The sequence below is a fragment of the Oncorhynchus tshawytscha genome, linkage group LG08 (genome assembly GCF_018296145.1).
Source record: "Oncorhynchus tshawytscha isolate Ot180627B linkage group LG08, Otsh_v2.0, whole genome shotgun sequence".
NCBI lineage: Eukaryota > Metazoa > Chordata > Actinopteri > Salmoniformes > Salmonidae > Oncorhynchus > Oncorhynchus tshawytscha.
The window spans coordinates 29099407-29156351 of record NC_056436.1 but is presented as its reverse complement, the minus strand read 5'-3'; the positions used below and the strand labels follow the sequence as shown (position 1 = coordinate 29156351).

Genomic DNA, 56945 nt, shown 5'->3' with positions numbered 1-56945 from the left:
CAGCAGCAGGAGCAGCAGCAGCAGCAGTGGGAGAGGCTGCACTACTTGGAGAATATGGACTATACTACTTGGGAGGAAATAGACAGGTGGGCGGTCGACCCAGGGAGAGTGCCGGAGCCCGCCTGGGATTAGATGGAGCAGTGCGCGGAAGGTTACAGGAGAATGAGGTTGGCGAAGCAAGCACGGCGGTGCGGACGGAAGCCCGAGAGTCAGCCCCAAAAATTACTTGGGGGAGTGTGGCAGAGTCAGGAGTCAGACCTGAGCCAACTCCCCCCGTTTATCGTGAGGAGCCAAGGAGCTCAGAACCAGAGCTGGTGTTGGAGGTGAGCGAAGCAGAGACTGTGAAGGAGTTAATGGGGAAATTGGAGGAGAGAGAGACATGAGGGAGTTGCTGGTTTGGTGCATGAGGCACGACATTCGCCCGACGGAGCGTGTCAGGGATTTAATGGCACCTGGGTCAGCCCTCCATACTCATCCTGATGTGCGTGCTAGGGGTCTGGTGAAGACTGTGCCAGCCTCACGCACCAGGCCTCCTGTGCATCTCCCTAGCCTTGCACGTCCAGTGCCATCTCAGCACTACAGTGCTCCTAGCAGTGCTAACCGTGGCGGGCGTGGTGCTGGTCAGGCACCGTGTTACGCGGTGGTTCGCACGGTGTCCCCAGTACGCGTGCTTAGCTCGGTGCGCTACACCCCAGCTTCCCACATCTGCCGGGCTAGGGTGAGGATCCAGCCAGGGCGGTTGGTGCCAACCCTGCTCTCAAGATCTCCAGTACGGCTTCACGGTCCGGTCCATCCAGTGCCACCTCCACACACCAGCCCTCCGGTGGCAGCCCCCGCACCAGGCTTCCTGGTGTCCTCGCAGTGCCAGCACCACGCATCAGGCCTACAGTGCCCGCCTGTCCTGCTGCGTCTCCCGCCTGTCCGGCGCTGCTGCCCAGTGCCAGCCCCTCAGCCCAGAGCCGCAGTGGGGTCAGGCCTGGCTAGGAGGCCACGGAAGCGGACAAGGTGGGGGACTAAGACTGTCAAGTGGGGGCCACGTCCAGCACCAGAGCCGCCACCGCGGACAGTGACCCAGACCCTCCCCAATAGGTTCAGGTTTTACTTCCCCACCTGGGGGAGGGGACTATGTTTTGCTTTGTATGTTTTTATGTTTTGGTTGGTCAGGGTGTGATCTGAGTGGGCATTCTATGTTGGATGTCTTGATTGTCTATTTCTATGTCTGGCCTGATATGGTTCTCAATCAGAGGCAGGTGTTAGTCATTGTCTCTGATTGGGAACCATATTTAGGTAGCCTGGGTTTCACTGTGTGATTGTTCCTGTCTCTGTGTTTTGCACCAGATAGGGCTGTTTTTGGTTTTCCACGTTTATTGTTTTGTAGTGTTTGTGTTGATCTGTTTTTATTAAACATGAATCAATATAACCACGCTGCGTTTTGGTCCGCTTCTACTTCACCCCAGGAAAACCGTTACAACCTCCAGCTTCGTACCCCCTCTAGCACCAGGGTCAGCGCACTCTCAAATGTTGTTTTTTGCCATCATTGTAAGCCTGCCACACACACACTATACAAAACATTTATTAAACATAAGAATGAGTTTTTGTCACAACTTGGCTCGTGGGAAGTGACAAAGCGCTCGTATAGGACCGGGGCACACATGATAATTTAATAATCAATAATTTCTCTTTATTTAGCCATCTTACACTACCGTTCAAAAGTTTGGGGTCACTTAGAAATGTCCTTGTTTTTGAAAGAAAGGCCATTTTTTTGTCCATTAAAATAACATCAAATTGATCAGAAATACAGTGTAGACGTTGTAAATGACTGTTGTAGCTGGAAACAGCTGATTTTTTTTTTAATGGAATATCTACATAGGCGTACAGAGGCCCATTATCAGCAACCATTACTCCTGTGTTCCAATGGCACGTTGTTTTAGCTAATCCAGGTTTATCATTTTAAAAGGCTAATTGATCAGTAGAAAACTATTTTGCAATTATGTTAGCACAGCTGAAAACTGTTGTACTGATTAAAGAAGAAATAAAACTGTCCTTTAGTATCTGGAGCATCAGAATTTGTGGGTTCGATTACAGGCTCAAAATGGCCAGAAACAATGAACTTTCTTCTTAAACTTGTCAGTCTACTCTTGTTCTGAGAAATGAAGGCTATTCCATGTAAGAAATTGCCAAGAAACTAAAGATCTCGTACAACGCTGTGTATCACTACCTTCACATAGAACAGCACAAACTGTATTTAAACATAATAGAAAGAGGAGTGGGAGGCCCCGGTGCAAAACTGAGCAAGAGGACAAGTACATTAGAGTGTCTAGTTTGAGATACAGACGCCTCACAAGTCCTCAACTGGCAGCTTCATTAAATAGTACACGCAAAACACCAGTCTCAACATCAACAGTGAAGAGGCGACTCTGGGATGCTGGCCTTCTAGGCAGAGTTCCTCTGTCCAGTGTCTGTGCTCTTTTGCCCATCTTAGTCTTTTATTTTTATTGGCCAGTCTGAGATATGGCTTTTGTTTGCAACTCTGCCTAGGAGGCCAGCATCCTGGCATTGCCTCTTCACTGTTGATGTTGAGACTGGTGTTTTGCGGGCACTATTTAATGAAGCTGCCAGGTTAATGAGAAGGATGTGCTTGAAAGGATGCACATAGCTCTGCAATTGTGGGTTATATTGGAGAGCCTCAGTCTTAAATAATTTTCCTCACACACAGTCTGTGCCTGTATTTAGTTTTCATGCTAGTGAGGGCCGAGAATTCACTCTCACATAGGTACGTGGTGCGAAGGACATCAGCGTCTTAACAGCGCGATTTGCCAAGGCAGGATACTCTGAGCGCATCCCTATCCAGAAATCTGGCAGTGACTTCTGATTAAATTACCACTTGTTGCAATTTCGATGAGGCTCTCTTGTTCAGATATCGGTAAGTGGACTGGAGGCAGGGCATGAAAGGGATAACAAATCCAGTTGTTTGTGTCGTCCGTTTTGGGAAAGTACCTGCGTAATTGCGCACCCAGCTAATCAGGTGCTTCGCTATGTCACATCTGACATTGTTCGTAAGCTTGAGTTCATTTGCACACAAAAAATCATACAATGATGGAAAGACCTGTGTGTTGTCCTTATTAATGCAGACAGAAAAGAGCTCCAACTTCTTAATCATAGCCTCAATTCTGTCCCGCACATTGAATATAGTTGCGGAGTCCCTGTAATCCTAGATCCAGATCATTCAGGCGATAAAAAACATCACCCAGATAGGCCAGTCCTGTGCGAAACTCGTCATCATGCAAGCGGTCAGAAAAGTAAAAATGATGGTCAGTAAAGAAAACTTTAAGCTCATCTCTCAATTCCTCTGTATGTTGCAAAAGCGTTACATGGTCTCTGTCCATATCATTGCATAATACAGAAAATACACGAGAGTTCAGGGGCCTTTCTTTAACAAAGCTAACCATTTTCACTGTAGTGTCAAAATCATATTTCCAGCTGTCAGGCATTCCCTTGGCAGCAAGAGCCTCTTGGTGGATGCTGCAGTGTACCCAAGTGGCGTCGGGAGCAACTGCTTGCGCGCGTTACCACCTCAACATGTCTCCCCGTCATGGCTTTTGCGCCATCTGTACAGATACCAAGACATCTTGACCACCAAAGTCCATTTGATGTCACAAAGCTCTCCAGTACTTTAAAAATATCCTCTGTTGTCCTGGTTTCCAGTAGTTTGCAGAAGAGGATGTCTTCCTTAATTAACCCCCCCCATAAACATAATGGACATATACCAGGAGCTGTGCCAGGCACGCCACGTCTGACTCATCCAGCTGTAACGCATAGAATTCACTGGCTTGGATGCGAAGTAATAATTGTTTCAAAACATCTCCTGCCATTTCACTGATGCGTCGTGAAACAGTGTTATTTGATGAAGACATTGTCTGTATATGTTTTGGGGGCCTTTTCCCCCAGCATTGTCCCCGCCATATCCGCGGAAGCAGGAAAAATGAAGTCCTCCACAATAGTATGGGGCTTGCCTGTCCAAGCCACTCGGTAGCTCACCATATAAGACGCTTCTAGCCCCTTCTTATTAATGGTATCTGTAGCTTTTATACATGTCTTACTTTATTCTCGTTCAAAAAACTCCTGTGGCTTATTTTTTAAATTGTCATTAAATTGCGTTTCAAAATGTCTGCGCAAGACTGAAGGTTTCCCTTCACAGAGTAACAGTTAATGTGATTGGATGTTAATTATTTGACTAGGCTAACTGTATTTGACATTATACTGTTATTTCGCTAAACACTAGAAGGCAAAATTTTATTTTTGCCAGTGAAACGAGGCTACTCAGGCGAGAAAAAAACCTCATGTATAGCCCCGTTGAAAAATATAAATGTACAGTTTGAAAATGTGAAGAAAATTATTATTTTTATTTTTAATGTGAATCACATTTTTATTTGGCGTACCACCGACGGCATTGCAGGGGTACACATACCCCAGTTTGGGAATAACTGATCTACACTGATTGAAGTGGATTTAACAAGTGACATCAATAAGGGATCATAGCTTTCACCTGGTCAGACTATGTCATGGAAAGAGCAGGTGTTCCTAATGTTTTGTACACTCAGTGTGAACATGGGTGTCATGTTCTCAGAACATAATATATAAATTAATGGGAACATTTATGTGTCCGAAGAGAAATTCATTACACTTGTTCCTGAGTCAATCAAGACCCTGATTGGTGAATAATGTATCCATTCATAGCTCTTTGTCCATTGGCAAGGTGCTTTTAACTTACATATTTGACATACATGATTACATTTCTACAGTAGTTATTATTCAACATGTCCTCAACTTGGATTTGAACTCACAACCTCTTGGTTCATGCTACTCTGATCATCCTCGAACGCCACCATGCCCGTGTCAGATATCAGTTAATCGGATTATTCTCATCATTCATTTGACTTTCATTTTACATACTTCAGCAATTGAAGGGCTTTCTGTATAGTTGTCTAATGTTAGTGGGGCATATTAACCTGTTTTAATGATACTCCTGAATCACTATGATCAATCAAATATTTTAGTGTACTTTTAACAGAGAATCCCTGTGGAATGCTTGACACCTTCTAAAACAATGCCCTGGTGAATTGAGGCTGTTCTGAGGGCAAAAGGGGGTGCAACTCAATATTAGGAAGGTGTTCCTAATGTGTTGTACACTCAGTGTATATTGCTAAGAATGTGAGTAGGGTGACTCCCCTAGTGGGTCTCTAACCCAGGCCACCAACACCAATGATCAACACCCTAACCACTGTGCCAATAAGGGATATCTCTAGGGCATGTGCTTATTGGCCCAGGATAGTTTGGCCCTGTCCAGCAGAAACCCTAATCCTCCTCCATCAGCACGTGTGTTGATCTGAAACAACTTGATAGGTGTAAGCAATAGGGTGCATGCACTTTGAAGTAAATCTCAGCTCTGTTAAAGGTACACTCAAAATGTATTTTTATTGACCATTGTGAATCAGAAGTATCATTAAAACAGGTTAACATGCCCCACCAACTATACAGAAAGCCCTTACATTTTATTTTAAATAAGTAAATTATTAAATCAATGATGAGAGAATAGTAAAATTATGCCAAATATGTACATTGAAAACACTATGTTAAAAGCACTTTGTGTGTGAGTATCCCTAACCTTGCCAACAGACAAAAAGGGCTGTGAATGGATCAGTGGTTCACCAATCAGGGCCTTGATGGGCTTGGCAACAGTAACAAGGCGTGATGTTGAATTTAAAAAAAAATCTTTCTTTGGGACCACCAGGCGACGCCCTGAAAACTGATACACAGAAATGTTCTTGGAACGTTCCCATGAAACATTAATATTGACCATTAATATCATCTAGAACATGAATATCTTACATTCTGAGAACATGGCAACCATGTTCTGTGTGTGTTTGATGCATCGTTGATGGAATATTCTCCTAACCCACAGAAAACTGGACACAGGAAGGTTCTTGCAACTTTCTCTTAGAACCACCCATCCCGGATCCGGGAAAATTGTCATCAACAACGCTGAATAGCACAGCGCCACAGTCAAATAATACAACTAGAAAATATTCATATTCATGAAATCACAAGTGCAATATAGGAAAACACAGCTTAGCCTTTTGTTAATCCACCTGTCGTCTCATTTTGAAATTATGCTTTACAGCGAAAGCAATACAAGCGTTTGTGTAAATTTATCGATTGCTCGACAAAATAATAAGTACACCTAGCATCAGGTAACTTGGTCACGAAAATCAGAAAAGCAATCAAATTAATCGTTTACCTTTGATGATCTTTGGATGTATTCACTCACGAGACTCCCAGTTAGACAACAAATGTTCCTTTTGTTCCATAAAGATATTTTTTATATCCAAATACCTCCGTTAGTTTGGTGCGTTATGCCCAGGAATCCACCGGAAAGAGCGGTCACGACAATGCAGACAAAAATTCCAAATTATATCCATAATGTCCACAGAAACATATCAAACGTTTTTTATAATCAACCCTCAGGGTGTTTTCCAAATATCTATTCGATAATATATCAACCGGGATAGTTGGCTTTTCACTAGGACCGGGACTAACAATGGCCGCCTCTCTCTTTTGCGCACAAATCACTCTGAGAGCGCCCACCTGTCCACTTACGCAATGTGGTCGTTCATGCTCATTCTTCAAAATAAAAGCCTGAAACTATGTCTAAAGCCTGTTGACACCTTAGGGAAGCCATAGAAAAGGGAATCTGGTTGATATCCCTTTCAATGGGCAATAGGGATGCATAGGAACACAGGGGTTTCAAAATAAGAGTCACTTCCTGATTGGATTTTTCTCAGGCTTTCGCCTGCAATATCAGTTCTGTTATACTCACAGACAATATGTTTACAGTTTTGGAAACTTTAGAGTGTTTTCTATCCTAATCTGTCAATTATATGCATATTCTAGCATCTGGTCCTGAGAAATAGGCCGTTTACTTTGGGAATGTTATTTTTCCAAACATAAAAATAGTGCCCCCTAGCTTCAAGAGGTTTTAAATGTGTTTTGAACATTTATGTTGTATATTTTGAGAACATTGTAACCACGTTCTAGATAAGTTCAGCTTGACATTAAGCAAATGTTCTCCTAACTTTAAACACCAAAACATGCTTAAAAGGCTCTCAGAAGATTTTTGCTAGCATAGATAGAATGTTCCACTAATGGAACACTGAACACTCAAACATTAGGGGAACATTACGGGTAAGACTACAAAAACGTTCTCTCTCTCTCTCCTTAGAATTGTTAGCTGGGTTGGGAGAACGGAGAGAATCTACTTAGTCACTGTCAGTGTGTTCAAACACTACTTTCACTCCGAGAGCTGGAAGGAGAAAGCAGAATAGGGAAAACATCAAACTCCTAAACATGACAGAGCAGGAGAGGAAACCATTGATTTTTCCTCCATTTGGCCATGAATCTGCTGGAGAAGAGGTGGCTGTGGGTGCTCAGACAGCTGATGATGTGATTTGTAACACTGGACCACTGGTGAGCAGCAGAGAGAATTGCTCGACTCTCAACACATGGCAAAGTGGCTGCTGCGACTCCTTCACCATCCAGACAAGATTAACTAACAGCGGGGGACCTACAGTATCGATAAGCTCCACAGCAATCCTACAGAGTTTTTCCTCTGTCACAGCAATCTAGGAGCCACTGTTCAATTAACAGTGACTAGAGCGATGGGCAGACTGGGGGGGTTTTACAAATAGTTAGTCCTTCCTGTTGTGACAAACATGTCAGAGATCAATAATAAGGACAGAAAAGTGTCCAAATATGTTTTTCAGAACCAAGTGAATCATTTTGCTTCAGGTGAAAATGAATTCCCAGAGACATCATCCCAGATCCCAAACACTAAAATGCATGTATTGAACACACACAGTTACAGCCTTTGGGATAAATATATTTGAAAGGCATGGACATTGAGTATTGAACACACACAGTTACAGCCTTTGGGATAAATATATTTGAAAGGCATGGACATTGAGTATTGAAGACACACAGTGATAAAAATACACATGCGTATATGATTAATGATTCATAATGTACTAATTTGTTTAACTTTCCTAATGTTAATTTAACATTAAATGAAATCATGGTATGGAAAGTTGGGCATAAATACTGTATACTATATTAAGTTTATCTAGCAACTACATAAATACTGTAATGTATTTCTGACATCAACAGAACGACAAACACACAGTGCAGGCTTTCTAAGGACAGAATAAAAATAATCCTCCTTAGATCATTTGCAAAGCAATTACGCAAATATAAACATAACAGCTTACAAGATAAGATGCTATTAGTCATATGGGATAGCTGCCTACGACAATAGTTTAAAATCCTTGTAATAAAACTACAAATATAATCAAGACAGTTTTGTCATTCTGTCTATCACGGTATATCTAGCACTTAGAAGTCATGAAGATGCCATAATAAATGCATATCTATATACCAGGATCTACATCTATGGATGGACCTTTCGTATTTTATATCATACAATATGAGTGCAATGTAATGAACACTATGTTTATGTTTAAGGTTTCATAGAGTATATCAACATTCTGACAATCCATGCAAAAAATATCAGTCTATTCAAGCAGCCAAGAAATACAGGACGGATAATGTACAATAGTATTGACCCTTGATAGTGCAGTACCATCATCACTAACTCAGGAGATCCTGTGAACAGAGTGCTTGGAACTTATGGATAAGAGTGCCCAGACATACAGAAACAAAATATACAGTTGTTTTCTCATCTTTAACAGATCACCTCTCAATAGAACACTTCCTATTGACTGACTGGATCACTGATGTCATTGACAGAGGTTATTTCACCAGAGCCAACCATTGTGACCCACAACATCTACATTTGTCAGCAGGGACTGTGAACTGCGGTAACCAGATACCACAGATGTGTTAGCAATCAACACATGCTGTATCTGTGTTTCTGCCATCTACCATCTACAAATACAATTCATAACAAAAAAAATATTAAAATAAAAAAGCGGCCCAAACCGCGTGTTCACAAATGACCTCTGACCTACAGGGATGGAGGAATGAGCCTTCCCTGCTTGTTCAGAGAGTAGGTTCATGCAGAGTTTCTGACTACATTATGTCTCCTCATCCCCCCATCCCGTCCCATCCCCTGTTCAGTGGACACGGCCTGGAAGCCTCCCACTGGAGGAGACGGACTGGGCATCACTCATTCACTCGCCTCCTAGGTGCCTTTGTCAGGTGATTGCTGCCGGAAAAAGGAAAACAGATCAATACATCTCCCGTGGGCCTGACAGGTAATCTTTACCCAGGATGAAATATGAGTGGTACCAGCCCGCTGGATTCCTTAACTGTAACAGGGCAATTGACTGGGTGCACGTAACGCTCTCTCTCCCCACTTCCTGTCTGCATGGCCATTGGAAATTCATTTTGGAGGGGGGCTGGCTGAGACATCACATCATGGTGAACACGAATTACTATGGAGGAAGCCAGGTAAGGCATTCCCCCTGCAATTGACGAAACTTGATCTGAACATTCCTTCCTATCTGTCAATTTCTTTGGCACCAAAACACAGAGTGACGGATAAGGCATTAGGGAAAGGGACCTCTCCAGGAAAGACCAAGCACTTGTTAAAACAGAGCTGATCTAGCAAAAGCTCTGACTCACAATATCCTTTAACATTAGCATATTTTTGTATGACATGTAATATTCTTATCCAACAGTGCTATGGTTCCTTGAGAAGCTGAGTAGCCTCTCTTGTGTTCAGGTACCCACTGATGTGTTCTCTTCAGGATGGCGCTGGCGGTCTGAGGGTGGAGGTTATTTCTGTCTGTCTGCAGACTGACAGATTCCTGTAGCAGGATGTCTTGGGAGAGGCATCCATTTAGATGAGTATACACACACAGCATTTCTAAAACGTCAGCTAAGCACCTTCTCAAAAGGATCACTGCAGATCTATATCTCACACTAATTTATAAAACTGTGACTATTCCACAGAAGTGTTATCTGCACCTAATATTTTTTAAATATTGTTTCTAAAGCTTTGAAAAATAGCTATGTATTTACTGTGCACAATGACCAATGAAAATGATCCAAGATTATAATCATACTGCATTAGTGACATAGTTATCTAGCCAAATATAGTTCATAAAGAGCGGTTTCCTAAATCATACCACTGATAAATCAATGTATCACTTGATTCCTTTGCATAAAAATAAAATGTTCCACATAACTAACTACCTTGTCTCATCTCTGAAGAGCTTGCACAATGTTGGTTAGAGTGAGTGTGACTGGGCTCATGTGACTGGGCCGTGTGATATAAAACCACTGAGGGAGCGGAGTCAGTAGGGAAAGCTGTCCTCTCATTCTCTTACAGTTATTCATTATCACTGATCTCACTGCCATCCAGGAGTAAACCCTCTGCCTTCTAATGCAGGGACTCCTGAGCCCTGTACTGGATGGTGAGTGTATGCTATCATGATGCTACCACACTGATCTCTCTGTGCCCCTGGCACTGCCCATTTATCTGCTGTGGGCGGGCAGCCAGGGAATGCCAGGTAATGTCAGGGCAGACAGTCACAGCCCAGCCTCACAGCTAGCTAGAGACACCAGGGTTCCTCTTTGTGTGCCACTTAAAACACGGTGGAGATTACTGTTATTTACCCTCCTCTCCTGCTCCCCCATCCCTCTCCACCTGACTTTCAACACACTCTCAACATTAGCCCAGTCAGTCACAAAACAACCGCTTTCCACAAAAAAAAACGGTGTTTTGAAAACGGATTGTGCGACTTGCCTTGAACTTGAATGTGTTATGAAATTTGAATAAGGAAGGTGAGCTGAAGAGAACAAAGAGGCCCCTCCGAGGAGCGCAGCCACAGCCCCTCTCTGTTGTGCTAATGAGAGACGTTGTAGCCAGTGTAGCTTTTCCAATCCATGCTAATAGGAGACCTGTTCTTTGTGCCGCTCTCTCTCGGTGGTCACCTCTCTGAACCTTGTACCAGCATGAGGTAGCAGAACATTCTGATGTTCTCCTATCTGTCAGCTGCTACATACGCTGCAGAGCAGACCTGTTGGTCCCACTTCTCCCAGGCTTTCAGCAGAGCAGACCCCCAACCACTCAACCCTCCCTGACCATCATTTCAGTGTCCCTGCTGACAAATGCCAGGCAACTCAAAGAAGACATAATTGTTGGGCCTGAGTAATGGGCAGGTGGCCTGCAGACTGTGTATTGTAGAGACAGGAGGCGGTGCCTGGCTGGTGCTGCAGTCTGGAGTAGCAAGACGAGGAGGCTCTTCAAGGAAATGGCTGGCTACGGAGTGATTAACTGGGCTTGATTGCATTAACATTATTCATCCTTTAAATGCTAGATGGAAAGACTTGATCCAGCAGCACAATGCTGATTCAGAGAGCAATGGCGTGCTCTCCCTCTCTCTCGCTCTCTCCCTCTCTCCCCCTCAGTCCTGCTCCTGCTCCCTCTGGGGGCTAGGTCTGAATAAAGTCCCAGGCTTGATGAAGTCCTGCTTGTCAGACGTGGAGGGCCCAGGGCCTGCAGACTCCATGCTCAGAGAGGTGGAGGAGGTGGAGGTGTCCTCTCCCAGGTCATCTTTATGGAAGGGGATGCATGCTGCAGAGTAGAAGGACACACAAATAAATGTTAACTTGTCTTTTGATTTTAGAACTCAAAGACGGTTCTTCATTTTATCTACATGAATGCATTATCACTATAAATCTACAGTTATCATATGGCCTAATAGTTAATTATGTATTGTTCAAGCGATCTCAATCCTATTTGGCCTCATATGCCTAGTGGCCACGGTTTTTAGAAGGGCAATCTGATTCTCCTATGGTTAAAACTCTCCCTTTGAACATGATATACTTCAGTGAGACATTGTGTGGCGGTTGTGTAGTACCATTTTACTGAAAATCTTGACTCAAAACAACTTCATTCTCACCATCTTCATCCTCCTCACTTATTTAGCCATTCTGTCTCAATACGCTCAAAGAGTTGGAGGGAGGGGAAATATCTGAAACACTTCTCGAGCCAATTTACACTGTAGTAAAAAAGAACTCTAAAACAATTGCACTTTCTAATATCTGTTCTCCTTTCCTACTTTACGTTAATAAATCAATCTGTGGTGGTCTCTCCAGAAGTTAGTGGCAGTCACACAGACTTTTTGTGAGGTAGAGTAGGAGCAGAGGACACAGGAACTAGAAGTGACATTGTGGCTCTGGGTTGTCTCAAAGGATTAGGCATTACAGCATTCACTGGCATGTGCTTTTGCTCTTTCCCATTATATCTGCTTGTGCCTCTTTCCAGATGACTTCTTCCCCAAACTCATCCGGCGGGCTAGATAATTGATTAATATTTCTGGAGGGAATGATGACTAACTGTTGCTGTGGTTGAGCCCAAACACTTGGACATCTCAGGTTAAACACGGTCAAAGTTATGAATACAAATTCCGTTGTTTTTTTTCTTTCTTACTTGATAATGCCTTGGGAACAGACGACAGTGTATCCACCGCTGAAAGATTGATCATGCGGAATACAATAGTATTTAATTGTAACTTTTATCAGTAGTGATATTTCATCAATAACGTTTTTTCAGTATTGTTTATTTCATTAATAAAAACAAATCAGTGACTTTCCATGAATAAATGTCTCAGTCCCCCTGAAACATACACTGTGAAATATGTTACCTAGATAACAACATCTAATATGAGATACTGTGGTGGTCAATAAAAATTATACAAAGCAAAGATTTTGAGTCTATGTGAGAATTACATGCATTTGTTTTGTGCAATAATGGGTGGAGTGAATGGAACCATCTTGGCATCTTAACAACCTCTCATGTGAGGCTGTTCAGAAACAATCATTACAGCACTTCCTGGAGCCATTCCCTCCCCTCCCCTCCCCTGTTTATTAATCAGCTAATTACACATTGACAGTAATGGGTCTGCTGATTCTCACAGTTAAATGAACAGCACTGAATGGGCCTTTAATCATTAGCCTTTGTGCGTTTCTCCCATACACTCCAGGCTCCATCCATTTCACTGGACCACAGGAGGACATTCAAATCAAATCCCTCAGAAGAGGGCTGGAACACTTAAACACTACTAGTACCTGACTGTTCAAACCAGCTACTCTGTAATAGTGCAGTGTGGTCCTGTAATGCAGAACTGAACATAGAAGAACCAGTAAAGGACGGCAGCTCAATGAAGAAAACAATCATCCATATGATCACATTTTATTTTCTGTGATACATGTGAAGCAACAGGAAAATCAAGTCCCCCACCAAAACACCTTTAACCAAACTGTGAGGACTCATGCGTATTCACCCCCACACAGCAACCAGCGACTCTACCCTGAAACTTTGGTGGAGCGGTGCTAGTGGCAGGGGCAGGTGGGTTTTTGAAGGACACGACAGGGTAACTGAGGGGAGCAGAGTGGAGCGGTAGAGGGCGAAATAGTGCGCTGGGCTGCATTTCTGTCAGCAGAAGTGATGGCTGAGTGCTGGCGTTATTTGTCTTGTGCTGCCATACGGCCGTCGCACCAACCTGGGCATTAATGAGAGGAGGCCGGACCGGCGGGCAGGAACATGCAGGGTCTCAGACGCAGGTGATCTGTCACACAACAGCCCTGCTCCGGCTCCACCAAGGAGACACACAGAGATGGAGAGGCAGGGAGGTGGGCGCCACACAGGGAGGTTGGGGGTTGGACCCACCATGGGCATCCACTTGGGTCCCATGATAGAATGTAAGGTTGCTAAGTTACATGCCAAGCAGCTGCCAAGGTTGAAGGAGGGTGATGTACACAAATGTTGGTTGCCAGCAAATTATGTAATAAATGGTTTGAGGAAACCAATCATTTACACAAATGTAAAATGGATAGAAAACAATGCAACTTCAAATCAAACTGTGACGTACACAGTCAGGACACATGTACTAGCGTCTTTAAAAAAGTGCACTGTATGAGTGTGTGAGTTAGTGCTTATTATCAGCCCTCGTCCCTAATTTCAAATGAAGGGCACTGTGCACTACAGTGGGGGAGGGGGACATTTGAATAATTAATTAGTCGGCATGTGAAACAAGCAGAGGGTATTAAAATCCATCAGGACCTTTATACTTGCTGATTTATCCCTGCCAATGCATACAATGAATTCTCTTTTACTCTGAATGTAGATTAACCAAATGAAACGTGCCCAACATAGGTATATTTCTTGGAATAGTGTACATTGAAACCTTTTCTTAATTTTCTTTTTCAAAATGTATGTAGTAAAAAGTCAATAAATGTCCCCGCAATGATCAGATTTCTTAAATCTAGAATTGAGGTTGAGATCTGAACACAGTACGCAGCTTAAAGGGACAGTGTCTACATAATGTAAAAATGACACTTTTTAACATTCTGTAGAACGGATCCTAAGCAAATTACTCGTGGTGATGTCATCGGTCACACATTGAAACCAGGTATTTGCATTTTCCGTTCAGTTTTTGTTGGCGGGATGTGGTCTTCTTCTGTTGTTGGATTGATGGTAGTGAGAAGTGTATTTAATGGCCAATTTGAGCCTGACAAGTAGAGTGGTCGTCCTATACAAACAGATACCTGGGTTGATAAGTTGTTTCACAGCCAGCTTCAACACTTGAGCTGGTAAGTGCTAAGTGTGTAAAGATGGAGGACACAGCAACAGCTAGGTACCATCTCAGCAATACCCTCAGGAACCCTGGGAGACACTTCCAGCTACAGGCCATGTTCACTACTTATTACAGAGTTTAAAATCAACCACAATACAAGAAACTCACTTCCCAAAGTCTTCTACACTGGGGGAAAAAAGACCAAAAAAACTACACAAATGTCTAAAGGAATTCTTGCAAATTCAAGGAAGAAAACGCATTTGAATGATAAACTATGAAAGAAAATAAATGTGTATGAAGAATAGTTCATTCCAGCTATAATGAGAATACCTATTACTATTTCTACAAATAAACTGCAAATGCATTTAGGAGCCGATGTGTATCTCCTGGCTTCTGTGATATGACAAAGTAGAGGCGTGGAATACTGTAGCAGGGCGCCAAAGTAAAGATTTATACAGAGCAGTAGGAGCCGCAGAAACTGCCATTGGATGACCATTCCCTGCATGATAAATCACTCTGGTACGGGGGCATCAGACTCCAGAACCAGGAAAAACAACTTGGTACAGGGACATGGGGAAATACTGTAAACTTAAGCATTAAACTTCAAAAAGATTGTGAATGTGGTAATAACCTTCATTAGGCCTATTAAGAGTTTTAAAAAATCTGCCTCTTAATAATAGTTCTTATTTATTGAGAACGTTTTTCATTCCGGATCGAGTTGCCTGTTTTCACCAAGTCTACTTCTTTATATTGAGTGGGAAATGTATCCTTTGGTGATTTTATTTGGCTTTTATGTTTACAATATTTTCTTCTGTTGAACATAAACCCCATGTTTCAGTTCCAGCAGCTGGATGTGATGTTAACTGCATATCTCTCCTGGGGGGGGATGTTGAGGGATCCCCATGCCTGCCTCTACATGGTGAATAACATGGAGAATATGAGGGGTATTTAAGGGCCAGGGGTGAATCTTTTTGAATCTTTTTTTAGTTTTATGGGAAGTGGCTGAGCGCTGGAGAGGTGAAGGACAGAGTCGCTGGCCGTTCCATCACTCAGTGCAATAAATGGATGCAATCTGTATCCCAGTAAAGCATTGGCTGGTTTTAAATTCCACCTCTTTTATCCAAATGAATGATGGATCCCGGTACAGTGCACTGTGCGGCAATATCAATATACATCAAAGGCCAGCGCCCCTCACTAAATCAGGAAACCACCGGCATTTGTTATTTAAATGACAAACAGCGGCTGCAGGAGCAGAGCAGGAAGAGGGGACTTTGGAGAAGAGGTGGACAAACCAATTCAACTTTCAATCCGGTAAAGACGCCAGGCCCGGAGCCATCAGTCTAATGAAAAAAGGCAGCTCTACGAGCCCAAACGGACGAGGGGGCTGCTGCAGGGTGCCGCCTCCAATACGGTCTGCTTCCCATCACACTTCCCTCAGACTCAGTCAGACCACTTCCACATGGGAGGACAGACAGGAGGCCCACAGAGCCCTGTTCTGCCAACAAAACAGCACACACTAGTCAAGACTGAACTCTTCGCTCAGCTAATAAACAGTAAATATGTTGCTGTCTCACAAATACTGGAGACACTATCTGTAAGAACCTCAAGAATTCACAAGTATCCTATATTCCTATATTAATAGATGTGATTCACATGTTTCCTATTTTCCTATATTAATAGATGTGATTCACATGTTTCCTATTTTCCTATATTAATAGATGTGATTCACGTTTCCTATTTTCCTATATTAATAGATGTGATTCACATGTTTCCTATTTTCCTATATTAATAGATGTGATTCACATGTTTCCTATTTTCCTATATTAATAGATGTGATTCACATGTTTCCTATTTTCCTATATTAATAGATGTGATTCACATGTTTCCTATTTTCCTATATTAATAGATGTGATTCACATGTTTCCTATTTTCCTATATTAATAGATGTGATTCACATGTTTCCTATTTTCCTATATTAATAGATGTGATTCACATGTTTCCTATTTTCCTATATTAATAGATGTGATTCACATGTTTCCTATTTTCCTATATTAATAGATGTGATTCACATGTTTCCTATTTTCCTATATTAATAGATGTGATTCACATGTTTCCTATTTTCCTATATTAATAGATGTGATTCACATGTTTCCTATTTTCCTATATTAATAGATGTGATTCACATGCATCCTATATTGGTGGTTATAAAGGATCATCTAAACTAAAAGTAAAAAATATATATATATTCTAAACCATTTATTTGAATATAAATGTGATAAGCATTGTACATTTTTGTTGGGTAGTACAAGTAGCACAATGTTTTGGTCTGCTGTTTAAAAAAGAAAAAAAAACTCTTAACCTGAAAGTGGTCTTGGGGATTAGTTACTGTATTGTCAGCAGGATGTATAATAAAGTAAGCGCCCCGATGAGAGGTTAGGTGAATGTTAAACAGGTCAAAGGTGCAGTAGTCATGGCGACAGGTACCTGATGTTGTGGTGACAGAGACAGCAGTGGTCTTCCTCCTCCTCTTGATGTCCCCTGTGCACAGCAGTCCCAGATGGACGTTAGTCTGCCTAGGTCAGAGACACAGAGCTGTAACATTAATCTCAGACAAAATTATTCAAAGACCATCCTTTTCCAATTTCTATGGATCTGTATACTGAAATGTGAGGACAAAATAAAATAAAAATACTTTGGTTGTTTCAAATCATTATTCATTTATCTTTTCTGTTTGAGTCTAAAAGAAAAATACGAGTGTTGAACCTTTCTACTATGGCTTTTCCATGAGCAGTTAGAAGTTTCTAGAACACTGCTGCAAGGGAATATCCAACCCTGGACCCAAAAGGTGTTAAAAATACTACAAACTGTTTTTCTTTACAGGAGGGAATCACCAGAATTTTGTTCCATTTTGTTCAGAGTTTTGTTGAAACGTTAACAAAAAATATCAGCGGAGGAAGAAGGAGGTGTAGGGGTTGTGCGTCTGTCGCTGCCGGGTCCAGTTAAACAAAGTACCCCTGCTGTGGACCTCCTGTGTCATATGTCAGTAGCCTCCAAACAGGGAGGGCCCACCACAGCCCCTCCTAGCCCTGATTACTGGGATGTAAAGTTAAGGTCAAGGTCCCCGCCATGGCTGAGGGGGAGGGACTGACGTTACCAAGAGCCGGCGATGTGATGAGTTGACTCAGTGTGTGTGTGTGTGTGTGTGTGTGCCTGCGCTCATATAGTGCCAGTGCATGATATCGCCCACGAAATGGTGTATTATCTCACATGTTTCACAACACTATATCCACTTTGACAACAGTGTTTATTGGTTGAAAGCACCTGTAAAGACGCATCTGTAAAAAGAAGAAATCTCTGCAGTGCAAAACAACAAAGGAAGACATTAATACAGCAGACCCCTGTTAACCGTGGTGTCTCCTCCTGAGCAGTCAGCTACATAAACCTCCCTGGTCAAACATGTGCTGAGATAGGATAGGGTCCTGTCATGGCTGCCTTTTAACAGCCTGCATGTTCCATCCATGACCTCAACACCCATTAATCACATGACGGCACTGCAGGAGAGGGTGCAGAAAGATGTGTGTGGAACGCTTTGAGCCAAGTCTATGTTGTATAATCAATAGGTATAAAAATAAATGGCTTGACTGTTATTCCCTCCCTGCTACCCCACTCTAATAAAATCCCAGTAATGCATATTTCATTTACTTTTATACTTATTGATTACCTGTACTCCAGTTAGTAAATCACGCGCCTATCGATCCCTCAATCGTACAATCCCTCTGTCGGACAGCACATAACCAGCCATTTGTGCCCCTGATAAAGAGCTCAGACATTGAACTCCCCACAGTAAATCTTTGCAAACTAACTTTTTAATTCCAAAATCGATCCATGCTTAAACGTCGCATTATTTCACGAGGCACGCCCGCGGTATTAAAAGTAATACCCTGATGCATTTGGTCTTTATGCATAGAAGTCCATCGTTCCATCGCTCCCCTCATTACACAGAGTCCTGATCGGGCAGGTGCTCTGGGGCCCAGGCTGCAGCCTAGCGGGAGAGATCCTGTGGTGGAAAGGCTGTCTGACCCCTCCCCCAGACTACAGGCTGAGGAGCAGGGACCACTCAGGGGCCACATGGAGCCTACAGAGACACTCAGTCACATGCTAATAAAACATTAGAATACCATTAGCTGGCTCATTAGGGAAGGCTAAACGGGACAACTCATTTAAAAAATGGAACCAAAAGGCCTCTGGTAACAGGCTTGTTATGCATCATTTGTAGCTGTTTGAGTAGCTCACTGCGGGATAACACAGCTACAATTTTACTCAAAGGTGTAATAAAAAGCTATTTGGAAATTGGTTTGCAATAGAGTGGGTTTAAGATGTGTTTAAGAGAAGCAGTTTGACAGATAAAACACACAATACATGCGAGTGATCTTCCTGCAAGATATACAGTGGGGCAAAAAACTATTTAATCAGCCACAAATTGTGCAAGTTCTCCCACTTAAAAAGATGAGAGAGGCCTGTAATTTGCATCATAGGTACACTTCAACTATGACAGACAAAATGAGAAAAAAAATCCAGAAAATCACATTGTAGGATTTTTAATGAATTAATTTGCAAATTATGGTGGAAAATAAGTATTTGGTCAATAACAAAAGTTTCTCTCAATACTTTGTTATAGACCCTTTGTTGGCAATGACAGAGGTCAAACGTTTTCTGTAAGTCTTCACAAGGTTTTCACACACTGTTGCCAGTATTTTGGCACATTCCTCCATGCAGATCTCCTCTAGAGCAGTGATGTTTTGGGGCTGTTGCTGGGCAACACGGACTTTCAACTCCCTCCAAAGATTTTCTATGGGATTGAGATCTGGAGACTGGCTAGGCCACTCCAGGACCTTGAAATGCTTCTTACGAAGCCACTCCTTCGTTGCCCGGGCGGTGTGTTTGGGATCATTGTCATGCTGAAAGACCCAGCCACGTTTCATCTTCAATGCCCTTGCTGATGGAAGGAGGTTTTCACTCAAAATCTCACGATACATGGCCCCATTTATTCTTTCCTTTACACGGATCAGTCGTCCTGGTCCTTTTGCAGAAAAACAGCCCCAAAAGCATGTTTCCACCCCCATGCTTCACAGTAGGTATGGTGTTCTTTGGATGCAACTCAGCATTCTTTGTTCTCCAAACAAGACGAGTTGAATTTTTACCAAAAAGTTATATTTTGGTTTCATCTGACCATATGACATTCTCCCAATCTTCTTCTGGATCATCCAAATGCTCTCTAGCAAACTTCAGACGGGCCTGGACATGTACTGGCTTAAGCAGGGGGACACGTCTGGCACTGCAGGATTTGAGTCCCTGGCGGCGTAGTGTGTTACTGATGGTAGGCTTTGTTACTTTGGTCCCAGCTCTGCAGGTCATTCACTAGGTCCCCCCGTGTGGTTCTGGTATTTTTGCTCACCATTCTTGTGATCATTTTGACCCCACGGGGTGAGATCTTACATGGAGCCCCAGATCGAGGGAGATTATCAGTGGTCATGTATGTCTTCCATTTCCTAATAATTGCTCCCACAGTTGATTTCTTCAAACCGAGCTGCTTACCTATTGCAGATTCAGTCTTCCCAGCCTGGTGCAGGTCTACAATTTTGTTTCTGGTGTCCTTTGACAGCTCTTTGGTCTTGGCCATAGTGGAGTTTGGAGTGTGACTGCTTGAGGTTGTGGACAGGTGTCTTTTATACTGATAACAAGTTCAAACAGGTGCCATTAATACAGGTAACGAGTGGAGGACAGAGGAGCCTCTTAAAGAAGAAGTTACAGGTCTGTGAGAGCCAGAAATCGTGCTTGTTTGTAGGTGACCAAATACTTATTTTCCACCATAATTTGCAAATAAATTCATAAAAGATCCTACAATGTGATTTTTTTCTTCTCATTTTGTCTGTCATAGTTGAAGTGTACCTATGATGAAAATTACAGGCCTCTCATCTTTTGAAGTGGGAGAACTTGCACAATTGGTGGCTGATTAAATACTTTTTTGCCCCACTGTATATGGCAACATTACAAAATGGGAACGTTTAACATTTCAATGTAATGTAACGGTAAACTAGAAGAGTCCCACAGAAAGAAGGGAAAGTCATTGAATTAGGGATCACCAACTAAGAATAGCAGAGCTGTATTGAGCCATGGAAAAATAACCCAATACCCAATAAAGAAGACGAACAAGAACTAAATTCTCGCAAAGACACATCGAGGACATTCAAGAAAATGTCTGAGCGATACATTTTACATGTCACATGGGTCATACAACGAAAAAGACACTCTTAAAAGCAGCGTGGTCCCTTAGGTAAAGAATAAAACAAAAGTGACACAGGGTCAATTGTAATTCAGGTGCCCACAACCAAAAGCAGATATATCAATTAAAAAGAACACCTCAAAAGAAGGAGGGGCAGCGGTAACAAAATGGCCACATATTTTCATTAGGGTACACAGTACTTCAGGTGTGAACAGGATCTCAAGATGAATAGAGGTATTCAAATGAATCAGAAAGGATTAAAGTCTCCTGGGAAGCCGATCAATAGCCCCAAATCAATAATCAATAGGCCACTCACACCAATATACTTACTGCTGACACCGAGATCTCACAATTAAAATGAAAACTGGGAGAGGAGTGCCGTAAGACTATGATTTATCTTGCGCCACAAATGTCATTTAGAAAAGAAGAAAAAAAGTCAATAGATATAACCGAAGTGCGGCCGGCTCAGGTGGGAGGCAGTTATGCATTTTAACATGGCCACCATCCCAGAACTTTAGAGCCAAATCCTACTGTTCACTGTGCCCATTCACACGGCCATACTAGGACAAATAACATGGAGTCCTATACAGCCTAAAGCACTTCCTATCAAATCCCTGATGGTTGCCATCAACTCTACCAAAACAGGAGATGACAGGTTTTTATTAACGCAGTATTATTTCAACCTCTGCAAGATACAAGATGAATGTTTATACTTCCCTTACAGACCAAAACACTTTTCTTTCAAGGGTATTTTGAAGTAAATAAAAGGCATAGATACATGAGAGCTCAGTGATAAGAATCAATCATTTGAATAAGTTCCTCAAAATAAATGAAAATATAGTGAAGCCAATTATGTGAAGTGTAAACTTTGCGGTGAGCAAGGTGTTATTTAATACAGTTTCTGAATCTGAGTATTGATGCTCTGTGTTAGAGACACAGCACTATTATCCCAACCCTGTCAGTACCATGCTGATGCCCTATATAAGAATATTGATGAAATGAATGTAAGTAAATGCAGGATTGAGTGCGTGCGTTAGCACATATTTTTATTTTTATTTCACCTTTATTTAACCAGGTAGGCTAGTTGAGAACAAGTTCTCATTTACAACTGCGACCTGGCCAAGATAAAGCATAGCAGTGTGAGCAGACAACACAGAGTTACACATGGAATAAACAATTAACAAGTCAATAACACAGTAGAAAACAAAGGGGGAGTCTATATACAATGTGTGCAAAAGGCATGAGGAGGTAGACGAATAGTTACAATTTTGCAGATTAACACTGGAGTGATAAATGATCAGATGGTCATGTACAGGTAGAGATATTGGTGTGCAAAAGAGCAGAAAAGTAAATAAATAAAGACAGTATGGGGATGAGGTAGGTGAAAATGGGTGGGCTATTTACCAATAGACTATGTACAGCTGCAGCGATCGGTTAGCTGCTCAGATAGCTGATGTTTGAAGTTGGTGAGGGAGATAAAAGTCTCCAACTTCAGCGATTTTGCAATTCGTTCCAGTCACAGGCAGCAGAGTACTGGAACGAAAGGCGGCCAAATGAGGTGTTGGCTTTAGGGATGATCAGTGAGATACACCTGCTGAAGCGCGTGCTACGGATGGGTGTTGCGATCGTGACCAGTGAACTGAGATAAGGCGGAGCTTTACCTAGCATGGACTTGTAGATGACCTGGAGCCAGTGGGTCTGGCGACGAATATGTAGCGAGGGCCAGCCGACTAGAGCATACAAGTCGCAGTGGTGGGTGGTATAAGGTGCTTTAGTGACAAAACGGATGGCACTGTGATATACTGCATCCAGTTTGCTGAGTAGAGTGTTGGAAGCCATTTTGTAGATGACATCGCCGAAGTCGAGGATTGGTAGGATAGTCAGTTTTACTAGGGTAAGCTTGGCGGCGTGAGTGAAGGAGGCTTTGTTGCGGAATAGAAAGCCGACTCTTGATTTGATTTTTGATTGGAGATGTTTGATATGAGTCTGGAAGGAGAGTTTGCAGTCTAGCCAGACACCTAGGTACTTATAGATGTCCACATATTCAAGGTCGGAACCATCCAGGGTGGTGATGCTAGTCGGGCATGCGGGTGCAGGCAGCGATCGGTTGAAAAGCATGCATTTGGTTTTACTAGCGTTTAAGAGCAGTTGGAGGCCACGGAAGGAGTGTTGTATGGCATTGAAGCTTGTTTGGAGGTTAGATAGCACAGTGTCCAATGACGGGCTGAAAGTATATAGAATGGTGTCGTCTGCGTAGAGGTGGATCAGGGAATCGCCCGCAGCAAGAGCAACATCATTGATATACACAGAGAAAAGAGGCGGCCCGAGAATTGAACCCTGTGGCACCCCCATAGAGACTGCCAGAGGACCGGACAGCATGCCCTCCGATTTGACACACTGAACTCTGTCTGCAAAGTAATTGGTGAACCAGGCAAGGCAGTCATCTGAAAAACCGAGGCTACTGAGTCTGCCGATGAGAATATGGTGATTGACAGAGTCAAAGCCTTGGCAAGGTCGATGAAGACGGCTGCACAGTACTGTCTTTTATCGATGGCGGTTATGATATCTTTAGTACCTTGAGTGTGGCTGAATACCCGGACCGGCTCGGATTAGGTACGGTGGGATTCGAGATGGTCAGTGACCTGTTTGTTGACTTGGCTTTCGAAGACCTTAGATAGGCAGGGCAGGATGGATATAGGTCTGTAACAGTTTGGGTCCAGGGTGTCTCCCCCTTTGAAGAGGGGGATGACTGCGGCAGCTTTCCAATCCATGGGGATCTCAGACGATATGAAAGAGAGGTTGAACAGGCTGGTAATAGGGGTTGCGACAATGGCGGCGGATAGTTTCAGAAATAGGGGGTCCAGATTGTCAAGCCCAGCTGATTTGTACGGGTCCAGGTTTTGCAGCTCTTTCAGAACATCTGCTATCTGGATTTGGGTAAAGGAGAACTTGGAGAGGCTTGGGCGAGGAGCTGCCGGGGGAGGAGCTGTTGGCCGAGGTTGGAGTAGCCAGGCGGAAGGCATGGCCAGCCGTTGAGAAATGCTTATTGAAGTTTTCGATAATCATGGATTTATCGGTGGTGACCGTGTTACCTAGCCTCAGAGCAGTGGGCAGCTGGGAGGAGGTGCTCTTGTTCTCCATGGACTTCACAGTGTCCCAGAACTTTTTGGAGTTGGAGCTACAGGATGCAAACTTCTGCCTGAAGAAGCTGGCCTTAGCTTTCCTGACTGACTGCGTGTATTGGTTCCGGGCTTCCCTGAACAGTTGCATATCACGGGGACTATACACCAGTAAGTGTGAGAGTAAGATTTTGTGTCAATGATCTACACACAATGGCCCATAATGTCAAAGTGGAATGATGTTTGACGATATAAAAAAAAATATATTTACAACATTTTAAAGCTTAAATGTTTTCAGTCAATAAGCATTCAAACACTTTGTTATGGCACAACCTAAATAAGTTCAGGAGTATATGCTTAACAAATCACATAATAAGATGCATGGACTCATTCTGAGTTCAATAATAGTGGTTACCATGATTTTTGAATAACTACCTCATCTCTGTACCCCACACATTGTGACGGCCCTGAATTTGACTGAACCATCTCTGCTTCTCCTTCCAATAGGACACTTCCCCTTTAATTCCCAATTAAATAGCCAGCATCAGCTGCGCAAAAGTGGGTTAATGATGGTGGTGTGAATGAGGCTGTGTTCAACCCTCAGTTCCGAAGCTTCTTTACTCCATTTGTTTTGTTGTATTTAAAAGTGTGCTTTGTAGCTTTGTCTCAAGTTTAACCAGGATCGGATCCACTCATTTCTTCCTTTGGACTACACATCTCATTTGGTCTCCGCAGTTTTGTCGTGACCTTTCTACGCTGGAGATCTGTTGGCGGATTGGGTTGTCTGACAACATTTTTTGCATACGGTATTTGTTTGAGTGTGATTTATACCGTGTTAATTTGTGGTCAGTTGTAGTTGAAGACTACTGAGATTTGATACTGTTTATGGTTGTGTGGCAAAAGAGTTTGATATTTTGATTGTATGATTGAGACTGGGTTTACGCTACACTTTTATGAACGGGCAAACATTGCGTGACTAAAGTCACTTGAGTTCACTGAACTCCTTTACCGGGCTCTTTTAGGCCCGAGGTGCGGGACTTTTCTTGAGGAACCAGAGCTCATTGTTTGTTATATTGTAATGTGTGTGATCATTTACACTGCTAAAAAAATAAAGGGGACACTTAAACAACACAATGTAACTCCAAGTCAATCACACTTCTGTGAAATCAAACTGTCCACTTAGGAAGCAACACTGATTGACAATACATTTCACATGCTGTTGTGCAAATGGAAGAGACAATGGGTGGAAATTATAGGCAATTAGCAAGACACCCCCAATAAAGGAGTGGTTCTAAAGGTGGTGACCACAGACCACTTCTCAGTTCCTATGCTTCCTGGCTATTGTTTTGGTCACTTTTGAATGCTGGCGGTGCTTTCACTCTAGTGGTTGCATGAGACGGAGTCTACAACCCACACAAGTGGCTCAGGTAGTGCAGCTCATCAATGCGAGCTGTGGCAAGAAGGTTTGCTGTGTCTGTCAGCGTAGTGTTCAGAGCATGGAGGCGCTACCAGGAGACAGGCGAGTACATCAGGAGACGTGGAGGAGGCCGTAGGAGGGCAACAACCCAGCAGCAGGACCGCTACCTCCGCCTTTGTGCAAGGAGGAGCAGGAGGAGCACTGCCAGAGTCCTGCAAAATGACCTCCAGCAGGCCACAAATGTGCATGTGTCTGCTCAAACGGTCAGAAACAGACTCCATGAGGGTGGTATGAGGGCCCGACGTCCACAGGTGGGGGTTGTGCTTACAGCCCAACACCGTGCAGGACGTTTGGCATTTGCCAGAGAACACCAAGATTGGCAAATTCGCCACTGGCGCCCTGTGCTCTTCACAGATGAAAGCAGGTTCATACTGAGCATGTGACAGACGTGACAGAGTCTGTAGACGCTGTGGAGAACGTTCTGCTGCCTGCAACATCCTCCAGCATGACCGGTTTGGCGGTGGGTCAGTCATGGTGTGGGGTGGCATTTCTTTGGGGGGCCGCACAGCCCTCCATGTGCTCGCCAGAGGTAGCCTGACTGCCATTAGGTACCGAGATGAGATCCTCAAACCCCTTGTGAGACCATATGCTAGTGCGGTTGGCCCTGGGTTCCTCCTAATGCAAGACAATGCTAGACCTTATGTGGCTGGAGTGTGTCAGCAGTTCCTGCAAGAGGAAGGCATTGATGCTATGGACTGGCCCGCCCGTTCCCCAGACCGGAATCCAATTGAGCACATCTGGGACATCATGTCTCGCTCCATCCACCAACGCCACGTTGCACCACAGACTGTCCAGGAGTTGGCGGATGCTTTAGTCCAGGTCTGGGAGGAGATCCCTCAGAAGACCATCCGCCACCTCATCAGGAGCATGCCCAGGCGTTGTAGGGAGGTCATACAGGCACGTGGAGGCCACACACACTACTGAGCCTCATTTGGACTTGTTTTAAGGACATTACATCAAAGTTGGATCAGCCTGTAGTGTGGTTTTCCACTTTCATTTTGAGTGCGACTCCAAATCCAGACCTCCATGGGTTGATACATTTGATTTCCATTGATAATTTTTGTGTGATTTTGTTGTCAGCACATTCAACTATGTAAAGAAAAAAGTATTTAATAAGAATATTTCATTCATTCAGATCTAGGATGTGTTATTTTAGTGTTCCCTTTATTTTTTTCAGCAGTGTATGTTGGTAATACAACCCACGCAAAAGAACCGTTGTTTTTTTGTTATTTCCAATGTTTTAAGGGTTTATGAAAAGTGTATGTCCATACTGACTTTTACATGAGTCCTTTGTATTGGGTAGACTTGACGGACCAGACAGGACTCATTCCCTCCCAAACAAAAAGGCGAAATCAATATTTTCTCTGGTACCCCTACAAACAATAACTGCAAGTCAAAACTGTTACAACATACAGATAATTGTAAGGTCCCTCAATTGAGAAGTGAATTTCAAGCAAAGATTCAACCAAAAAGATGAGGGATGTTTTTCAATGCTTTGGAAAGAAGGGCACCCATTTGGAAAAAAAGCAGACATTGAATATCCCTTTGAGCATGATGAAGTTATTAATTAGGCTTTGGATGGTGTATCAATACACCCAGTCACTACAAAGATACAGGTGTCCTTCCTAACTCAGTTGCCAGAGAGAAAGGAAACCACTCAGGGATTTCACCATGAGACCAATGGTGATAATAAAACAGAGCTTAATGGTTGTGATGTGAGAACTGAGAATGAATAAACATTGTAGTTTTACTCCATAATATAATGAATACAAAGTGTTATGTTTGGGGCAAATCCAACACAATACACCACTGGGTACCACTCTTCATATTTTCAAGCATGGTTGTGCAGCATCATGTTATGGGTATGCTTCTCATCGGCAAGGACTAGGGAGAATATTAAAACATTTTATAAAATGAAACAGAATACAGCTAAGCACGTGCAAAATTCTAGAGGAAAATCTGGTTCGGCCTTCTTTCCAACAGACAATGGGCGACGAATTCACTTTTCAGCAGGACAATGACCTAAAACACAAGGCCAAATATACACTGGAGTTGCTTGCCAAGACGACAGTGAATGTTCCTGAGTGGCCTAGTTAAGTTACCGTTTTGACTTAAAAATCGGCTTGAACACCTATGGTAAGATTTGAAAATAGCTTTCTAGCAATGATCAACAACGAGCTTTAAGAATTTTTCAAAGAATAAATGGGCAAATATTGTACAACCCAGGTGTGCAAATCTCTTAGACTTACCCAAAAAGACTCACAGCTGTAATTGCTGCCAAAGGTGATTCTTATTATATTTTGTCTCAGAGGTGAACATTTATCTTATCATTTGTAATAAATGTTAGAATTTATTTAGTATTTTGTGTAGATCGTTGTCCAAATATGACAATTTAAATACATTTTAATCCCACTTTGAAACACAAAATATGAAAAAAGTAAAGGGGTGTGAATACTTTCTGAAGCTGGCTGGAGTGTTTACGAACATATTCAACCTTTCCCTATCTCAGTCGGCTGTCCCCACTTGCTTCAAGATGTCCACAATTATTCCTGTACCCACAAAAGCAAAGGTAACTGAACTAAATGACAAATGCCCCGTAGCACTCACTTCTGTCATGAAATGCTTTGAGAGGCTAGTTAAGGATCATATCACCTCTACCTTACTTGACACCCTAGAGCCACTTCAATTTGCTTACTGCCCCAATAGATCCACAGACGATGCAATCGCCATTGCACCATCTGGACAAGAGGAATACCTACGTCAGAATCCTGTTCATTGACTATAGCTCAGCCTTCAACACCATAGTACCCTCCAAGCTCATCATTAAGCTCGGGCCCCTGGGTCTGAACCCCGTCCTGTGCAACTGGGTCCTGGACTTCCTGACGGGCCACCCCAAGGTAGTGGTAGGAAACAACACCTCCACTTCGCTGATCCTCAACACAGGGGCCCCACAAGGGTGTGTGCTCAGCCCACTCCTGTACTCCCTGTTCACCCATGACTGTGTGGCCACGCACGCCTCCAACTCAATCATCAAGTTTGCAGACGACAACAGTAGTTGGCCTGATTGGCAACAATGACGAGACAGCCTACAGGGAGGAGGTGAGGGCCCTGGCAGAGAGGGGCCAGGGAAATAACCTCTCTCAACGTCAACAAAACGAAGGAGCTGATCGTGGACTTCGGGAAACAGCAGAGGGAGCACTCCCCTATCCACATAGATGGGACCGCAGTGGAGAAGGTGGAAAGCTTCAAGTTCCTCAGCATACACATCACTGACAATCTGAAATGGTCCACCCACACAGACAGTGTGGTGAAGAAGGCGCAACAGTGCCTCTACAACCTCAGGAGGCTGAAGAAATTTGGCTTGCCCCCTAAGACCCTCTGAAACTTTTACAGATGCACAATTGAGAGCATCCTGTCAGGCTGTATCACCGACTGTTACGGCAACTGCACCGCCCGCCACCGCAGGGCTCTTCAGAGGGTGGTACGGTCTGCCCAACGCATTACTGGGGGCACACTTTCTGCCCTCCAGGACACCTACAGCACCCATTGTCACAGGAAGGCCAAAAAGATCATCAAGGACATCAACCGCCAGGGCCTGTTCACCCAGCTATCATCCAGAAGGCGAGGTCAGTACAGGTGCATCAAAACTGGGGCTGAGAGATTGAAAAACAGCTTCTATTTCAAGGCCACCAGACTGTTAAATAGCCCTCACTAACCGGGTACAACCCGGCTACTCAACCCTGCAACTTAGAGGCTGCTGCCTTATAGACATGGAATCACTGGTCACTTTAAATAATGGAACACTAGTCACTTTAATAATGTTTACATACTGCTTTACTCATCTCATACAGTTGAAGTCGGAAATGTACATACACCTTAGCCAAATACACTTAATCTCAAATTCCTGACATATAGTCCTAGTAAAAATTCCCTGTTTTAGGTCAGTCAGGATCACCACTTTTTATTTTAAGAATGTGAAATGTCAGAATAATAGTAGAGAGAATTACTTATTTCAGCTTTTATTTCTTTCATCACATTCCCAGTGGGTCAGAAGTTTACATACACTCAATTAGTATTTGGTAGCGTTGCCTTTAAATTGTTTAACTTGGGTCAAACATTTTGGGTAGCCTCCCACAAGCTTCCCACAATAAGTTGGGTGAATTTTGCCCATTTCTCCTGACAGAGCTGGTGTAACTGAGTCAAGTGTGTAGGCCTCCTTGCTCACACACACTTTTTCAGTTCTGCCCACAAATGTTCTATAGGGTTGAGGTCAGGGCTTTGTGATGGCCACTCCAATACCTTGACTTTGATGTCCTTAAGCCATTTTGCCACAACTTTGGAAGTATGCTTGGGGTCATTGTCCATTTGGAAGACCTATTTGCGACCAAGCTTTAACTTCCTGACTGATGTCTTGAGATGTTGCTTCAATATATCCATTTTCCTCCTCATGGTGCCATCTATTTTGTGAAGTGCACCAGTCCCTCCTGCAGCAAAGCACCCCCACAACATCATGCTGCCACCCCTGTGCTTCACGGTTGGGATGGTGTTCTTCGGCTTACAAGGCTCCCCCCTTTTTCCTCCAAACATAACGATGGTCATAATGACCAAACAGTTATATTTTTGTTTCATCAGACCAGAGGACATTTCTCCAAAAAGTATGATCTTTGACTCCATGTGCAGTTGCAAAACGTAGTCTGGCTTTTTTATGGCGGTTTTGGAGCAGTTGCTTCTTCCTTGCTGAGCAGCCTTTCAGGTTATGTCGATATAGGACTCATTTTACTGTGGAAATAATAATACTTTTGTACCGGTTTCCTCCAGCATCTTGACAAGGTCCTTGCTGTTGCTCTGGGATTGATTTGCACTTTTTGCACCAAAGTAAGTTCATCTCTAGGAGACAGAACGCGTCTCCTTCCTGAGCGGTATGACGGCTGCCTGGTAACATGGTGTTTATACTTGCGTACTATTGTTTGTACAGATGAACGTGGTACCTTCAGGCATTTGGAAATTGCTCCCAAGGATGAATCAGACTTGTGGAGGTCTACAATTTTCTTTCTGAGGTCTTGGCTAATTTCTTTTGATTTCCCATGATGTCAAGCAAAGAAGCCCTGAGTTTGAAGGTCGGCCTTGAAATACATCCACAGATACACCTCCAATTGACTCATGATGTCAATTAGCCTATCAGAAGCTTCTAAAGCCATGATGACATTTCTGAAATTTTATAAGCTGTTTAAAGGCACAGTCAACTTAGCGTATAAACTTCTGACCCACTGGAATTGTGATACAGTGAAATAATCTGTCTGTAAACAATTGTTGGAAAAATTACTTGTGTCATGCACAAAGTAGATGTCCTAACCGACTTGCCAAAACTATAGCTTGTTAACAAGAAATTCCATTCTTTTACTTTTAGATTTGTGTATTGTTAGATACTACTCCACTGTTGGAGCTAGGAACACAAGCATTTCAATACACCTGCAATAACATTTGCTAAATATGTGGATGTGACCAATAAAATTTGATTTGGAGGCACTTTATGTGTTGGGTGACTTGTTTAGGGGTGTGACTGTGGAGGGGGGGTGACCTCCAGTGACTGTCCAGGGTAAGTCTGGACAGTCACTAGAGGATGGATTTGAGCTGCTTGGGGAGATGGATTCAGGCTTGTGCCGTCCGACGGGACACATCTGAAGCACCACTCGTCAATCCCCCTCTCTCCCTCGTTCATTTGGGAGTATGATTTATACTTTTTGAAGTGAAGGGTCTTGAATCCCTCTATAAAGGAATTAAGAGGCTTCCCCTGAGACGGCATTCAAATGAGAGCATGGTAGGGATATGAGGGCTTTTTAATAGATAGAAATTAGTATTCACAATGGCTCAAACTGGAATCTGAAGGAACCTTTCAGGTGGAGAAGAAAGAGCCAGTTAAGAAAATAAATCTAAGAAGTTTAGCCTTTTCATTGCATTCGTGTTTTTGCCCATCAAGAAATGGTGGAGGGCTTTCTGAACTAGCCCAGGAGAGAGAGTGAGAGAGCTTGAAACAGAATGAAAAATGCTCTGTAAATAGGCACTGTGGAACTGGAAACAATGCAAGGAAGAGTCTCAGACTGAGGGCTGTTCAGCTCCTCAACAATCCCCATGCCATGCAGATCCAGCAGTACAGGGGCTGACTTGGAGCTAGAGGCTTTGAGCAAAACTCTTTAGATAAACTTCTGCAATTATTTATATTTTTTTAGCGTTTTCAGAAACACTGGAAACCAAAGATTCTACATGAAAATATTCTATGTTCGAGAAAGACAACCTTGGAAAAATACATCAGTTATTATTCAGCGGAGTCTTATATCCCAGTGAGGAGTTGTCTGTTGTATAGACCAGGGGTCAAGCTTGCCCCATATACAGTACTTGACTGTGCTAGCTAGTCTCATGGGGGACGTGGCTAATATCACACAAGCCTTTCTCCAGCCTTACCCATGTCCTCATCCTAACATGACCTTCTATGACACCACTCCTCTCATTCACTCTAAAGACCATGAATGCCCACGCCAATAGCACCAAAGCACAACTTTAACATGTTAGCCCAGCTGCTTGATGTGATGTCATCTGTATGCCCACCTGAGTCTGGAGCTCACGATGTCACACTTTGAGCTCCTGTCTCTCAATGTTCTCACCCCCGCACATATTGAACATGTCTCTGAGGTACAAACTTTGATGTCGCATGCATCGGTTAAATCACGACTTGTGTTTAGCGACTGGTTCATTTAAGAGTTAACCACGTCTGTCAATATATTGAGCTTCAGAATGGAATGGGCTGAATGGCTCCAATAGGCCCAGGAGAGGCGGAGTTTAACCATGCCAACAATAATGAGTGCTGTGTGCATCCCCTACCTGGTTTTGCAGATGGAAGAGGAGCATCTCCGATGGGAGCTGTCTGGCACCATGTCAATGGGATAAACAGGTAACGGACACAGAGGGTTGAACTGGAACACATTTAGAAGATGTTAGGAGTTCACCCAGACGCATCAAAAATAGGGCTAGAGAGATGAAATGTCTTATTCAATAATTCAACACAAATATACCTGGCTCCGATCTCTTTTTCCAATGGAAGGCAGCCATTGATAGGGGTCCTGAGAGAAATGCTTCATTCTCTCCATAGACACTGACATACTGTTGTCCTGCAACACATAAAATGTGCTATTTTAGAACATATCACATAACTTGTTAAATACATGCATTAAAAGCCTGGTATCCATTAATGTTTGTCAAGGAATGTGTTTCTAGTGTGCCACTCTGCCCTCACCTTACTGGGAAGCCTCCTCCGGCCTTTCCTGATGCAGCGGGCAGCCACGCCAGGCAACCGGTTCAGACGGGCATGGTAACCTGCAACACCAAACCACACTGTTACCCAATCAGAACTGGAGAGAGTGACATTTCTGTTGTTTTCTGTTATTTCACAATGTAAATGGGCTCCAGAGTGACGTAGCGGTCTAAGGCACTGCATCGGGTTTGGGCGGGGTAGGGCGTCATTGTAAATAAGAATTTGTTCTTAACTGACTTGCCTAGATAAAAAAAGGTTAAATATTTATTTTTATGTATAGCATTTTGATTAGCTCATCACCTCTCTGAGTGGGCCGTGCAGGCTGTAGGAAGGTGGGTGGAGCTGAGTCTGGTACTTCGAGGACAGGAGGAGTATCTGGGTCCCAGCTGGGCAGCAGGCTGGGAATGCCCATCCCCCCCGCTCCACACTCCCCCTCAAAGAACCAGTCACTCTGCTCATCATCACCTACAGCACAGGCAGGAAATTCAACACTGTTAGTCACAATGTGTACATTGGGAAATTCCATAACTGCTCAATATGATTCTGCATGACATTTAAACAATGATACAAAAGTATTTTCACGGATGGGCTGCACCAATTTATAATTTAGTGCTGTACAATTAACCATGGAATGAAGTACTGACTGCATGAGGGCATCTTTCCTACTTGGCCTGCATCAATCCTCTCTCTATTTGTTGACAGCCTCTCCACCACCACACAGCAGACCACCCTGGTCCCCAGACACTGCTCTCTCCACAGACCTGTCAGTCAGCGGGGCGCATGCCTCTCACAGTCAAGGTGTAGTGACAACTGTTAAATCAGGGGCCGCCTCGCCCCACCACGGCTAATGAGATTAGCAGAGGCTTCAGCGCTCATTAACACGACATGACAACGCCTTATTAGAGCCGCCTGGGTGCCCGGCAACCAGCCTATTGTATCAGAACCTCTTTCTGTCTAGTCTTAGCATTCTGTTACACTTACAAAGAGCACAGGCATAGCTCCATCCTTTGAACATTCAGGTAATGCTAGAATTAAAAGGCTTATTACATGCTTTTTGTTTTCATTTTGCACCATTATTACCTTTGTCATCTTATTTAATTTGCATATACATATGTAAATGACACAAACCACATTTTCATCCACAGTTTGTATGCGCGGAAAGTCATACCTTATAACACAAAATCACAATAGCTGTGATGGAAACAGGAGGTTTTGGTGTAATTTTATAAATGCTGACAGAATTTGTTCCTTCGACATGGTGGGATATTTTTGTGTCTGCAAAATGTATTATGCGGGAAATGACGGTGGAAACACATTTGTGTGCAAATACTCTGAACAAAAATATGAACGCAACATGCAACAATTTCAAAGATTTTACTGAGTTATATAAGGAAATCAGACAATTGAAATAAATTCATTAGGCCCTAATCTATTGATTTCACATGACTGGGAATACAGATACCCTTTAAAAAGAAAACCAGTCAGTATCTGGTGTGTGTACCATTTGCCACATGCAGTGCGACACATCTCCTTCACATAGAGTTGATCAGGCTGTTAATTGTGGCCTATGGAATGTTTTCCCACTCCTCTTCAATGGCTGTGCGAAGTTGCCCGATATTGGCGGGAACTGGAACAAGCTGTCGTACATGTCAATCCAGAGTATCCGAAAAATGCTCAATTGGTGACATGTCTGGTGAGTATGCAAGCCATGGAAGAACTGGGACATTTTCAACTTCCAGGAATAGTGTACAGATTCTTGCTGAAACATGAGGCGATGGCGGCGGATGAATTGCATGACAATGGGCCTCAGGATCTTGTCATGGGAATCTCTGTGCATCCAAATTCTGACAGTTTGCGCAGAAATTCTTCAGTTGTGCAAACCCAGTTTCATCAGCTGTCCTGGTGGCTGGTCTCAGACGATCCTGCAGGTGAAGAAGCCAGATATGGAGGTCCTGGGCTGGCGTGGTTACACTTAGTCTGCGGTTGTGAGGACTTTTGAATGTACTGCCAAAAATATTTAAAACGACGTAGGCTTACGGTAGATAAATTAATATTCAATTATCTGGCATCAGCTCTGGTGGACATTCTTGCAGTCAGCATGCCAATTGCATGCTCCCTCAAAACTTGAGACATCTGTGGTATTGTATTGTGACAAAACTGCACATTTTAGAGTGGCCTTTATTGTCCCCAGCAGAAGGTGCACCTGTGTAATGATAATGCAGTTGAAGTTATTTGGGACTGGGGGGCAGTAATGAGTAGCTTGGATGAATAAGGTGCCCAGAGTAAACTGCCTGCTACTCAGGCAGTAGAGATTTTAGTAGATTTGGATAGAAAACACTCTGCAGTTTCTAAAACTGTTTGAATGATGTCTGTGAGTATAACAGAACTCATATGGCAGGCAAAAACCTGAGAAAAAATCCAACCAGGAAGTGGGAAATCTGAGGTTTGTGGGTTTTCAAGTCTTTTCCTATCCAATATACAGTGTAAATGGGGTCAGATTGCACTTCCTAAGGCTTCCACTAGATGTCAACAGTCTTTAGAACCTTGTTTCAGGCTTCTACTATGAAGGGGGAGCGAATATGAGCTGTTGTCTGGACACCAGGTGTCTGGCAGAATGCCGTGAGCTAAGTCTCACGCGCGAGCTGCGTTCCCTTTCATTTCTAAAGACAAAGGAATTGTCCGGTTGGAATATTATTGAAGATTTATGATAAAGAACATCCTAAAGATTGATTCTATACATCGTTTGACATGTTTCTACGAACTGTAATGTAACTTTGACTTTTTGTCTGGACTTGCTCGCGCATTGTGAATTTGGATTACTGGACTAAAAGAGCGAACAAAAAGGAGGTATTTGGACATAAATGGACTTTATCGAACAAAATGAACATTTATTGAACTGGGATGCCTGGGAGTGCATTCCGATGAAGATCATCAAAGGTAAGTGAATATTTATAACGCTATTTCTGAGTTTTGTGACACCTCTCCTCGGTTGGAAAATGGCTGTATGTTTATCTGGCTTGGCGCTGACCTAACATAATTGCATGGTGTGCTTTTACCGTAAAGTTTTTTGGAAATCTGACAGCAGTTGCATTAAGGAGAAGTTTATCTATAATCGTATGTATAACACTTGTATCTTAGATCAATGTTTATGAGTATTTCTGTAATTTGACGTGGCTCTCTGCACTTTCACCGGATGTTTGTTTGAGACAATGCATTTCTGAACATAACGTACCAATTTCAAATTAGGTTTTTGGACATAAAGATTAACTTTATCTAACAAAACACACATTTATTGTCTAACATGGAGTCCTGGGAGTGCCATCGGGTGAAGATCATCAAAGTTCAGTGATTCATTTTAACTATATTTCTGTCTTTTGTGACACCTCTCCTTCTTTGGAAAATGGCTGAATGGTTTTCTGTGACTAGGCGCTGACCTAACATAATCACAAGGTGTGCTTTCGCCATAAAGCCTTTTTGAAATCAGACACTGTGGCAGGATTAACAAGAAGTTTATCTTTAAAATGGTGTATAATACTTGTATGTTTGAAGAATTATAATTATGAGATTTCTGTTGTTTGAATTTGGCGCCCTGCAATTTCACTGGCTGTTGGCGAGGCGTCCCACATATCGCAGAGAGGTTAATCAGCTTCTTGATATGCCACACCTGTCAAGTGGATGGATTATCTTGTCAAAGGACACATGCTCACTAACAAGGATGTAAACAAATTTGTGCACAAAATTGGAGAGAAATAAGCTTTTTGTGCATATGGAACATTTCTGGGATTTTTTATTTCAGCTCATGAAACCAACACTTGTACATGTTACGTTTATATTTTAGTTCAGTATAATAATCAACATATCGAACTAAACTTGGAGTCACACAATGATATGGTGTGTGGTTCTCCCACTACAATTCAGAAAACCACAGTTTATTAGTCTACAGATTAAATAACTTATGATGAACTTCACAGGGGGCTCTTGATGCTCCTTTCCAATAAATATTGACGGTCTTATTCTGGTGACATGAGGATCGATGCTTGACTGCCATTTGACAAATAACAATTATCCATAATAATCTCATCATGTAGACTAGCCTACATCTGCGAGCTGTTGGCTACAGAGACCAGAGTAGGCACATTTGCTATTTAAGGCAACAGTTTGTGATAAAACTATCGGTAGAGTTTAAAATGCGATGGAAACATATTGAACTTTACATTTTTATTCAGTACATGAAAAGTAGATTTTGTGTGCACTATGTCATTACACACTCACTTTTATTTGCAATAAATCCATTTATTGGAAACACACCACTGGTGAGAGAATGCACACATTTTCTCTATGCAAATTCTACAATATCTGCATGAAAATCTGTTGCCAACTGGATGGAAACCTAGCTAGTGAGAAATAAATATTATGCTGAACATTAATACCTTGTCTTCCCTCATCGTTAGTGAAGAGGCCAGGATCACTGCTGCATATGCTGCTAGTTTCACTGCAAACAGAGGAAGAAGAATATAATTGTCAGTATGCATTTCATGTTAAACTTAGCAGTCTTTTTGTAGTGATAATACTGATGTGTAACAAGAAAAATAAATATGTTGTGATGGATCATTTTAAAATGGGTGCATTTTAGGGTCAAAGAAGGTTGTGCCTTTGAAAATAGAACAATGTGAAGCAAAAACGTGCCAGCTCACTCCAAAAATGTTAACATGCAACATTCAATAACAAAATAATGAATCAGTCCCGAGCTAGAGGTCAACATAAATATAAAATGACACAAAAAGAGGAGGGGCGCTCTCCCCACTGGTTGCCATCCCCAACACAAAGGCATGGGGAAGGACTCTGGTCGAAGCCACTGAGTGACATGCACAATCTAATTGAATATCCTCCGCTGTCAGCTCCAATCTAATCTGTGCTGCGTTCTGGAGGATGACAGGAGTGCGGCAGATTCCCCTGCCTTCTCAGTCTGTGAGCAGGACCCGCGGACGTGCCTCCACACAACAACTGGCCAGCATCTGCTCTGAAGGCTGGTCCAGCCCAGGCTGCTCCATGGCTGGCCCTCTCCATGCCCCCAGGCATCCCAGTGTCACCCCTCCACCCCCCTCTGCCCCGGCCCATACCCCACCCTGGGCCTCTCTGCCTCTGTCACACCTCTGCCACTTTGGGCTGGGAGCTAAATAGACCCGCCAAGGTCACACAGGAGTCAGGACTATTTGTTTAACACAAAAAAAATATTAAAACAAAATATTGTCTTGATGAAGTGGACATTGGTGGAGTAAATTTTAGAACCATGTTCTGTGAATTTTAAGAATGAATATGTGTGTACATATTTCGTTTTTTGTTGTGTATCACTTTTTTTAGATTATTACATTCAAACTGCCATGGATGGTCACTGATTTTGTCTTAAATTCTCTCACAGCATGCCAAGTAGCAACTGTAACACAAACATCCATGCTCAGTCCTTTGAGGCCATTTGTCCACTGGGTCAGAGGAAGTCTGAGGGTCTTGTTTGCATTGCATTTTGCTTTGTGGTGATCAGCGTTGACCTTGGTGACGAGGGAGAGAGACCGGCGGGGTCAGATACACGCTGATATGGTTCTTTGCCATATTGCACAGGCGTGGCGGTGACGGCAGGCTCAGACTAGGCTGCTGCCAGATGGTCCAGCACCATCTCCCTTCACACACCCAAGAAGCAGATGTGAGAGGGACCAGGCCTCTCCTGGGAATGTGGAAGACGTCTGGCCTAGCCAAGAACTCCAGGATCATCCCTCCCCACCCCCTTCCCAGACCCTGGTTCCCCAGGCCTCTACTCAGCTGTCCTCCACCTCTGGACACACGGCTGAGCATCTGGAGCAGGGCTCTCTGTTCGACAGCAGTAGAGGGCATATCTCCTCACCATGCATCCTCCTGGCTATAGGCAGCAGCCCCTATAATAAACACTAATAGCCCTTTCAGGACGATTGTTACTCATCCTATAGCCCTTTCAGTTATTCGTCTCTGTCTCGCTATTATATACAGTGTATTCGGAAAATATTCAGAACCCTTTCCTTTTTCCACATTTTGTTAAGGTACAGCCTTATTCTAAAATGTTATTTTTTTAATTCCCCTTTATGCCCTTCATCAATCATAATGTCAGAGTGAAAAAACAGGCTAATTTATTAAAAATAAAAATAGAAATACCTTATTTACATAAGTATTCAGATCCTTTTCTATGAGACTTGCTATGAAAGTTGAGCACAGAATTGTTTCCATTGATCATCATTGAGATGTTTTTACAACCATGGACAGTACCTGTCAGAGCAAAAACCAAGCCATGAGATCAAAGGAATTGTCCATAGAGCTCCGAGACAGGATTGTGTCGAGGCACAGATCTGGGGAAGGGTAACAAAACATTTCTGCAGCATTGAAGGTCCCCAAGAACACAGTGGCCTCCATCAGTCTTAAATGGAAGAAGTTTGGAACCACCAAGAGTCTTCCTAGAGCTGGCCACCCGGCCAAACTGAGCAATCGGGGGAGAGGGGCCATGATCAGGAAGGTGACCAAGAACCCGATGGTAACTCTGACACAGCTCCAGAGTTCCTCTGTGGAGATGGGTGCAGCTGTAGAACCTTTTGAGGATCTGAGGACCCATGCCAAATCTTTTCAGTCTCCTGAGGGGGAATAGGTTTTGTAGTGCCCGCTTCACGAATGTCTTGGTGTGCTTGGCCCATGTTAGTTTGTTGGTGATGTTTGTTGTCCTGGCATCACACAAGCGTCACGTCCTTTGGCACTATCCCTAAGATGAATCATGTTGGTGGCAGCATCATGCTGTGGGGATGTTTTTCAGCGGCAGGGACTGGGAGACTAGTCAGGATCAAGGGAAAGATGAACGGAGCAAAGTACAGAGAGATACTTGATGAAGTCCTGAGCGCTCTGGAGCAGGTTCTCAGACTGGGGCAAATGTTTACCTTCCAACAGGACAACGACCCTAAGCACACAGCCAAGACAACGCAGGAGTGGCTTCGGGACAAGTCTCTGAATATCCTTGAGTTGACTAGCCAGACCCCGGACTTGACCCCGATCAAACATCTCTGGAGAGACCTAAATATAGCTGTGCAGCAACGCTCCCCATCCAATCTGACAGAGCTTGAGAGGATCTGCAGAGATGAATAGAAGAAACCCCAAATACAGGTGTGCCAAGCTGCTTCAACAAGTGCTTCAACAAAGTACTGAGTAAAGGGTCTGAATAATTATGTAAATGTGATATTTCAGTTTTTATATTTTAAATGAATTAGCAAAAATGTCAACTTTTTTCTTTGAGGGGGAAAAACTATTCAATCCATTTTAGAATAAGGCTGTACCGTAACACAATGTGGAGAAAAAGTCAAGGGGTCTGAATACTTTCCAAATGGTCTTAAGGAGAATATTTTGAGTACAGGTTACACATGTACAATAATTATCTTTCTCTATAATAGAGTAACATTTAGAAATATGCACCCTTATCAAAAACAAGTTATGGCTCACAGATGGCAGCGGTACAACAGTTTCTCCCATTTCTGCATTTAAAAAATGTGTTTGCTTCCTATAGGGGGATTTGGAGCAAAGTTTGAAAAAGATCACAGGTATAAACAATTAATTAGAGCCACACATTAACTATTTATCCGTATTAAAGGTGTAATGTGATGTCGCTGGGAGCAGCCCTGAGCCAATGTGAAACCGTTTCCATTAAGTACTGCCTAATTAATTCCATGAATAATTGAGGCTGCCATTTTTCTTGGGACCAGTAGAAACACCTCTCTCTTTCATCTCCTCCCATGACCTTTGTCAGGAAAAGTTGACAGACCTTTTAGTCAAACTTAGCCTGTTTCAAATGCACTTGCGAGAACAAGGATCATTCCTGTGTTAGTATCAATTACAGGTAAAGCTCAACAAAACACTTGCCTGATGACTCAAACTTGTTTTCTTCCACTGCTCAGTCTGAGATTGCCATCATTGAAGTCGTTTGTGGTGACGTCAAAATAAAGGGTGTTGTACAAAACAAATTCATCAGCGATTGGATCATCTCTAACCAATCAGAGTATCAAAGCCAATTTCTAAATGGAGCATTACCCACGTGTGTTCTGACTCTGGCCCAAACCCATCAGTTTATGGGACTAATCAGAATGGTTAGAATGTTTGCGTTCTAGAAATCGTTGGATAGGTACTCAAATCTAGACTCATTGCAGAGAAGAAACTAACGTCCGTGGGTCTGGTGTAGCGTTTGGCCAGATCAAGGAGTTTGGGTAGCCAAGCAATCAAAACACACGCCTCCCATTTCTTCTTCCCAGAGAATCACGTACTTTGCATCAGGCTCCATATCACTACATAAGCCTCCACACTGATGTTCCCTTCAACCATGGTGGCACTCAATTAAGACAAGGACAGTTACGTGTTCTAAGACACGCCAACTGCATTCCAAAGCTCCCTTCTGACAAACCTCAGTCATTTCTGGTTGAACTAATCAGTTCCCCACACGGCCCCATTGTCTGCAGACAAGCCAGTGAGGTGAAGCAAAAACACAGTATCCAGATTAGGACTAATCATTAGGATATAATCCCTGGCTCCTGGGAGAGGCAGACCAGTTTGCGCAGAGATTACCGGTCGGCCGCCATTTATTGAGCCTGGGCTAATTCAGCAGAGGGGGGACAGAGAGGGGCAAAGCGCAGATAACAATGGCTCCGTTGGCTCTTCAAACAAGCCGCCCCAATCCAAATCCATGCCCTCTTCCATGGGCGTCTTGAATATAAGGTTATCCCACTCTCCCTGAGCTCCTGTAATTGGATTAGTCTCAGAGATTTATGAAAATGAACTTCAGCAAATGGAATACAGCTCTAAACCAAAACTCTTCGTAGAGTTTTCAAAAAAATCCAAATTAGAAAGTGAATGTGTGGAGTGTGACAAACGCATGCACAATGGTTTGTGCTTTCCGGTGGAAAGGTTGTCCATGTTGAACACACCACCAATAGTACCAACACCACAGCTGTAGACAAAGGCCGTGTCCCTGTTTGCCTCCACCCACAGGTGAGGCCTGCTCTCTGGGCCAGACGGGGTACCAGGTGGCCATCCTGCCAGCAGGCCAACGCTGCTCTAATCAAGGATGTGGAGCCCAGCTGGAGTTGCCAACATCTGCTCCCAATGCACTTGGGCGGCTAAAGGCAGGCTATGGTCTGTGCATATACTGCATGAGCTGTGACCTTAAGGCAAAGGACATTTAAGAGATCAAACACAGAATATGAAGAGGTTAATGGAACGAACAGAGAGAGACTACTGAAACCTAAAAGGGTTCAAATACATTTTAAGAAGTAACTGAAGTCTAAAACATCAGATGGATGGAGCATAGCCTTTCCTGGTGTCTAAATATGGCTGTTGTACCACTGTCAACCCCCCATCACTTGCTACCATTTTCCCATTTCCTTGGACTCCAGCAGGACTTAACCCAGAGATTGTTTAGTCCTCAGTACAGAGCGGCAGTCTACTGAGCAGCAATCAGCAGCCTTCTGTTGTGTAAGTGAGAAATGATTGACAGCGTGCCATGGTGTTCCCATTTATTTCTTCTCCCGAGCTGTTTTCTGTCAGAACGGCTATTGATTTTTCCATAAAGTAAGAAAACAAGTACCGTTGAGGGGCCAGGGAGGTCAGGACAAATTAAACCAGAAGATGTAAAGCCCTCTGTCTCCCTATTATTGGTTACCACAGACTTCTTCTCCATGTTTTTTATATGGGCCAACAGATAATGAGATCATCAAGGGGAACACCCAGTGGAGGCAGGTGTCTAGCAGTGGGAGGGACATTGGGGAGAAGAGACCAACCAGCTTTACACACAGGCAGCACTATGCACTTCTTTGGGACGTCTATGCAACCAGCCTATTCCTCCACGGTCCAAGTTTCTATTTTCTTACTAGTGTAGTATACAGGCAATGATGATTTCCACTCCGTTGAGGATAGCAGAGGTTAGGTTAGATTATTCACTGTGTATTTTTATGTCAAACTGGCTCAGCCCTAAAGTGTCCAGGCAGGACTGAATAGGCCTATTTAGTAAACCCATTATTGTAATTAATATGACAGCATGGTAATTGATTGGTTCCAATGTCACTTATAGGCAGTCACAGTAGTATATCTAATTTAGATATTATTTTTTTAATGCACACATTGGAATGCACTCAGTTGAACTCAGGACAGACATAGCTTCAAATATGAACAATAATATAGACATTTATTTTGAAACGAATCAATACCTCACCAAGCGACTTATTTACTTGTGACAATTTCTCCCAGCAAAGTAATGAGCTGAGTGATGCCTTGCGGCCACAGTATCAGCGATCCCTCCCCACTTATCACCTCAGAGAGAGAGCAGATGAGCAGGAGAAGGGAATATCATTCATTTTTTATGTCAATGAAATACTTGAAGGTGCAGAAGCATCAATGTGATGCACTTTTTGTTTTAGATGGGGCCACATTGAATATTGACAACTAGATGTAGACAGGCAGTATAGATCATTTTAAATGTCGCTGTGTTTAATTGCCTCTGTCAGATAGTAGTTATGCCCATGACTTTTATATTACGGGCCAAACTGCCTCAGTAACTTCACCACCCAAAGGGTAAATGGAACGTGATATTTAGGGGTGATTTGTAGTTTGACTAGGTCTGTGTCAACAAAGGCCAGCAATAACATATTTTACAATTGTAGGCTATATTGTAAATATTGCAAAGGTTGCAAATATTATGTAATATTTAGGAAATGCCAAATGAAAACACTTAAAGTAAAAAAAAATCATTATCCTAAAATATTATATCCTTTTAGATGTTATATTATTGTCCTGTCAAACTTGATATTTTCTCACACAAAAATAAAATTGATGTTTAGAACATTACCCTTCAGACATATTCTCATCAGAAGCCTCTCGTTGCTCCTTGGCCTCCAGGACCAATGGGATCTTATCCTTCCAGCACTCCTCTGCCCTGAGGCCCACTCCATCAGCCTCCCTGTCCACTCCCACCCAGCCTCCAGCGCCCTTCTTCAGCCTGGACAGACGCTGCTTTTTGGACAACCTGTGGTTTCCGCCCCGCTCGCCATCCACCCCTGACACCGTCAACTTCTGCTGCAGGCTGACCGTCACATCAGAGGTCATGCGTTTGACCTTCCGCCTCCTCCTGAGTGGCCGTCCCGGGGTGTTCTCTGTGAAGGAGTCTGACTCAGGCCAGGAGTGCTGCTTGGTCTTGATGGCGTAGCTGTTGCTGGAGCAGGAGGGCCAGCGCTTGGCCATTACCATGTCGTCTGAGTCGCTGTAGTTGGCGGCGGAGGGGGTTGCCGCCGGGGCAGCATTCTCCCGGCAGTCCTTGGCTGCTTCGTCCAGGCTGGACTCGGAGGCCTCACTGAGGCAACGGCTGTGCTCCAAGGGGTGGAGAGAGGAGTCACAACGGCGTTTACGTCCCCGGCGCCGTCGGATCTGCCTGCGCTGTTGCAGAGGACTCAGAACCATCTCCTCCCAGAGCTCCTCTAGCTTGGTCTGCTCGGAGGTCTGCTCCAGGGCTGACACCAGGTCGTGCACCAGCTCATCCATCATGCTGCTGGGGGACAGGGGGAGAGGAATACTGGTAAGCTGGAGCAGTACAGCTCCAGTATACTGTAGATGTGATTGGCACATGAATAGAATGAGTATAGTGTAAGTTGACACTAGCTTATAAGAGGACAGTGTATGCTGCTGCCAACTACAACACTCAGAATCCTCTGAGAAGCTACTGTTAAAGCATAATGCACATGACTATGAAGATGTTTTGTTCAACTAATTGAACAACAATTGTGTTAGTCTTAATACAGCCTTCATAAACCCTTCATAGGGCCAAGGTAGATGCTATACAACTTATTTATAGCATACTGTATAAAACAAACTTGCAGGTCTGTCATCTGGCATTTTGCCACAAGTATCACAAAGACATGTGCTTAGGTTTTCTATAAAATGCTTACTGATCGTTTAAAGTGGAACCTAGGATTTTTTTCAGTTTAAAAAAAAGTAATAACTATCAATTTCTCTTTTAGTGCAGTTTGTTTTCTGTCAGGCAACCTACAGCGTTCCTCGGTCCACTACCCAGGCATAATAACAGCAGTGACTACATAGCCTACAGAATGAATCTACTCACAACTCATTCCTTAATACAGCACTGCTACTACTGAAACACTTTTGAATAGAACATGAAGACTGAGTGAAAGAGATAATTTGATCATTAGGCTATAATCAGGACTGAATATGACCAATTGGACAGGGGAATTAAACTATTATGTAATATATATATTGTGTGTAGCCTTCAGCACTTCGGCAGACTCCAAATAACTAGAAAGTTCATATCGTTCATCAATTTTGATTGTTTCTTCTATCGTTCTAAAACTGACCATGATAATTAGATAACAATAGGCCTAGCCTGGGGAGCGAGATGTGCTAAGAAAACCACAAACCAAAACATTATCGTTGTGAAACCTTGATATCGCTTACAACGGTATCGTGATACAATTGTTGTTACTGCACTTAAAATGAGAACGCTGTTTGAGATTACATGCTCCGTTTCTCAATGAAATTATATCCTTATGTTATGTAACGATGCTTTTGTTTCCACTCACCAGTCGCAGTTCCTGCTTGTTTTGTTTTCACAGCTGTAAACATGAGACGTACTTCCGCCCCGCTGCCAAACGAATGAAGTAATTTCCGCCCCGCTGTCTTTTTTCGGTCTGTGCTCTCTTTATCAAGGCGGAGTATTGATAACTGGTCGCGCTAAATGTGTCCTGTACAACTGCGGTGCTGCCCAGGGGTGATGAAATTCATACTTTAAATAAAAACACTTTTATCCAAAACAGCCACCGATGTTTTCCTCATTTGTGTTGCTCAACTCGCTTCTGTCAATTGAATCTCAGAGGTCATTATGTCTCCAGTTCAGCAACACAAATTAGGAAAACATCGGTGGCTGTATTCCTTAAAATTATGAATTTAAGCAAATCGTGGGAGGACCGCAGTTGTACATTGCAGTCATGCATTTTTTTAAATGTACATTTTACAAGTATCGACTCATGTTGCTAGCAAATCGCGCGATTAGTTATCGATACTAAACTCTGCCTCGATATAACGTATGCTTGGATATAACGGTTCTTGGATATAACGGATCCTCGGATCCTATCTGGGATCCTTGGAGCGTTTCTATCCCATTGAAGTTTACATTTTAAACGATAAGGTTCCAAGGATCCCACAACCCAGATAGGATCTTTATCCCACCCATAAAAAAAGCTACCTTAGTTGAGCTCTCTGCACTATGCTTAAAGGGGCAGTGCAGTTAAAAACGTGATCTTTCACATGAAGAGGTCTAAATAACACTGAAATTGTGAACATGGTGATAATGGCCTTTTTGTGTAGGAGCTGTTTGAAAAAAATGCCTGGAATTTCAGGCTGTTCAGGTGGGATGGAACTTTTAGCCACATCATGGTGTCACAAAGTGATCTGATTATAATAGACCAATGACTGTTCATCTTGGTAAGGGGGTTGGCTCTTAACCATCCTAACAGCCATTCAGAAGATATGTAAATATCTTCAAATTTGCTTCCGAACACCCACACAATCAGACTGAGCATTTCAAGGGCCAATGGAGGCTCAGGGAAATAAATGATAACAAATACATTTTTGAGTTAGTTTCATTAAATACACACACACAGATTTATTAGACATACCATGATGACTTAAAAAATGTATTACAAAGACTGCATAGGCAGCACATAGGCTACCAGAGTCTAGTTATATATAGACATATATATATATATATATATATATATAGACATATAACAAGGGAATAGAATTAATATCTTTATTATTATTTTATTTTTTTAAGGAAACTTCCCAGAGGGCAATATAAACAGTACATCATGTCAGGTCAACTGTTTTCTTGACAAGGCAAGCAATAGATGGGCCTATAATACTGCTAGTATGAAAACAGTATTCCTAGTGGTTTGCAGAATAGTTCCCTCAAAGTGACATTGTTCCTTGTGTGTTGAGAAAGACCCATTCTAAATGTATTAGATAAGTTCATACTTTTTTAAAACAATATAAATAAGTGTTTTTAGACAATGTCTGACAAGTGCCAATAATGGAAGTTTTCTTCAAAGCGAACGTGTGGCTGAATGAAAAGTCATTTACCACTCCTTTCAACTCTCAAATGAAGCCAGGCTAAGTAAAATAAAACATTTCATTTTCTGAGAAAATTAGCACAAAAGCCATTTAATCTCTCTCATCTTACTCTTAATAACTGCACATTTCCCCTTGGGCCCATGGGAAAGGGCCTCTCTGTGCCGCTGCCACCTTATCGGTCCTCTCCATATGTCAGCATGCTGAGCGGCTCCCTCAGTACCCAGCCCCCGGCCTCCTCTCACCGGGCCTGTGGGAGAGCTGGGCTCCAGGGCCCGCCATTGTTCTGGCCTGGGAGGCAGTCCGGGGAGAGGCCTGAAAGCCGGAGAGGGGGAATAAAAAAAACTCAGCCACTGCTTCATTAAATGCCAGCCTTTCACAAGCAAACATATCAGAAACAACCCCCTTTCAGAGGCGGTAATTAGCAATTTGGAAACCTTGCCCCCTCAGGATATACAGTTTCAATTTAGTCGGCAGGACAGCTTTAGATTCTAAGGCACTTAATATTCATTGTTTCTCCCATCTTCCCAATTTCTCAACGTACATTGTCTAGCCTTTCACTGGTGATAAAGTTTTTTTTAATCTGTCATGTAATTCTTCTTTTCAATGAGCCTTCTGCAAGAGAATAAAACTTTTCTAGATCATTTTCAAAGGGATTTGGCAAGAATGTGTGGGATATGATAGCAAAGTGCTTTTCAAGAAGCGCCAAGCCGGGAATCCTGTAGAGTTGTGCATGCTTGATTAAGTTGAGAAGTAAATAGTCTGTTAAGAAAACTTGGGGCAACTCTGCCACAGAGGAGACTCTCCCCTCCACAGGAAAGGGCATTTGGGTCTTTGAATGTCAGGCCAACAAAAGCCTGAACAGACATGCAAGAAACTTGCATCACATGTTAAATATGACTGTGATGACCAATGGAGATTGTCTTCAGACAGCTATTGTAGCACGGCCTAGGCATCCTTATGCTGTAAGCACTTGCTGTTGCACCCGGCATGCACAGCTCTACAGGATGTCCGGCTTGGCGCTTCTCGAAAAGCAATTTGCTATCATATCCCACACATTCTTGACAAATCCCTTTGAAAATGATTTGTAAACAGTACAGCTGAAATGATTACCATTACTTTTTTGACCATTGTTTGGTGGTGCTATAATACTTATTTTGCTGCCTGGATGAGAGAGAAAATGTTTGCAAAGTGTTTAATAACCCAAGCCACACGCTTTACCTCAGGGGGCAAGAATAACACTTATCAGGGCCTCTCCGGATCCTTTGTTTCTTAATGCAACCCATTCCATTCATTTGCATTCTGCTTTGTCTAATAAAAATAATTGATTTTTGCCTCTTTCACATAAATGAAAAAGGAATGTGATTAAGAATTTTGTCCCCCCCCCCCCAAAAAAAATCTAAATTCCAAGATCTCATCAAAAATGGAAAAATACATAACTCATTAAAGCCAAAAAAGAAATAGCTTAAATTGTAAAAAGAGGGACAGGGAATGAAATAATTAATGGAGTCCGAGTGAGCTATCTTTCCCAGGCAGAGCGTCACTAGGGAAGCAAACTCCCAGCCAGCAGAAATGAGCTACCTATCTGTGAAAAGAGTGACTGCTCCATCCTATTTGATTTGGCTTCCCTATCATCTCTTAAGAAGATGTCAGCCTTGCTTCGTCTATTGCTCTGAGCCTTTATCAACCCATAGACGCTCCGCTGCAAAAGGGGGAGCCTCATTTCAATGCCTTTCAAGGAGCAACACTAAAGAATAAGTGTTATGTGATAAAAAGAGGGTTGTTAAATAGATCTGTCTATTTGTATGGTAATAATGATCGCTTAAGGACCTGGGGCTCCGTGACTTGTAGAACAAGGAAACAAATCTGTATTCAGGTGTTGGGTTAACATGGCTCTCAAAACGACCTTGTGAAACTTTTACACAGTAACAAATGAGTTGCATGCTATGTTTTTTCATTATTTCCTCTGCAGCTTGGTATTGGAGCATCCTGTGGCCGCTCAACACAACTCACTGATTTGTTATAAAATGGGGCCCTTGATACCAATGTTTCCCACAATCATATCATTGTTTGTTTTGGTCACATTCGGGGCTTGAAGGCCCCTGATTTCATTGACAAGGTCAGAACCATTTTCATCAAAGAAATACATCCTGATGTTTCCCATTCCTTCAAAATAAAGGAAACATTGTTGATCGTTATTGTTGATCCAGTCACTGCTAGCTACAACAACCACTGTAAGACAAGAAACACCAACATAAACAACATGACAAAAGCCAAAACACATCTCTCATTAGGATTCAAAGGATTGTTTTTCTGGCCCCACATGATTAACAACACAGACCTCAGGAGCATTGTTTTTGTTGACAAGGAAATGAAACAGTGGTGAGTGTGTTTGTCGTGTCTCTGTACCTGGAGACCTTATTGTAGCACATTGTTCCAGTTGTGTTGTTTCCTACAGTTAGTGATGTCAGCTTGTCCCAATGAAGGCAGGGTTGACATGTCAATTTGGCAGAGGGGCGGGCCAGGGTTCACCGCAGTCATTTGATCCTTTATCTCCCATTTTGATATCTCAGTCTTGTGTCAGTACAAACAACAACAGTCTGCCAGAGAGAGGCTGATGAACATGATTGATTCTTCAGACAGACCAGGGGATGAGTAGGGACCCTCCACAGATACAACAATGACATGAGCACTTGATGGAAAAGCTCCCCTCTATCCTCAGAGTAGCTGGAGTGAGTCAGGGTGTACTCTTTGTTGCCAACCCCCAATAGAAATGACATAATAAATAGAAATACACAATAAAGTTCAAGTCCATTTATTCAAATATCAATACACCTTGTGACATTCTTCACTGAAAAGCAATGGGTTCTCTATGTATTCTGTGTGGCCCTTACATGTCTCCAAAGAGTGAATTGGTAATGGAAGGGCTGGGGGTAAAATAACTAATTTCTCCATTAGCAGCCCCTGGTTGACCTGTGAGTATTCACAGCAGGCAGTCATGTTGGCCAACTCAGCTCTGCACCCCATGCCTGGCTCCATTATGGCCTTCCCCAGCCTGGTCACCCGCTTCCATTTATCTGGTGGGATAACTATAGAAATCTGTCAGGAGGCAGGGGGAGGTTTTTTCGCTCTGCTCCAGCCGAGCTGGCAGATTGAGAGCCTCCCGTAATGCACAAGTCTGTTTTTATTATTCTTGCTGGGGGAACACTATTTCATCAAGCGCATGATTCCACAGAAGAGAGGAGATAGCCCCAGCCGGCTATATTTCTTCCAATCAAACATTCCAAGGGGAAAAAATGAGTGGGTGCCATCAAATCACAGAATAATGCTGCCAGATTTTATGTAAAAAAGAAGGACTGATGGACAAATACAGGAAGGCAAGACAAGTTAAATGATGTGTGTTCAGGAGCTGAGATTGGAAAACTGACAGAGAAAAGCAGCCTCTTTGCTGGAATATAAATTGTTGTGCGCTGTAAAAAGGCTTTTATCTGGAGTGAATATGGGACGTAATACAAAGGTCAGGGTTAAGTCATTTTCTACGGCAAGTTAAGCGAATAATGAAGGCGAGCCCGCCTGGAGAAGGAGCAGTGCTACTGCCAGTTTGTCTTCATTTATTATGCCAAATCTCATGATTTTGGCGTTGCCACGGTGGGTGCTCTGGCGCGCACCAGTGGACGACATATCGCTTAATTTACACAAGGTAATGAAAGCAGGGAATGGGAGGACAAAACAATTTACCTGCTGACACAGGAAGAAGTGATTTGCGAACATGGGGGTGAACGGAAGAGCAGGCAGAGGGCCAAGGCAGAGGGGTGGAAGAGAAAGGGAGAGAGGGAGGGGGTGAGGAGGAGAGAGAGAGGCGTAGAGGGATGAAAGAGAGGGGGGGACAAAGAAAAAACAATAGAATGGGGGTTGGGAGGATAAAGGAGATAGTTGGGTGTTAATAGTTGGAAAGAGAGAGAGAGAGAGAGAGATGGAAGAGGGTGTTGGTGGGGGGCTGGGCTCTTTTGATCACACCACTATTCTGATCACAGGCATGATGATGGCTCTGGTAACTCCAGTTTAAACACACACACACACACACACACACACACACACACACACACACACAAACCTGATAGAGAGTCTGTTCTGAAAAGGCCCTTGTTTTACTCCTTCCCAATTTGAATCATTTCAACTACGCCACTCCAGTGGAGGGGGTGGGGAGGGTAACAATAATCATCACACTGGCAATACAACAGGTATTTCTACCCACAGACATTATAAGTTTGTAAGACTGCTATCTCAGGCTACCCTGTTTGACAACCACATTACGGTAGTTTAACACAATCACGTAATGTAAAGTTTGTAAGACTGCTATCTCAGGCTACCCTGTTTGACAACCACATTACGGTAGTTTAACACAATCACGTAATGTAAAGTTTGTAAGACTGCTATCTCAGGCTACCCTGTTTGACAACCACATTACGGTAGTTTAACACAATCACGTAATGTAAAGTTTGCCGCACACATTTTGAATCTTGTGTGAATGTTGGCACAGATTGACATGTGTTCCCTATAAAATGAGCTGTTTACTTACAGAGGAGCTGAAACCTTCAGACTTGCGCTGATGTTTCGTAACATTCTCCTATAGAGTTTACAGACATACACTAAGCGTCCTAGAATTGCCAGATGGATGGCGACAAAGATCAAAATTGAATGAATTGCGACCATTCAGCTGATGTTCGTTCACTTGAGCAGATAAGAGTCTGACTTGTGACAATGCTTAAGGAAAAGCCCTGTAATTTTCCAATCACTACCATTCAGGCCAGGCCACTCTTTAGGGCCGTAAGATCAGATGAGATTCAGCATTTGCTTTTGTAAGAAACTACAGTCTATTTTCCTGCACACTGTAACAAAAACAATCAGACAGAGAATCAGGCTTTTTTAGTCTCCCTGGATTGGGACCATAGGGAGGGGAGGAGAAGAGGAGAAGGAGGGGTGAGAGATAGAGAGGCGTCTGAGTCTCGTCCCACTGGCCGCCCACAGTGGGTGGTTGTGGTGATGATAAACGGAGTGGCGGCACAACACTGAGGCTCTGCTGGCACGGCGCGCTGCAGGACCAGACACTGAGAGGAAGTGTCACTCTCCACAGGCCTGCTGGGTCAACCTGGAGTCTGCTGTGTCCTGCTGTTTGAGTCTTCACAACAAATCAAACACCATAACACCACCTCCCTGAACACAGCTGGAGGCCCTCCGCTGTCTGGAAGAATGTGCTAACAAACTCTGGTGCTCATCCAGAATGAATTGAGCAGCACAGCACTGCTCACTGAATATCTGAATGAAACATAACCATTCAACTGCTTACAGCTGGGAGCCCTGTTCTCCCTGGGAGGGTAACTGATCTTTGGGCCCTGGGCCTGAGGGTGCTCCTCCCACAGGCTCCCCTCTCCTCCACCGTCCCCTGCCCCCCTCCGTAGGCTCTCCTCTCTTCCACCCTACCCTACTCTGGCCTCGTCCACAGGCCCTCCTCTCCTCCACCCTCCCCTGCCCTGGCCCCCTCCTCCACCCTCACCTCCCCTGGCCCCCTCCGTAGGCTCTCCTCCACCACCCCCCTTGCCCCCCTCCACCTCTGTAGGCTCTCCTCTCCTCCACCCTCCCCTGGCCCCCTCCGTAGGCTCTCCTCCACCTTCCTTTGCCCCCTCTGTAGGCTCTCCTCTCCTCCACCCCTCACCTCCCCTGGCCCCCTCCGTAGGCTCTCCTCTCCTCCACCTTCCCCTCCCCTGGGCACCCTCCGTAGGCTGTCCTCTCCTCCACCTTCCCCTCCGTAGGCTCTCCTCTCCTCCACCTTCCCCTCCCCTGGGTCCCTTCTGTAGGCTCCTCTCTCCTCCACCTTCCCCTCCCCTGGGTCCCATCCGTAGGCTCTCCTCTCCTCCAGCTTCCCCTCCCCTGGGTCCCCTCAGTAGGCTCTCCTCTCCTCTAGCTTTCCCTCCCCTGGGTCCCCTCCGTAGGCTCTCCTCTCCTCCAGCTTCCCCTCCCCTGGGTCCCCTCAGTAGGCTCTCCTCTCCTCTCCCCTCCGTAGCTTTCCCTCCCCTGGGTCCCCTCCGTAGGCTCTCCTCTCCTCCACCTTCCCCTCCCCCCCTCCGGGTCCCTTCCGTAGGCTCCCTCTCCTCCTCCACCTCTCCCTGGGTCCCCTCCGTAGGGTCTCCTCTCCTCCACCCTCTCCTGGGTCCCCTCCGTAGGCTCTCCTCTCCTCCACCTTCCCCTCCCCTGGGTCCCCTCCGTAGGCTCTCCTCTCCTCCACCTTCCCCTCCCCTGGGTCCCCTCCGTAGGCTCTCCTCCACCTTCCCCTCCCCTGGGTCCCCTCCGTAGGCTCTCCTCTCCTCCACCTTCCCCTGGCCACGGCTCTCCTCCACTGGCTTATTTCCTCTCACAATGAGAGGTGACAGTGAACAGCGGAACTCGTCAGTGTGAATAACACACAGTCACGCTCTGCGAAACCCTATCTGGCGGTGTGCACACACACATGCGAGTGTCACAGGGGGCTGGGGGGCCTGGTGCAGAGCAGCACAGCGGCAGGCAGGCTGTCAGCCCCACTCCGACCCCTCCATTACAGCTTAACCAGGAACAAATTGAGCGATTTGACGTGTTACTGTATATCGTTTGACTCACTTTGTTGTCTAACAATGAAGTAGTGCAATTATAGACTAGTGTTAAAAATGAAATACCTTCTACTGGATGGAAGAGTGTCATCAATACAAAAGTGCAGTGTCTCAACTCTATACCAAGGGCACGCCAGTCATCTTTGGTTCAAACTTTACAGAAATAGCTAAGCTCACATTACTGTAAATTCCCATAGTTGCATGCTCTCAGTCTCTTCAGTCTTCCTCTGTCCTTCTGTGACAGACAGCCAGGAGCTGCTATAAGACAACCACTGGTCTGGCTTAATGTAACAACATTCTTACTCCTCTTCTGAGGAGGAGTAGCGAGAAGGAGAGGAGGACCAATGCGCAGCGTGGTAAGTGTCCATAACGTTTATTTTAAGACATAAACTGAACACTATGAAATAAAAAACAATTAACGTGACCATGAACGAAACCGAAACAGTACCGTGTGGTAACAAACACCCACCACTCAAAAGTGAAACCCAGGCTACCTAAGTATGATTCTCAATCAGAGACAACTAACTACACCTGCCTCTGATTGAGAACCATACTAGGCTGAACTCAAAACCCCAGCATAGAAAAACACACACAGACTGCCCACCCCAACTCACGCCCTGACCATACTAAATAAAGACAAAACAAAGGAAATAAAGGTCAGAACGTGACACTTAATTTAACCACTTTCCCTGTCCACTGTCACATCAGTATACAGTATTACATAACTGCTAATGGGCTAATAGCGAGAGAAAGGTAGTTAGTTAGTTAGTTAGTTAGTTAGTTAGTTAGGGAAATGGAGCTCAGGTTCATCCAAACATTTAATAATTTATCCAATCTGGAGCATACACCTCTTACTGGGCTAATTCTATAATTTAACTGGCCTGGATGAGTGGCCAATGCAGCCACTCTCTCTTACACTGTCACCACATAATTATGACTTATGCCAGCACAACCTAGCAACCTGAATGAAGTCAGCATGCAATAAATTGTAATGATCACTTAGACGATACGGACATTCACGCGGCTTCCACCACATTAACAGGAAAATATGGATGCCATCAAAGTCAGACCAGAGACCAGAGACAGGAGGAGAGATGAGATGTGGAAGACAAACAGGGGAGATGTGACAGAAGCCCTGTTTATACCTGTCGTTAACATGAGTCCTTTGTCCTGATCTTGACCTGATCTTGTCTGTTTCACAATCAGAGCACATTTCATCTTTTAATCATCCACACTTGTCTAAAAAGGTGAGCACAATCACAATGTGGACAAGATTAGGACAAAGGCTGCATGTCAGAACCAGGTATAAACAGGACTATAGGGACAACTAGGCCAGCTGATACGGGGCAGATACATTTTCCTGCGTCTGTGGGATAGGTTTCTGTCTGTGGCACTGCTCGGCCTGGTTGGGGAGTGACAGAGCTGGTGTGGCGTCAGTTCAGGCCTGTCAGAGAGGTAGACACTGGTTCAGGAACCAGAGCTGCTGTTGCTGTGGTGTGGTGCGACTTGTCCCATCCAGCAGCAATGGAAAAACAGCAGCTGACACTCTACTCCTGAGGCGCTGCTGGTGACCTCATTTAGAACATGGGCTTTTGGAGGAGGGGTGGAGAGGAGGTGGGCGACTGTATATGGTGGACAGGGAATGCTGGCTTTGACGTTCCAAACCTCAAAGCACTCCTACAAAGTTTCAAATAACTTTCAAAGGTTGAAATAAAGAGAAATGTAATCATGAACAATGGTGATATAAAAATAGATTGGACATAATGAAAAGGGTTGCATGTCTTTTTAATAGCTGTAAAATGGCTAATTACCCCACTATGATTGATCATTGGAGAGGCACATTGGGACATTTGAGACCCCTGAGATTTTCTACTGAAATAATTCAACATTTCTCATGTAATTAAGAGATGTTATATGACTTTACTGACCTTAAATGACTGTGAAATAAGTCATGTAAAAACACAGATACAACAGAAAGGAATAGGCCTCTCAGATAGAAAGGGACTTGACAGTGGTAGATGGCCTGTCTAGAGAGAGAGAGAGAGAGAGAGAGAGAGAGAGATGAGCTCTGTGCTGTAGCTGTTTTTGTGGCTATCCTATTTCGTGACCGCGCCTCGCCGTGGAGCGATTGAATGACAGAGATGACCTGTTTGGAAAGCACCAGTCTGACCACTTGATTTATGCATGTTTTTGTTTTCTTTCCTGGCTTTGTGAACTCTGTTGTTTTTCTGCTGTAACTTGACTAACTAAACCTGAGGAGGGTGATTCTTACCCGAGGGACTCAGGCCAGGGATCAGTCGGTTCCTGATTGAGACTTAGCTCAGAGTCTTGTTAGCTTGTAGCTTTTCTGGACCAGGGGTTCACCACATAGTCACCCCGTGAGCCTCGCATTGATTTAAAGGGGGTGAAACAATATATTTTTAAAATCTCCCCACCACCACAATTCCATTCTTTCCCAATATTAAATGAGATTGAAAGTTCCACTGCACACTTTCCCGGGGCTGTCAAATGAGCTGTCAGTCATGTGTCAGAACAGTCCGATGCTCATCTGCTCTAATACATCACAGCCTTTTATATGGACCAGGATCAGGGAGGCTCCCCTCCCCTCACCAGCCCCCCCTGGGACCCAGCGTGATTGATAACAACATCCAGGCAGGGACTGATTCATACTGGTGCCCATTTGGAGAATGGGGCGAGGCAGAGACCACTTCCTCCTGTACTGGTGCCTACCACAGCCCCACTGGAGAACATGACATTAGCCTGTTAAATACACAGAAGCAGCATGCTGAACCCCTGGAGCGTTCTGGAGACAAACTCAACAAGGTCTTCATTCATAAAGTGTGCTTTGCCAACCATTGATAAATCGCATTCACCAGATGCTGATATGATTTTCATTGTTTATGTTGAGTATAAGGTAATCATCTTAGAACACAGACACCATGACATGCCCACTTTAAAATCCAGAGTGGTTAGAGCGTTGGACTAGTAACTGAAAGGCTGCAAGATCAAATCCCCGAGCTGACAAGGTACAAATCTGTCGTTCTGCCCCTGAACAAGGCAGTTAACCCACTGTTCCTAGGCCGTCATTGTAAATAAGAATTTGATGTTAACTGACTTGCCTAGTTAAATAAAGGTCAAAAATAAATATTCCTCTGTCCATGCTCCACTCTAAATGAAATGCAGACATCTAAACTATTCTCCCTGATTAGCTGCTCTCTTTCCTTTGGAGGTCCAGTGCTAGGATTTGTATTGAGGGGAAGTTTTGAGCATGTGGTGGTGCTGCC

The 56945-nt window shown here is 43.7% G+C and overlaps 1 protein-coding gene across 3 annotated transcripts; it reads right to left on the bottom strand.

The window, feature by feature from the left end:
- Positions 1-7976: 7976 nt before the first annotated feature.
- Positions 7977-45716, bottom strand: LOC112256694 (G patch domain-containing protein 2-like). 3 transcript variants are annotated; one of them, XM_024430120.2, is made up of 9 exons: positions 45475-45706; positions 43734-44426; positions 37273-37334; positions 33143-33307; positions 32825-32904; positions 32604-32699; positions 32413-32504; positions 17142-17230; positions 7977-11653 (listed from the first exon to the last, which is right to left on the bottom strand). In XM_024430120.2, the coding sequence occupies exons 2-9, from the start codon at positions 44423-44425 to the stop codon at positions 11484-11486; spliced, it is 1446 nt and encodes a 481-aa protein (XP_024285888.1). In that variant the 5' UTR covers position 44426; positions 45475-45706; the 3' UTR covers positions 7977-11483. The 3 variants fall into 3 exon arrangements, with proteins under 3 accessions (XP_024285888.1, XP_024285887.1, XP_024285889.1); XM_024430119.2 differs by having other exon boundaries at positions 43734-44429; positions 45475-45705; XM_024430121.2 differs by lacking the exon at positions 7977-11653 and adding an exon at positions 12972-16152 and having other exon boundaries at positions 43734-44429; positions 45475-45716.
- Between the last annotated feature and the right edge of the window lie 11229 nt (positions 45717-56945).

Excerpts from the sequence above, each read along its gene's own strand:
- LOC112256694 (XM_024430120.2), bottom strand. The coding sequence starts at position 44,425 with ATGATGGATGAGCTGGTGCACGACCTGGTGTCAGCCCTGGAGCAGACC. Across the intron at positions 32,905-33,142 it reads TGCACGGCCCACTCAGAGAG|GTTACCATGCCCGTCTGAAC; the intron begins GTGATGAGCTAA and ends TTGGTGTTGCAG. Across the intron at positions 17,231-32,412 it reads TCTTCCATCTGCAAAACCAG|GCAGACTAACGTCCATCTGG; the intron begins GTAGGGGATGCA and ends TCTCTGACCTAG.